Below are 70,996 nucleotides of genomic sequence, written 5' to 3'. Positions count from 1 at the left end.
ACATTTATATTATTATTACACCTTTTACTTAATAAGAAAATGTGCTGCAATGTGACGAGAATCCATCAAAAGACATAAAAATGTCTCTTCAATAATAAATTATTAAAAGGAAGAGTTCATTGTGTATAAAATTGTGAGCGGAAATATCACACATCATGATATTGGATTATTATTGTTCATGTTCTAATTGGTGAGAAGCATTTTGTTGTAATTATTAATTAAATTGATATGCTGTCTATGACATTGAATAATATTTTGCAGCTCACGTTTTTATGTAAAATCTAAATCTGTAAAATAACTTTAAAGAATTCAAATAATTGTATTAAAATAAAAACATACAATTTGCACTTAAGTTAAACCCATTAAACTGGTGGACGGATCATGAAAAGATAATATAATAAAAACCAATGCAAAATATGAAATGATATAAAGTGCATCTTCATAGGAAAAGTTATAAATGTTGTGCTATAAATACTGTATTAATAAACACTTAGAAATGTCCTTCTATCTGCTCATATACTGCTAAACAAGTCACATTGAGGAGGTATGACATCATAGGTCAACACAACTTAACGAGGTCAGTCGAACATTTTTTCTTTAATGCCAAAAACTACATTTTCGCTTACACACGTGTGTGTGTGTGTGTGTGTGTGTGTGTGTGTGGCATGAGCGCGGGCGTGTGCGCGTGCACGCTCGATGGCTTCCACCTCACGCTTTCCTGCTTTAAAAGTCCATTTGGACCCCTGCCTACAATCACCTTCCCGCCGTCGCTGTGGTAACGGAGCCAGGCCTAATTAGTATGCATTATCAATTAACAAACTTAATAGCCGGCAGATTGATTAGATCCTCAGTTATAGGGGCAGAACTCAGGCGAAACCTGGGATGAAAAATAATCATACGCACAGGCTCGCATGCCCACTCCACACACACACACACACACACACACACACACACACACACACACACACACGCACACACACACACACACACTCGTGCAGCAGCAGCAGCTCACCAGCCCTCTCCTCCTCCTCACTCGTGTAATTACTGTATGCATATGGCGGTGAGTGGATTGGGAACGAGGCAGTGTGAGGTTTTAAATAAACCTTCAGCTTATAATGAGTCAGGCCGCCATGGCTAGTTTAGCTCCGATTGTGCTCCACTCCTAATGAATGACAAACCTTCTCCACTGCACATGCATGCACACACACACACACACACACACACACACACACACACACACACACACACACACACACACAGACACAGAGACACACAACTGTGTATCGATACAATAAAGACGCTCACTGTGTGTGGAGAAATGTATAGGGTGCATCTTTCATTCCCATGCACACAGTGTGTACACGCACAGACATGGACATGGACACACACACACACACACACACACACACACACACACACACACACACACACACACACACACACTGAGGATGTAATCAGGCGTTAGGTTTACCCTCCTATCAGTCTAATGGAGGTTAATGAATGATTAGGTCTGATAATTTCAGAGTGGAGCTCCAGCTTAGCTGCTCGATGCATCAGACGCTCAACGGAGTGAGAACAGAGCGACGAGAGACAAACTCACCGGCAGAGTTGTGATGGTGAAGGGAGAGCAAAAGAGGAAAGAAATGCCAGTGAAATATTACCATTACACTTAGATTATCACAACATAACGTTGTCTTCAGCGTCTCCAGCTGTGCTGTCCGTGGTGCTGAAATGCTTCAGCTCAAAAGCTGCAAGTTACAGAAACAATATTCAATAAATTAGATATTTATTTATTTTCTGTCTCTTTCTCTTCTTTGCTTTAATAAAATAGATGTGTATATTCATCAATATGAGGCACCAGGCACAAACAATGAATAAAGAGAATCCAGGGAAACCTCAAAGCTTATCGGTACAATTTCACATTTTGAGCTTGCATTTCTTTTCCTGGGTAAAATCCAATGAAATCATTCAGACTCAATGACACTACAGGGTGTTTTATTGATCATTGTATAGTTCAAAGTAAGTACAATCCATAGAAATCAATGGGATCTGACAAAACTATACCACACAAGATAAACACAATGGATTAAGCTTAAATTAAAACCTCAAATCCTCCTAAATGACCCAGATTGTATCCGGTCAACCTAACAGCCGGCTTCACATTGTCATTGTGAATATAAATAACTTCAGACAGGTCAATAAAAACCCATAAATCTGACATCAAACAATACTGAAACAACAAGGGTGGTGTTTTTTTTTCCTTTCATTTTTTCTTTAAATGACCAATAACTCAATTTGTTGTGGCATATTGATGTTTGGCTGACGTGCGTGTACTCTCGGCATGAAGAGGAATGAAGACAGCGAGGCGACGGTCAATCAATCAGCACCCGGATGTGGTTTCCTTCCTCGGCCCTGACTCCTAAATGCAGCGCCGCCGTAGCCCATAAGGCCCCCTCGTATAGAAGCAGTGACCTACCACATCAGTGAAAGGCCAATTCATGGGCATTAAAATGCAAACGCGCGCATATTTCATAGTGTTAAATTTTATGAAGCATTCAAAGCACCAACCCTCCAGTAGTAAATCCAACCCGGTCTTATTTCCTATTCATAATATTCATACTCGCCACCTCGGAGCAGTGACATTAAACATGTTTGCTTCTCCACCAACTTAGAGGTTGAAATTAAACAGAGTTTTGGCAGTGAAGTCGCAGACATATTTACACATAATCACACACACACACAGAGACAGACACACACTCGCACACTGGGACTTTGAGTGCAGATGTGTGCCAGGTCTCCTCTGCTGCATTGTGGCCCAGTTTGCCGCCATCTCCCTCTGATGTATAACTCGTTGTCCGGGCCTTAATGTTGATTTATTATCCGTCCATAAATTAGAAAAATATGTTTGAGAATTCCGCGGCGCAGCCAGGCTCCGCGGCGCGCCTTGGGGATTGGCTGACGTGTCAGAGGCGCATATTGGCTCGCGCCGGGCAGCCTTTTGTTTCCCTGCACCAGCAGGCATTTAATGAGCGCTGATGGCTTAAGGTAAATGTGTTAGGACAGACAGCAACAACAGCCACGGGGAAAAAAACAGCCTGCTACACGGAGACCCAAAGTGAACGACGGCGTCACGGGCGCGTTTAAACAACGCGACTTTCATTCCTGAAGCATTTGGCTCCTTTTCGCACGTGAAGAGTCGAATAAAGTTTCTCAGCCGGGCGATGACCGTAAACTTCACGAGCTGCGTCTTTACGCAACCAGCAAGACCAGCTTTGCTAATTCTTTCTCTTTTTTCATTCTTCACAAACCTTCGGCCTTCCATTCGGCAGTTCAATAAAATGCCTCTCCAGAGCCAGCTCATCATATTAGCTCTAGTTTTCAGCAGCATGCAAGCCTATTTTTCTCTTATCCCGCTATTATCGAATAAGGTTGATTATTACTGGGGATGATTCTCCAGCCGGTCCTGGCTGACTCGCGCACCGACATACATACTAATTTCCAAATGAAAGCCTCAGACATCTCTGGGGCCAACATGTTGCAAGCACAAACTAGACTGTGCCACGGTTCCATCAGAAAAGTGTTTTGATTTGTGTGTGTGTGTGTGTGTGGTTTGCATTAATCACAGAGGTAATCACAGGTCAAGGTTTAATCCAGGGACATAAAAAGCTGCCCGTGATGTCCGCCTATATAAAGCGTGGTTCCCCTCATGCAGCCTCCTGCAGCAGCACCGAGGGACTCACTGTACGGGGCATAATCAACCACGCCGAGACAGAAACATCATTGTCATCTTGTCTTGAGGCTGACACTGTCACTTCATTGTCATGGCTGTTAGCTCGGCCCCGCGTGCTGATGTCCTGCTCTACTGTTTGTGTTACAGATGTTGCGGTAATCAGAGCAGCGGCGTGTGAAGGACTCCGCCTGCAAACCCCCATTGCCCCCCCCCCCCATTCTCCTGGCAAAGGTCATCGTGGAAATGCTGGGTGACGTTTGACGGCTGGGAAAAGCATGAGACACGGTTCCTCTGAGATAACCCATCTCTCATAACTCCTTGGGTGCTCAAATATCTTGGTTTGCATGCAAAATAATAATAAAACCCACCTAAAAGCTTGACAATAACTTAATGAAATGACTTTTAGAGCTGCCTCCATGTTAAGTATCTCGTCTTGGTGGCTCAGTGCAATATCGGCAATTAAGCTAATTCAGTTGAACAATAATAAGGAGAGTAAGGCTCCATGTTTGCTCATGAGCCATCACCATATTTGAATCATCTTGTTAGATTTTTTTTGGACCAATTACAGCGCTTGTCACAACATTAGCTGGGCAGTTTACTTTCAAAATGGCTTTATCCATTAGCTGGGATTTTTTTTTGAGTGCCTTTTCTCATCTGGAAAACAATGAATCGCTCTCGTAGAAATCCATATCAGTCAAGACACAATTGCTGTTTTGATGCCAGCCTGGTTGAGGGAACAACTGATGTAGGTTTGGTGGTGTGTGTGTGTGTGTGTGTGTGTGTGTGTATGGGGGGGGGGGGGGGAGAGAAATGATGCCTGTGAGGCACACTGTGAGCATTTATCCTGGGCCATAATGGGGTGCTGAGTTGCTAGTGGCGGCCATTGTTTAATGATCTCCTTGGGCGCTGGGAGTAAACTACTGCGGTAATCAGAAGGGTAAACTCAGCTATATTTCAATTTGGAGAGCCGCTCTTCCGTTCAGAGAGGCCGCTCTGAGACGATAAATAATAGGACTATTTAGCCTATCCCACAGGCTGCCTCGCTGACACCTACCCAAACACACACACACACACACACACACACACACACACACACACACACACAAGTCAGCCTATAACAATTCATGTCCCTTCCATAAATCAGCCCCACTAAAAGCCGGTGATTAGCGACATCATTTAGCCCCTAAAACCCAAACAGCGACAATTGTTTCCTTCCCCGGTTTTAGGGAGAAGATGGAGAGATGCACAGATGGTAAATTGGTTGGAGGGGAATGAACTGTAGCTGGATGACTGGACTTGGGGATGTAGAGTAAATACAATGCAGGGTTTTCAGTGCGGGGGTCGAGATTATTTGGGGTGATTTATTGTGGCCGGTGACTGGTTTGACCTTGTAGATGATGGGGAGGCGATGTGTCCTTTCTGAAGCACTTTGACGTAGATACGGACTGAAAAATATCAGTTGAATCCAACATTTTCTCATCTTGTGTTTGTAATTTATTTCCTCTAAACGATGGATTAGAATCAGAAAGCAGAGACAAAGTCTCTTTCTTACTGCTACAAACCTACAGACAGACAACCAAACCCAATACTTCAGAATTATGCAAATCAGTGGCTAATTTTGGTTCTTTAAACTTTTCCACATCATTTCAGGGCCGCTTGACTTTGGAACAACCTACCGGAGTAAATAACGCTTTCAGAATCAATAACTTCTTTTAAATCACTTCTTAAAACCCATTTTTATAGATTTGCTTTCAAGTGACGTCGTCCTTTTATGTTTTTATTTTTATGATCCATTATGCAGTTATTTTGTTCTCATGGTTTTGTTTGTATATTTGTATCTATTTGTTTGTTTTGTACTGTTCTTTTTGTTTCTTTTGGTTGTGTTCAATGCTTTTATGGTATGGTCGAGCTTATGCTTTTCATATCTGTGAAAGCACTTTGTAAACCCTGTTTTTAAAAGTGCTATATGAATAAAGTTACTATCATTATTATTTCATTATTCCAGTCGTCGGTTCACTGAGGCACAAATTGACAACATTCAATTGCAAAAGTTTGCTCACAGTTTACAACATCTAACACACCCACGAACAATCAATTGACATCATATCATATTTATAATATTTACAAATACATCACTCTTGTCTTCCGTCCCGGTGGCAGTAATTCCTGGTGCCTGTTGTGTGTTTATCATGACACTGTATTGCACTGTAATATCCCTCCACTTATTCTCCTATCGAGTGTTTAGTCGGCCCATATGATGATTGTTTTTTATCATCTTGTGCATCAGCAGCGGAAGCAATTTTCAAATTAAAGTCGACCGCCGTCTGAAATACTGTTTGTTTGTGAACGTCACGTTGACAAGCGGAAGACTAAAAGCTCACGCTGGAAACAAAATAAAACACAGCTCACGGCGCCACGCTGTGCTTTACGAACGCGAGTGATATTATTTATTATAATTTGGAGTAAAGGCTGTGAAACAAGAGATAGTTCTGTTTTATGGAGACCGGGGCCTGCTATGCAGAATAAATGAGTATTTATATATTGATGTATATTGTGTAACATATACTGGAGGCACACATGACCCTGCAACAAGACTTTTTGCATCTTCTTTTTTTAAAGAAAAAGATAAATGATAAAAGCACAAAAGACAAATGTAAACTATAGTGTAACATTCCTATAAATTCTCCTTATATCATTCCATATGAATCATTTCCGTCTAGCATCTTTTTCTGTTTAATTCAACCACTCAAAAGCTAATTGGACTAAAGAGAAATAAAAAAATTTTTTCAAGCCAATAATTTCCTCATCCTTTTGTTTTTTCCTTTTTTCCCCCCAGAAACCAGCGATTTACAAGCAGCAATAAAAAATCAATCTGATTAGCAACCCAACCCCACAATTTTCCCATCGACCATCCTGCAAACTGCTCTCCTGGTCCCAGTGGAGGAGGATCAGACGTGTGTCTGATGATGGCTTCCTAAAGAGCTTCAATTAATGGCCTGTCACTTATCATTAGAGGCGCTGAAAGGCGGGACACCGGGGGAGCGCGATGCAAACAAAGGCCCGTTTTAAAACGTCAATTCGAAAAGCACCCGGCGCCTCTGAGGCCCCTCTGCGTCCCCCCCGCCGGGCCCCCGAGCCCCGCCGACCCTCCTGAGGGGATTAGCAGGGATCTGGAGAAATTAGCCGTTTGGATGACAAGCAGAGGCCAAAGGACGAGCGGGTGTTAATGTCGCCCCCCTTTACGGGAACAAAAGCAGTGGAGTGTGTGTGTGTGTGTGTGTGTGTGTGTGTGTGGGGGGGGGGGGGTTTAAATAACACGTCTCCGCGGCCGCCTGCGTCCACTCCGGTCACAGTGTGAGTGCGGTGGGGTTGCTCAGCGGCGTTTAATTGATTGAAGTCGTGCGCCGCCAGAAGGAATCGGTGCGTCTGATTGACCTGCGTCGTCGTGCATCTGTGGCTCCGAGGGGGAAAAAAAAAAGAATAAAAAATCCGGCTCATTTTCACCATTTTTAATTTGGAATGACGGGCGGCTAAAATTTAAGAGCAACGCATCGCAAAATATTGTGACAACGCGTGATAATCTTCCTCAAAGCATTCCTCAAACAACCGCGATTTAGGGGTTTTAAAAATGAAGTATCTTTTTTTTCCATTAAGGAGGCCAAAGGTTGCAAGATGTCGTGCGCGTACGATTTCTAATGCAGCTCCAAACTATCTTTTTGGGTCCGGCACGAGCGAGCGAGGATGTTTACTCTTCATTACAGTTTCAGACAGAGGCAGGGAGATCCTCAAAGAGAACATCCGCAACAACATCCTCTTGACTGGGGGCTCTGCAGTGCTGCTTTTGTCCATTACGCTTGGCCTCCTCATTGACAGCCAATAAATCATTCATTTAGAGGCAAAGCAGGGAGAGAATCAAACAGCCATTTCGGAGCCTGAGGCCTTTCACTGTAGTGGCTTTGCCGCGGGCCACAGATCTAATGTAGAGTGGCTCGGGGGCTGCAGGCGGGTGGAAGGGCTCTTAAGAGACAGCGGCGCATTGTTTGGAGGGAAGGGAAACGCTGCTCTCATTAGACCTGGAGCTGAAAACCAACCTGAAAGGCCTGCTTCAATTTACCTGCCCTGTGCTTGGAATAAATCAGTGTGTGTGTTTGCGTTGTGTGTGTGTGTGTGGCCTGCACACATGCAAGCACGTGTACAACCGCTAACACATACACACACACACACTCATAAGCAGACACTTGCAAAGAGCTTTATACAAGCCTTTCAGAGCGCACCTCTTCAGGTTCAGAGTTGTTTCAGCGCAGCGCTTGTTAAAGGTAAAACCTTTTTTCCTTTTCTCTGCCTCGGGATGGCCCCCTTTTGTTATTAAGGTGCTTTCTCATTCAAATCAGACTCACAATTAAGCCGGTGTTGAATTGTGTGTGTGTGTGTTTTCTCGTCTTCTCTCGTTGCATGAGCAAGACGACACTGTTATGGGCGTTCGGCTGCTGCAACAAGAGTTGCCCCCCCCACCCTCCGCCCACCGGGTGGATGAGTATAAGCTTACAAAAAAAGATGTAGCGGTTATCATTTCCATGGAATATCACCCGAGCGATTCTTGGTAATTTTGACCGACGCCTTTGGCCCGGTGCCAACGGGGGGGGAATTTCACTATAAAGAGCCAAAGAAACTCAGTCGGCGCAGCCAAAGTAAAGAGAATCTAATACTTTACACCGGATAGTCACGGCACAGCAGGTACAACACGGTGTGACCAATCCTGACACCCACAGAGGCAAAAACAAACCAACGGGGAGGACATTTCACAGTCACTGGTGTTAAAAAGAGACCAGGAAAGAAAAGGAACAAGAGAGGCCTGGTGGAAGAAGAAGAAGAAGATGAAGATGAAGAAGAAGAAGAAGAAGAAGAAGAAGAAGAAGAAGAAGAAGAAGAAGAAGAAGAAGAAGGAGGAGGACGGCAGGGAGTTCCTGCAGAAATGTGGTGGCGGCGATGTCAGACTATTTAAATTCTGATGAGGCCCTCTGTCTCTCCTCTGCTAATGACATGCTCGTCAAAGCCAGACAAAAGAACCTGCAGCCTGTCACAACACACACAGTCAACACACCGGGGTACATCTGCGCGTGTGTGTGTGTGTGTGTGTGTGTGTGTGTGTCAGGGGGATTCTCACATTGCCGTTCTGCCAGAGTGTAAGGTACCACTGAGAGGTGATAAATCTCCTCTTCCTTGTCAGAGAGTGCTGGCATCGCATCCTTAGACGTGCACACACACACACACACACACACATACACACACACCAAAATACTTGGGTCATTCCAGCTTCTTTCTTTCTTTACTCTCCCCTCATTTCTCCTTTTCCTTGTTCCCTCACTACCCTCATCCCATTTGTTCTCGTGGCCTGCTGCGTCTCCACCAGCAGTCAAAATGAAGGTGTCACACTACAGCAGATGGATTACACATGGTGAGCTGCACACACACACACACACACACACACACACAGGACTCATAAATGAGGTGAACTGGAATCAGACTCGTATTGAATGCCCGGCTGGAAAAACAGTGTTTTGTCCATAAGCACTGCGCTGGCGCTCCAGCAGTATATCGATCCCTGTTGGTTATTTGCTCTGAAGTGAACGGCACGTAGACGCGTTTGGACCTAACGACAAAGTCTTTGTCTCTCCGAGTGCTGACAGGAAACAGCAGGTGATGGAGCAACATCGTGAAGGGAACTGCCTGCTATAAAAAAAATAAAAAAAACAGGCAATGAACGCCATGAAAATGCACGTGCCTCACAAAACACGTCAGACAATAAAGCGTCCGTGCAACAGACACTCAGACGGACAGAAGGAGGAGGGGGAAATATATTTGTTTGGGCTCCACTGTGTGTGACTACAATTCTGATTGTTATTGCAGCCGGAAACTAAACTTTTGCGCTAAATTGGCTTTAAAAAGACACCATAAAAATGTCCGTCCATCTTTCACGGCCTCTCCTCGTCGTCTCCTCTTTGTGACTTTAGCTCTAAAGCAGAGGAGAGTGTCAGCGAGCGTCGGGTTTGATTCAGTGCTATCTAACCTTGCTTTATGAAAGCATTAAATTGATGGTTCCAGACCAGCCCAGAGAAAATGCACATAAAAGTGAGACTAACTGAGAGATAATAGTCCTCGTAAACTGGTCTAAGAGCTCTATAACTCACAACGTCCTCAACTTGTTCCGTCTTACACGGCACAAGCTGTCGCATCCAAAATACTGATGCGGCCCCCGAAGGCACGAACTGCAACGCAATGCAAAGAATAACAAAAAAGCACGAAAATGAGAAGAATTGCAGGACTGGAATCTGCTCCCGGGGTCCATTGATTATTATTTTACCCTCTTGAGGGTGAACAACGACGCTTCACTACGTTCAACAGCAGACAACATGATCTTTATTCAACTTGAAACGTGATGCTTTTTTACTGAAAGTGAGCTAAATATTACAGAAAGATTGTCTTATGGTCACTTTTGACCCAGCAATGAAATCATTAACGCACCAAAAGAGACTCTCTCTCACACACACACACACACACACACACACACACACACACACACACACACACACTCACTCTTTGCAGAAGCCACCTGATTTGTTCACATGTGGGAAACACGTCTGTATCGCTCACACAGAGTACGATCCTGTCCTCCTTGTGCCCATTAGAGTTGACTGATTTATGGGTATCTCTTTTTATAACATGCATTATAAGCATATGTGTGTTATAATCTGTTTTAAGCAATGTACAACCACAGTTATAGGCTCATAAATAGTCATAATGCTTATTTAACAATTATCATAACCTCTTATAATCTTTTAAAAAAGGTCGCACAACAGAACTGCTAAAGCTGTCGCCCGAAAAGTTCAAGATTGTTATAGTTTCTCTTCACACAGAAACCAACACGAGACACAACAACATGGACGACTTCCACTCTTGTGATGCTGCTAATGGTTTGTAACATCGGAAAACATGAGCGGAAACATCATCATCACCAAAAACTTCAAGGTGATGGTTTGACATTATGAATATTATCATCTGGTTGGGATTTAAGATGCAGCCAGCGGCCGGTTAGCTTAGCACAAAGACTTCAAAACAGACGGCTTTGTCCAAAAAGGAAACGCCTCTAAAGCTCACTAATTAACACATTATTGTTGTTTAATCTTTAGGGGTGAAAATGATAATTTGCCATAGTGTGAGAGTTTAAATGCCAGACTATATATAATCGTGCCTATGAACGGGCAATGAATCACTTCTTTGAGGCCTTTTTTTGTTAGTTTGGACAAAGGTCAGGCTAACTTTCTAACACTGCTTTCAGTATTTGTGCTAAGCTAACGGCTGCTGACGTGAGTCCAGTGTCCATTTTATCATGACGCGCTGCAAGAAGATGAATAAACGTATCGTCTTTAAATTCTGTCCCAAAAGCTACAGATTGGGTATTTCATACGGCGGCTCTGTATCACGTTGTCTCACTCAATAATACATCATTAATTTATCAACATGACAACTATATGTGTGTGTGTGTGTGTGTGTGAGTGTGTGTGAAGTAGTAGCAGCAGCTGCTGTCGGCTAGATGAGTGATGCCAGGGTGTGTGTGTGTGAGTGTGTGTGAAGTAAGAGAGAGAAGATGAAGATGTTTTCCCTCCAGCGTTCAAACACTGTCAAGGTCTGCTCAGCTCCCATAAACCAACTCTGCTTCTCGGGTCCTGGGCCTCCGGTGTCCTCCCATCTTCTGCTTCAGGACAACACAAAACCCCACACACAGTGCCAGAAGAAGCAGGATTTTATAGGTCAACGCATCGTTTTTTTTTTAATAAGTCCTCCAAAACAAATGGGCAGAGCAATGAGTGCGGCTGCGTATGCAGCGCAGTGAGATGTGTGGTCTCTCTGCAGGTTTGCACCGCGCGGTAATGGATGGCCGGCGCGTGGCCGCTGACGTGTTATTCTTTTATAAAACATTGCCTCTGCGTACCGGAGCGCGGGGAAGAGCGTGTCACGCTTGTGATGAATGACCAGAGGGTAACATCTTCACTCCTGACCCCTAGCGCGAGCGTGCATGCTCTCACACACACACACACACACACGCACACACAGAGACACACATACAAATCAAGCATGCACTCATGCACATTCAAGTTGGCAAACAGATTTTTTTTTCCTCCTCTCTCTCTCGCTACTGCGAAAGCACACGTAAACATCCGATGCAGTGAATCCACTGAGCAGAGGAGTGACCCTCATGTGCAGGCCGGTGACCTCTCCGTGTGTGTGTGTGTGTGTGTGTGTGTGTGTGTGTGTGTGTGTGTGTGTGTGTGTGTGTGTGTGGTGAATACAGAGAAAGACGCTTGATCTATGCATTTCTTTTTTTCGAATTGGTTTCATCGCTTCATTATTATTATTATTTTTTTCTTCTCATTTGATCACAGATCCGTCATTAAAAAGGAGACTTTTTATTTTTTCCTTTTTCCGCTCATTCATCACACAGCCTGACTAACAGGCCTGCGGGCATCATCAAAGGTATCCTCAGCTATGTCCGTCGAACAAAAGCATGAAAGACCGACATCAAAAAGCGGGGCGAGCGGAGCCAAAGGTGGGGGTGTGTGGAGGGTGGGGGGCGGGTGCTGGACAATGCCGAGGAGCTGGAGAGGTGAGTAACAAGCAAGCAGACCTTACGCTTTTCTTTTTTTTCCCACGTGCACGCGACACTCGAACGCCGCACACGGACAACCTAACAAGCCGGCAGAAGAATGCTTATGCATCGTGGCGACTGGACCCCGATGCACCTGAAGGTAGGGCGGGCGAAAGGAAAGGAAAGGGAAGAGAGAGAGAAGAGTAAAAAAAAAAAAAAAAAAAGAAAAGAGGAGAGACAGAGAAAGAGATGGGAAGAGAAGGAGACATGATGGGGAGGAAAGCGAGACGGAGAGGGGTGAGGAGGGAGACAATGAGACAAGGAGACAGAGACAGAGTGGGTGGAGGTTTGGCGGAGCGGGTGGGGAAAAGGGGGGGGGGACAGGCAGCCAGTCTATTATCAGGGGGGTCTATAGAGAAGCATTTAGGGACAAATAGGACACCACCCCCTTGTCACCCAGAAGCATTCAGCCGCTGTCAGCCCCGGCCATTCAGACAAAACCCCAGGGGGGGAAGTGGCCGAGAGGGGGACGGAGGGGAGGAAGCAGGACCAGGGTGGTGGAGGTGGAGGTGGTGGAGCTGGAGGTGGTGGGAGGGGCGTGGGCTGAAGATGGAGTACCCCAGTACCACCCCTCCAAGATGCTTCAGGAGCTGTATCCAAGCAACCGCACTCTGGGTGTGACCTGTAGTCATATGGCTCCATTCAGTTTCACACCTCTTGAACACGCACACACACACACACACACACACACACACACACACACAGACGCACACACAGTGCTCATGCTGTGTGTGTGTGTGTGGGCCAAAACATGCTCTCATGTACAACAATTAGCACAGATCATGCCCCCACCTCCACCCACACACACACACACACACACACACACACACACACACGCCTCAAACACACACACCCCCATCAAAGCCTGGCCATACCAGCAACCCCACAGGGAGCAAATGTAATTACCATCAACAGACAGAGGGGAGTTCATCTTTACACACTTAAGATGATCCACTCTGCACACACACACACACACACACACACACACACACACACACACACACACACACACACACACACACACACACACACACACACACACACGCACACACACACACACGCACACACAGGCCGAGTCATCCTCCTGTACGAAAACCCCTCCGTTTCAGCGCGCTGTCAATCACGCGCTAATTAAAGCAGCGTATTGATGGCGTTCTCCTCTCCCGGATTTTCATATGGAATTAGCGTTTAATGAATTGTGTGCAGATTAATTACAAACGTAATGATATTTAATTGATACCGTCTAATTGCCGTGGCGCTCGTCGTTTTGCGGTAGCGGGGGAACTTTGTTTGGTTCTAGTTCGGAGAGAGGAACAGTTGGCTGGAGAACACTTGGCTGAGCGCCGCTTGAGCTCGAAAAGAGAAATAAAAGAAGGAAAAAAAGAAGAGGAGAGCCTTTTAATCACAATTGCTGAAAAATGTGTGTGTAATGTTGCATGCGAGACAAGTGATATTACAGATGGAAGGTTAGCAGCCATGTTTTAGGAGACGTAAATACGTTATTAAAAATGGATTCATAGTGTCTGTGCTTTATCTCTGCTGTCAACGTTATAGTGACACACACACACACACACACACACACACACACACACACACACACACACACACACACACACGTATGGGTCTTAGTGTGGTAATCCCCCCTCTCAAAGGGATAAATGTCTTTATCAGGCTTGTTTGGACTAATAGATTTATATACTCCATCTATTATTTATCCAGGGGATTATCACTGTTGCCTGAAGGTATGATGTAGTATGTTTACCATGACCTTGGGCCACACACACACACACACTTACACACACACACTGATAATAAACAGGCGTGCAATAATTGGCCCAAAGTCACTTTGTTCCTTTTCTAGCCATGAGGACCCTCGTAGGCCAATTCTGAGTCCTATTGAATGAGATTGTCTACCGAGTCTTTATGACTACTCATTAAAACACATTTTTATCATTTGTTATAATATAGCACACTCCTCTCCAAATGACATCATTAAACATAATTCAATCTTTACCTCTTCTTCATGTGTGCTGGTTTTCCTGATTTATCCCCACTTTTATTTCATTTTCTCTCCCACCCTTTGGTCCACAACAGCGGCTGCAAACTGCTGCACTGCCCCTCTGTGGACGCTCACGGAGCTGCACGGATGCCAAACTACATAACTGCAAAAAAAATAAAATAATAATAGAGAGAAAAAAAAGTGTAAAGACCACTGGAAACCAAACTGTCCACTCAAACCAAATTGATCGACAAAATATTACAGAAACACAAACAGACGGCATCAAGTTTGCACAAATGTTGCCGAGCACAAACATTAGGCACACACACACACACACTCACACTCACAAACACATTGCTCTCTGTGTGTATACACGCATAGGGCAATTTAGTAAATGTCATCAGGTCTGCAGAAAGAGAGGGAAATAGGCCTGCCTCCCATCTTTGTATTGGGAACACAGGTGAGATTGATGAGTAGCGTCTGTTTATGATATCGGTTATTCAAGATGAAAGATGAGGGTTTGTAGAGGGGTTCCTCCCATTCACTGTCATTGATTTACACACACTATCACACACACACACAGCAGAACATACCCACAGTGAGTGTCCTTGCTTTGTCAATAGTCAAGGTTATTTCATATGCAGTACAAGATTTGACTAATATGGTGATATCAAACAAAGCAAATAAAAAAAACATAACACTTTCGGTCGTGATGACGGAGCAAGACCGACTTCTTAAGGGACATGTTCTCACCAGACACGCGAGTAAAGTACTCAGCGAACATCCATCAGTGAAGAAAGAACATAAAACTGTGGTTAAAAAAAAGCAATAAAAAAAAAAAAAACGAAAAAAGGAAAGCAGTCAGGGTAGAAAACGAAGCACTCGAGCCCGAGCCAATTCTGTTCTGGTGAATTAAAACCTCAACCTCTTTGGCATTAACATCCACGGAGAGACAAGTGCTGCGGTAAGTGAATGTGTTGTGTGTTTGTGTCAAAAGCCTGTTTTTCTCCCTCGGCCAATTAGGGCGACTATGGCACAAAGGCAGCTCATTTTGTCAAGCTCCTGTAAATGGGAATGATGGACGCTGACTTTGGAGGAGGAGGGTGGTTAGTGGTGGGGTGAATGCGCGCCTCGTGGTTACCCCGGCAAGGCCTCCTTCATTAAAGCTTCTTCTTCGAGAAAACACACACATACACACGGGCGGGCGGGTCGCGTTGAGAGAAGGATGCACAAACATTCCCCATTCAGGATGAATTAAAAAGCCACAATACTTCTCGAAAGAGAGCATTCATTATGTCGCCCTAATGCAGCGGCATAAAGCACGCGAGCACACAGCCTATCAAGTGCAGCAATTTGGCTTTTTTTTCTTCTTCTTCTTCTTCTTCTTCTTCACTTGTGCTGTTCCGTTGCTATAGGGTAATTTGTAGCACTCAGCGGGGCAGGGTAAAGTGAATCAAGATTAATTTACATGCAGGCGAACACTTAGTGCAGAGGCAGAGCGGTAAGCAAACGCGTCGTCGTCTCTGCGGCTGAGCGGAAAAAGAAGGCAGAAGGTGGCGGTGGAGGGAGTAAAGGAGGGCGGGAGGGGGGTGTTGGATAATTAAGGAGCATCAAATGTGATTGCTGAAGGTAGTTAAAGAAAAAGGCCACAACATGCCGACTGCGGTCGCTCCCAGAATGCAGCCGGAGGAGGACGCGTTGACGGACGCATGGACCCTAAATGGGGAACCGCGGGCCGGAGACTCGGCCCGGCCACTCCGGGTTCAGTCTTCATTAACTGCGCTGTAGCGTCTCTCCTCCTCCTGCTCCTGGAAGCGCATTACTCCGATACGTTAGTTTGTTTCCATTTAGGGAAACGAGTGCCAGCGCTCAGTCGCTTTGCGCCTCACGAGCGTCACAGTGGACTCTCGCAAAAAGGAGCTCGGTACGAAACGGCAGAGGGCCTTCGATTCAAAGGACGCTCGATTTGAATAACACGCCGTGGTCGCGCATCACGGGGCGACGCGGAGACAAAGAGTCTCCCCGAAGACACGCCGCCGAAGTGACAAGGCTAACTTGGACAAACTGCGGCGAACATTCGCGACACGAGCGCGGCTACAAGTGCGCCGAGCAGAGAGGCGGCGGCGAGGGAGGCTGGGGGGGGGGGATGAAAATGCTAAATGAGCTGTTTGAGGTGGACACGCGTCTCGGCGTCCGCCGATGGAAGCCGAGTCCTTGCCCCGCTGAACAGACTTAACATCTCAGAGAAAGAGATCACTGGGATGGGATGAAAAAAAGAAAGAAAGAGGAGAAGCCGGCGGAGCTTCTCGCCTCTGTCGCTCAGTGGTAATGGACCCTGGACCGAGGCTGTGGCAGGGGAATCTGATCAAGCGCGCTATCCTGGAGAGACACACACAAAGTCATTCTGTCGAATCTGAATAAACACAAACACACATGGGTTGGACTGTGGGGTGCAGCTTGGGGATTCGGGGGCCGAGCGTCTGGCATATTTGGCCATCTCAGATCTCCTGTCAGGGCCCGAATGCGGGATGACAGCGAGAGAGAGCCCGCAGCGTCTGGAGACCTGTCTCCATCTATGCATCTCTCACATAAACAAATTCTCCCATCGCCGTATTCAGACTAGCCTCTCTGCTCTATTACACACAACACACAGCTGCCACAAGCACTCAGACACCCAATCAACAACCACAGAGAGAGAGAGAGAGAGAGAGGAAAGGGGAAAAGGAAAGGAGAAGGGGATGAAAGCGAAAAGCACGGGGGGGAGAAAGAGAGAAGGGGCAGTCGAGGGAGATGGAGGAGAGGTGGAAGCGAGACGGGAGCGGCGTCGGGGGAGATGCTGAGATGAGAATGTTGAAGGTGGCGTGGGGGGGGAAGGAGGGGAAGGCCGAGCGCTCCGAAACTGTGCTCAGCGTTCTGTCTGGCCGAGCAGGAACCTCCTAAAAAAGCGGGACGACGCCGAAGACCGGCGTGGATGAAAGAGAAAATGGGCTCTGGGGATGAAGAGATGGACAAGGGGGCAGGAGCGGCCGGGGGCTAAGGGTTGCAAACACACTGAGCGCATGAAATATTAGGACCACCTGCTCGGGAAAGTAGGCCGAGCGTGGGAGGGGAAACGCAGCGGCTGAGGCCGAAATGCCCGAAGAGGGATCCGAGGTGTTTCATGTAATCGGAGGACTCGGCCACAGCGGCGTCAGCGCTTAGTGAAGGAGTCGAGGTTTGCTTTGGTTTCTTTGAGATGTTCAGTTACGATCCACATCAGCTGGACTGAACAGCTCCAGGTTACAATAGGATTCACTTTTTTAGCCATTTCTACAATACTACATCGAGCTCATGCTTAAAATTGGGAATTCTTTACGCAGCTGTAATGTCACCTCGAGACAAATCCTGGACCTGCTCCATTTTTGTCGAATATTGACATAAGATTGTGACTTTTATCTTATTTGATTCATTATTAATGTACACTTTTTCTGGAAAATGGCCTCAGTCATGTGACCTTCTTCAAATAGCGTGTTTTATTCAAGCAAAGGCTCAAAATCCAAAATATATTTAAACAATTAATTCAATTTAAAAGGAAGAAAGTCACTTTAGAAATAGATCCTGGCTTTATGGGCGTGGCTAAAAGCTTGTTACTTCCTACTTCCTCATCACGTTACGACCACTTCCTGCACACTCGCTCGCTTTGTTGTGCAGGACTACAGGTTACCGCAGGAGGCCGGCGATGTTTCCAGCTTTTACGCCGACAAGCCGCTGACTATTCTTAATTTACTGTTCCACCTTTGCGGTGCAAATAGTGTTACAATCTGAGATAAATAGGCTAATGGCTGTAATCAAAAGGTCATTAGAGGCCCTCGTGGAATGGTTAATGGACTGGTCAGCACTACGCGCACATACAAAATAATTCAGGTGAATGTACGTCCTATGGAGAGGCTGAAGAGTGGAGTTACTCCAAAGAGAGTTTTACTTTAAACCCATCATCAGGAGCGGGAACAGGTGACCAGTCAGTAATAAATATCAGGTGCGCCTGTGGTTTCCTGTCACCTTTACTCGCTCTCCATACATTTTAAATAAAGAGATCTCTCGGTTTCTAGATATCGACTCAACTGTCCAGAAGTCAGCTCGAGGACGGGTTTCCCTTTTTTTTTTTCCTGGCCAAAGCCAGAAAAGTTTGTGTCGATTGGCTTTGTGCTCAACCTTTGTTTGATCGGTAACTCGGTGGAAGCGTCGCGGTGCACAGGCGTTTGCTTCTTGCGAGACTGGAAAAAGGACGAGAAGCAGTGCGGGAGAATTAGTAACGACTGTAAAAGCCCCCGGTTCTGAATCCCGAGACGCAGACGGCGGGCAAAGCCGCTCGGTGGCAAGGTCACAACGGGCGGCGCGGTGAACGTGCCAGGTGGACTAGAACGCACCCAGAAACTGTGCCGTTCGGCCAGATTGATCTGCCTGCCACATCACAAAACACCTCCCTCCTCCGACTTTCTGCCCCCCCACCCTTCTTCTGATCAGAGCATCGATCCACCCGGACCAGTCGATCGGTTGCTACTCTGTGATCTGGGCCGGGCCAATTACTTCAGTGAGTAATAGTGATTAGTTTGTGTCTAGATCAATCCAGGCGGATACAGGCGGAGAGGCTGAGGACGAGGGCCAAGAGAGGTAAGGAGGAGGGAGGGGGGCGGGGGGGGGGACCACTGACTATTCACATCAGCAGCACATTTGTGAAACAACAACAGTGTCCGACGAGCGGGATCCTCGCGCTTAGCATCTCCGATGGAATTGTTTCGTCGTGCCAAAACCGCCAGAGAGTGCACATCTGCGCACCAGATGAGAGTTTCTAGGTTTGCAAAAAGTTAAAATGTTGAGACTTTTCTACACAATGGGACACCGCATCCATTGTGTAGGCCACACCAAACACACACACACACACACAGTGCTTAAATCTCAGCCAGTGGCATTGGTTTGACATTGTACAGGTCATTAAAAGGAAAACTAGTACTAATGTCGAAGGCGAATCTATTTATGTTGATAGTATTCATGGGCAATCCTTCCATTACATTGATCAACACAGTTTGTCTAATAGGAAAATAATAAACAATTACTCCTGCAGACGAGAAGGGTAATTGATTTTCTTCTGTAAATTACTACCGCCATCAGCCCCGCGTACACAGAAAGGTGATCATCTGCATAAAATCAATGGGATATGATCCTCTCTGTATGATAATCATGGACTGTAACCACGGGGCCTTCATTAGGTTTTTCGGGTAAGGGAGGGAAGGGAACGCCGGAGGGTTCACGACGGAGACGAGGTGGTGAGACCTCCAACAGACGCGAAGACAGATGTCCTCTTAATGAACCTGCTCGATGAGAGATCTTCAGCATATATTCGCATTTCAGAAGTTGGAGCGTGACCCGAGCGGTGGGACGCTTTGGACCGGATCACCATGATGAGTCTCATGGGTTGAGTTTCTCCTGAAAGCTGCAGCCAAACAACGAATATGAACCCTGTGAAGTAGTAGATACAAGAGGGCCGCGCCGAATCTCCCCTGATTAATTCCTGATGGGTGCTCACACCACCCCTGGTGTTCCCAGCCAGACACTGACTTATGGGCATGGGCGAGCCCACCACCCGACAGCTGTATGTATGACTGTGTGCAGGCCCCCCGGATCAATATGGCCACCTATATTAATATCACCACATCCGTCATCGGCCTGCCGCAGGAACAAAAGAGAAGGAATGCAATGGATATGACTTACTAACACGACCGGTTTACTTAACGCACAACAGCACTGTCGTATCGCTCTCTCTCTACAGCGGCTCACCTGTTAAACAGTTAAAATAACCGTTGTCTGTTTTCCTGATGAGCAACTTGTTTGTGAGAACACTGTCACGGGTTCAACATAATTTGGTGGGTTGAGCAACATGGAGTGAACACATGCCATCTGTATTTTATAAAGCTGATTCTCTTCCATTTGTTTATATTTGTTTCTGTCCAATAAAATGAATAATTCATCATGGCTTCAGCATTTCCACCTCAAAATGTAATTCCTGGCAGTGGAGAGTGCTTTAAAAGAGCATTTTCACGAAAAATTATTAAACTTTTAACATTTCCAATTAACAAAAAGCTCTATATTACCAAAAAAAGTCAATATTATTTTCTTTTAACCATCTTAATAAAGTCATTTTAGCTGCCTAAAGCTGATAATATATTGATCATAGTGATGGCATAGTGTAAAAACAGTCGCGAGAGAATAGTCAAAGAAGAACGAGAGTCACAGAAGTTACTTCACATGGCGTTCTCCAAAAAAAGAGAAATGTTTAACAAAGAAGGAACAAGCTCGTGTTGGCTCATTTTTTTACGACTGCCAGGTCAAAACCAGCGGAAACTGTGGCCGATTCTAAAAAAAAGCGGCATTGTGAAGCGCACAAATGTTTTAAGCACGCTAACCCATTCACATCCAAAGTGAAGGAGCAGAAACTGAACACTCACAAGAGCCCAAACACATTCATTCACCGGCCAACAACGTTAACACAGGAGAGAAGAGAGCTGAAAAGTGTCTTCCACCACCACAGATATCGCCCCTGCACACAGTTTGCTCTATTTTTAGAAGATGAGGAGAATATGGATATGGATTTTTTTTTTTTTTGTGGTCGACATCCCTTCACAGCTGAATGAACTGAATTTAAAGCTGCAGGGCAACGAGGCGACTTTGATATTTATGGCACTAAATCATAGCGCAAGTTAGACGTTATTGTGTTGTTCCGGACCTTCGCACGCGTTAACACCCGTTAAGTGCAATGACTAAACACAACATTATATTTCACTAGAGACCCAGTAAACCATCTGTGCTACCTGCCTTTACGTCCATTACATTTTGCTAATATTGTAAAAAGATTTTAAAAAACGACTCAAAAGCAAGACTTTTAGCGTTTTAGTTGCACACACACTTTACTAAACCAGCGGTTCTCAAACTGTGGGGCGCGACCCTCTAGTGGGGCGCGGAGGTATTACAGGCGAATCCTTTATTAATCCCACAGTGGGGGAATTATTCTCTGCATTTTACCATCTTTAGTAATTAAAGAGCTTTGTGCTGCTTGTGAAGCTCTGGGGCTTCAGTGTCTTGCTCAAGGGCACTTCAACATGAAACTATGGGGAGAAAACAGGGATCCAACCGGCTTCTTTGGTCATCTTTTTTGCCAAATATGAGGTTTTTTTTGCACATATATAACTTTATTTGCATTGTTCTAACAAAGTGATTGCACATGTTATTACTGTTTATCTGATGGAGCAATCTGGTTTACTTGAAAGGGATTAAAATGTTCTTAAGTCTCAAAAAGTTGGACCATTTTCTTCCCATGCTGTTGGGGCGGTGGGGCCCGAACACTTTGCTTCCTCCAAAGTGTGGCGCGACAGAAAAAGTTTGAGACCCACTGCACTAAAGCAAAAGGCGAACCGGGGTGTATGCTGGTTGGTAAACCCGGCCTTGAGCTACTGAAACAGTCATTAAAGGTCTGCACCCACATGGTATGGAGCGATGGGTTCGACGCTGATGCCCAGCCTGCGGCGAGAGCTTTTAGTGCGATTACTCCACTGCAGCTCCAAATCTCTACAAATCACCGGCTGCCTCTTCCTGTCTGTTTAGAAGCCAAACACACAGGCGCTGTATAATGAATCTATTTTAGGCACCGACGGCACTCAGAAGCCTTTTCATTCTCTCTTCACTGCGGAATATGTGGTATCCAATATTGTCAGACCCTAAAAACCCCAAATAGAGGCCTTTTCAATAATAAAGGCTTTAGGTGCTTTTAAAGCCGAGAGAATGAATAGCTGGACACAAAACCGCAAGAGGAGGCTTTCAGTATATTAGCTTCTCAAATCAAATTACCGTGAAGGGAAGACAGAACCAGCATTTAACATAGTAAGGAGGCCAGGACACAGAAGAATAAAGTGAATGCTCTGTTTGAATCTGTCCTCCCTTCATAGATTTTAATGGCGGTGGTAAAGTGAAGTGCGTTAACACTTGATAACTACATTAGCGCGGGACTATTTTTTAAAGCACGGAGCGGCTCAGCCCATTTACCATTTCCATTACGGCGGTAAATTGCACGGAATGAAATCAAAACCTCTGGCACACTCAGTCCATAGCCTGTTATCAAATTATATAGATTTATTATTAAGAGAAGTTAATTTGACACGGTAAGGGCAATTAAAAGAAGGCACAGACTGATGTGAACTGACCACTATATATATATTTATAAATATATATGCACAGCCAACACATCCCCTCACACTAAAGCCAAGCTCGCAGGTTTGAATCCACTGAATATACAGAATTATAGTTGGTGAAGAAGCGGCGTCGTCCGGATTGATGTCCTGCTTCCGTCATGAGCGGCTGAAGCGCCGGGATCACTCAATACTAATCAACAGGCTGGACACGAGCTGGTCTTTATCACTTTGTCCCCTTTATATGACTCACAACCTTGGCCAGCGCCGACCAGTTGCCTGATTTCTCATTTTGTTGCACTGCGACTGACAGTGAGCGGCTCTGATTGAGGGGATCCATTAGGGATCAGCCCGAGGAAAGCCGGTTTGATGGATGAGACCAGCAGTCACCTTCAGAGCTTGCTAACAACACCTGTATCCTCTCTGTCACACACACACACACACACACACACACACACACACACTTTTGCTGACATATAACAATTCACGCAGTGTGCTGTTTAGAGAGTTAGAGACAGATTTAAAAAGGATGAAAATCTATATTGTCCTATCAGCAGCGACGGCTCGATTCAACCTGTGGCCAAAACTATCAAAGTGTAATGTGAAGGAGCTTCAGAAATAAAAACTCTTCAGTCAAAAGGCCTGAATTCCTTTTCGAAGACACATCTGACAGATTAAATAAGTTTGGCAACCCGAGCCAAGCAACAGAAGTATTTAGTGCGATGGAAGATAAAACGGTTTTCATATTTCATCATCAATAAACATCAAGAGCATCTGTTTAGAGATTTGAACAACAAGGTGTGCAGAAAGTATATTGTTCCTGATGTGCAGCCTTGAAGCGTGGCACACAAAACATGTCAGAGACACTGTGAAGACCAGAGTCAGCTGTGAAAGACTTTTTGACAAGGTCAGAGTTAACTAAAACCCAGTGGCAGGCGGGGAAGTGGTCACTACGCCAGCTGTTTAGTTTAACAGCTGATTGTGCGTGCTAGTTAGCCCGCGAGCTAACAGCTAACAGCAGACCTGCTTTCCATTTTCCATTGTGCGTGTCTCACAAGCTAGGTGAGATGCGCCGCCAGTAGGTGTTACACAGATTACACAGGGAATAGTCTCCAGCTTCTTCTTCTTCTTCTTCTTCTTCTGCTTCTTCTTCTTCTTCTTCTTCTTCTTCTTCTTCTTCTTCTTCTTCTTCAAGTTAAAGTAGCACAACTAACTTGACTCTGTGCATACAATTTGTAATCTCACATTTAAAAAAAAAAATACAAACATGGTCACACAATCCCTCTTATGTACACTGTGTATTTATGATTAATAAGAAACCAGAAGAAGAGGTTTGGTATGGTTTCTGTGGAGGAACAAACCTCCACAGCAGCAGATAAGCCTAAATAATGATGCGTCATGTTTTGAGTTGTCAGCTGTGTGCAGGACTAAACGAACCCCACCACAACACACTGTAGCGGGTTGTCCTCGTTGAAACAGCCGATGAATAAATCATCGCATTATGTATTAAAAGCATTGTTTACTTCCCCCCTTTATGTGTCGGTTGTTTCCCCCGCTCAGCAAAACACAGTACGTACACGAGGGTGTGTAGAAACTGCTGCACGAGTCTCGTCTTCTCCGCGTCTGGCAGGCTAATTGCTCTCAGCACTATTATCTCATTATGGCCCATCAGCATCTGACATTTAAATACAGAGCTGCTAAAAGCCTCTCTGCTTATTTAATATTAGCATTATCATCCATCACATCCTCCAGAGAGGCAGGGGCCTCGGTCCTGTTAGCTCCTTCCCTCCTGAATCCCTGCTTTTGAAGCATTGGGGCTTTCTTCTATTCTTTTTAAAATCACCACTTGATGCATTTAATAACAATAATGTTGTTATTAATGGCTCCGAGCGTTGGCAAATGGCAAAAGGGGGAGCGCAAAAAAAAGAAAAAAATCGTACCGCGCACGCCCCGCCAATGGACGTAGCGTGGAAACGAGGAGGGGATGCGGGAGATGAGTGAAGGTAAGCAGGGAGGTGAAACAAGAGGATGAGAGACGGAACGGTGAGGAGGACCGGGAGAGGGTGAAAGAGAGGGAGGGAGAGAGGGAGAGAGGGAGGTCAGCAGAGCGGTGTTAAGAGAGGGAAGGTAGAGCCTGATGGGCACCAAATGAACAAATTATGACGGGCTCCATTTTGCAGGATGGGGGTCACACTAACCCCCCTCCACCATCACCACCGCCGCCACCTCATCCCACCCTTCTCTCTCTCCTCCACTCCTCCTCTCCTCTCTTCTCTTCTCTGACAGTTCAATTTCCCCCTCTCGCCTCCCTGCTCCTGCCGCGCTAATTGTGAGTGAAGCCTTATCATTGGGCCCCCCATCCACCCCGGGTCCGAGGCATCGCGGCGTCTGAGAGAGGAGACTGGAATGTCAAAATGTTATCCGAGACAGCGAACAGCCAGAGAGACGGAGGTCACACACAATGAGGCCGGACGTTCATCTGGATGCAAGGAGGCGCATTGGCTCGCCGGCCCTCACAGGAAGCGGAGAGAGGAGAGGAAATGCTGCAATAATGCACCGGTGTAGAAAATAAAAAAAACATTTATTTTTCTACATGTGTCTTCTGTTAAGGCGCAAAACAAATGATCGACCTTCAAATTTCTCGTCGGAGGTCTGAAAGAGGGGGAGAAGGAAAGGTTTGTTCAAAGAAAATCAAACTTACGCATTCACTGCAGGGACAAGTGCTTTATAAAAATAAAAAAAGGCCTCAAACAATCACACACTGACACACACACACACACACACACACACACGCACACCTTTCTACCCAAATCTTAGCTGAGAGCACTTGACCCTCGTGTGCAAAGATGAGCCGAGGCGTGATATTTACAGACTGAGGGGGAGGGGGGGGGGGCTTTAAATGACACCTGAGGATGAAGCTCATCTCACACCAGCGCTCAGCCTTCTGCTTCTACTTTGTCATTTCAAATTGAAGCGTTGCCGAAGTGCATTTGCTCTCGGTTTCCTTTTTCTTTTCTGTTTTTTTTAACGTCGCACCGTCCCCTCCATCCCCTCCGTCCACCGCGACCGAAAGGCAAACAAGCCGGGAGACGCGAGGCAATCTGTGGGGGGAGCAGCTGGCTGTCGGATAGGTGTGGGTGAGGAAGAGGAGGAGGGGCGTGGGGGGGTTTAAAGTGCTTTAGTGGTCAGCTGATAGGGCCGATCTAAAAGGTCAGAATAATCTGAATGCAGCAGGAACTACGAGGGGAGCGACACAGGACAGAATCGCTGACCCCAGACGTCCCCCATCACAGAGAGCTAGATGGAGGGTAAGAACGAGGTAAGAAGGGTGGAGAGAATCAGAGCGAGAGAGAGAGAGAGAGAAAAAAAGCACTCATCTATATTCCAACACTGGTAATGAGGGTTAATTCATTGGTTAAGGATTAACAAGGTGCAAGAGTATGATAGGCAAGCAGTTGCCTTCTCGAATATAGGTTTAAATCAACCCCATTATGGGTGATGTAATTTCAGCTCCAGAGCCCCGCCTAGTGGGAAAGTAATTACGCCACGACTTCAGAGACTCTTCTCAAAGTAAAACTACAAACCTGCGGTGCGCTGGCACAAGCGGGAGGCGCTCCATTCATTCAGTGTCCGTCAGTCAGCACAACATCTCACACTGTGCAGGTAAGTAACTCCACCTATGAAGTTAGACGCACGCTCCTTTACATATTAAATACTTCATTATAAGGCGGCGTTATGAAAGACGTCGCTTCAGCTGGATCCGCCACACATCAGGGTGCAGATAGACGATCCAGGACGGCCTTCAGGTTAAATACACGCCGGTTTAGTATTGAATACCATTTATAATCAGTGAGTTTGAATGTCAAAGATAGGTTGTTGATTAATGTAATCATTAGTATTGATCTCAGTGTGTTTGACTATGCTATACCGGCGATCTTAATGATTGTATGACGCGTTTACAGTAAGAATAGTATTTAAAACGGGTCCAAAAACGTGCACATCAAAGCTAAACTAGGGTGATTTCCTCGAATGCAAATTAAAGAGATTTACAGTTTGATTGGTTTCAATGTCAGAAGTGTCATTTTGTTCTATCAAATCCTGTTTTCTGGAAATGAAAGCTGCGGTCGATAACATTGGAGAAACCAAACAAGTTTGGGGAAAGAAAAAAAATAATTGCTCAACTGTTTCCCAATGAAAGAAGCTAGCAGCACGAGCTCCACTTTCAGCTAAATCAGGTAGGGAGGCCGTCCAATAATTTCATTTGGGCTGAACAAAAATGTATTTCACTGAACTATACGACAGCCAGAGATACTGCCTTTCCTCTTTTTGTCAGTCAGATCATTTGCTTTTATTGATTGCTGCAGAGATATTAAGAATACATCACCAAATATAACAGAAGAAATACTTCCAATCCTAGCCTTTTTTAAAAAAAAGTGGGATTTAGTATGGTTATATGATGCAGGCATGTTAAAATGTCTACGTTTGTGTGCCTGAAAAACTACCCAGGGTAAACACACTAGTATAGCTACATGAAAGTAAGAAGTATAAACTCACATCAGAAAGGTTAAGCCGCGTACATATATAACTATTTAACCTCGCTCTAACCATTTTTATATCACCACACTGTCAACTGTCAAATAAAGGCACAAAAGTACATTAAGGCTATCTAAGCAGCATTTTATCAAAAGAAAAGAAAACCACCTCTTTCGGAGGGTTAAATCAAAGCTCTGATATTGAAACTAGCTGATTTTAGCTGCAGTACAAAAAAGCCCGCTAAGCTAGCAAACTGAGAAAATAAGAAATTAATCGGCACATTCCATTATTAAGTGGGTTTGATCTCTGTGTGTGAGAAATAAGATGGACCTGACCTCCAAGGCGAGCCCAGACTAACTAATGACGGCCTGAGCTAAGCTAATATTTCATCATCAGCTAGCCGGCGTTGGAATGATCCTGATGCTATTAGCGGACTAATGGCTAAATACTTCGGCTCTGCTAAAGAGGAGCCAGCCACTGACACACACTGAGCATCCGCTGGCGCGTTTAGCAATGGAAACATGAGAGGGATGGGCACACCGGTGACCCCTACGTATATACATGCACATGTATAGTGACACATACACACACACACACACTCACACACACACAGACGTGGTGACCCCTACACGGTTGATGAGACGGGAGCTGATATGCGAGTCAGACGGAGCCACATTTGTAAAAAGCGATAGCCAATTACGGCAGCCCGGGCTGGGGGATAATAGCCTGCCTGTCAGGCTCTGTGTGCACGATGTGCCTGTGTGTGTGTGTGTGTGTGTGTGTGTGTGTGTGTGTGCCTCAGCACGTGGTACCCAAGAGTGAATATCAGGTTCCTATTCTCATCTATTTGCCCTATATCTCTATTCCTTAGATATTAATTTCAGAGCAGTGCTGCAGCGCGGGGCCCAGGTCGTTAGTGTGATTCATCTGGGGCGTCGTCCAAAATGGGCGCGCAAAAAGACGGAAAAGTATAAGCCGTGTCTACCAAAATGGGAGGCGTATTTCTGTAAGATTTCAACACCGCGGAATATCGGGGAGGGTTTTTTTTTCTTTTACCCGTAATATTCGCAGATACAAATCTCCGTCATGGAGACATCGAATGAAACGCGGGTCGAGGCGAGAGCGGAAGCGCCGACACTGCTTTGAAAGCTCAGACATCAGTGTTTGTCCTGTATTTCCACAGACACATGATCTCCTCAAGGACTCGGCCCCGTCAGCCACAGTGGCCAACCACCTGAAACAGAGGAATGATAGACTATCAGAGGAAGGGAAACTGTTCGAGGGAATTGTGTGGATTTAGTGGTCTAGTGCTGACACATGGCTTTGAGCATGGTAGAAAAGCACTTTAACTCTTCAGTGCTTTTATCGCACGTACACACTCCATAAAACAAGCGGGGGGGGGGGGGAGCAGGGGCCTCGCACGGTACAGTAACACACACACGCACACACAGACACACACATCACGCATGCATAACGTTCGCTCACAAGCGGCAAGGTTGTCGGAAAAGAAACCAACATCGCGCCTGATGGCAATCGATGAGAATAAGTTGGCGGGCTGGGCACGATTGTCAAAATAAAAAAAGCTTTTTGAAACAGTTTGAAGTTCACATTACGGGCGACGTCGAACTTGTTTTTACGCTTTCCACGATAGCTGAAAGTTTCAAGCTGTCATTTATTACTGGTGTGATGAGACGGTGGATTGAAGCTAAAGGATTCCTCTTGACCTATTCTTTAAGTGTTCGGGTGGGGAGGGGTCTCCACTGTGAGCGGCAGCCCCAGATATGTTTGCTTTGCTGTCTTTATTAGAAGTATTTCAGCCATGAACTAATGTTCAAGTACACATGTGCACAACCAGACTCGTGTATTTCTACGTGCATGTTGTCCCCTGCAGCTGCCATCTTATCATTTCTATCAACCGCGGAGAAAACCCGACCGAATAGAAACACACCACAGCAAAAAAATGTTATGGATCTGCTTTTTGAAAGCATTATTTGACTGAATTTAAAGTAGTCATCTGAACGAGAAAAAAAAAAGAAATTGATTAACTGAAAATGAATTATTCTTTCCAAGGGCTGGCAGGATACAAGTGCATGAATTTCAAATCCATTCAGAGGCTGTAAATGCTCCGCTCTTGTTGTTCATATCTATTTGTATTGTGACACGGGAGAAAAATGGCGACGCCGCGGCGGATTATAAAAAGTTTTTGACGGTATTATTTTTCATCAGCAAGCCTCTCCTTGTATATTTCATATATACATAATTCATATGTGCTTAAAGAAATCCCAGATTGTGGGCTTTAATGCTGAAAAACAAACAATGAAGTTAGAGCGTATCCTATGCAATATTCCCCCCTCTCCCCCCACTATTCATCTCCGTAATAGAGATGCAAGCTCCGTAATGCTCGCTGGGAGCCAAGCATGAGATTGAGGATTTCTCACACACCATGCATTATTCATAGTCCAGAGCAACAGAGTGTGTAAGATGAGAATTACACAGCATGAAGAGAACAGGGGAGAGGGGACCGAGGGGAGGAGAAGAGGGGATGACGGGAGGAAGGAGAAAGGGGAGCAAAGGTGAGGGGCCGAGTGGAAAGAGATAAAAAAGGAGACGAGGAGAAGGCGAGGTAGTGGACACTGCCAGACCTCCATTTCCCATCCCTCCTCGGGTTAACCCCGGGATTGTTTTTTCGGAGGGAGTTTTGCGCGAAACAGTGGGGTGGAGGAAATGAATATGGAACCGGCAGCCCCAGATAGCGCCACCAAGATTGGCACACAATTTGCATTTGTTAAATGTGCGTCTCGCGAGTTGGTTTGTATTCCGAGCACAAACCGAGTAGTGAGCAGGAAATTTCAGGGTTCTGTTATGATTCGTGTCCAGCCTTCGTTCCTCATAATGAAAAACAATGGGAAGTGAGTCAGGGTTGGAATTGATTTGTTTAACAATGGAAATGAACAAAGTAGGAGGCACGGACCAAAATTGGGAGGCATGCTTTCTTAAATGAAAGCTCGCGACCAAGAAATTGCAAGATTGTGGCTGATACAATTTGACAAATGACTTCTACAGAATGATATAGAGCATTTTTCATCAGAATAATTGGGAGATTGGCTAAAAATATATATATATATATTTCATGTCCATTACGGTGCAAAAATATGCAAGGATGGCCACTAAACTCTCAGTGCACAGCGAAAAAGTTCTAGAAGCAGATACAATTTTACAATGAAAAGAAAGTAATCTATCATCGGCCATATTCCCAATATAATTACGAAATAAAAGCACAATATGAAATAGTAGCAATATATCTTATATTCATCTGATGACTCCATTTCCTCGGTCTGAAAGCTTTTCCTAGAAGACTATAATGTTATTACTTTGCATAGTTAATGGTGAAATTACATTATATATATATATATATATATATATATATATATATATATATATATATATATATATATATATATGTATATGTATATGTATATGTATTCTTTCCCTTTTGACTTGAATAACACACGTGAGCGTGCGTGCGCATGCCAGCTGTGTGCGTCTCCATGCACTCCTCTCCTCAGACGCAGCCTTAATGACAAGAATGTGACGGTTACTGGCTTTTTAACTTCCCAGTGATGAAAAGCCAGTATTAATTTAGGCTACAGATTTCATTTGTTCCGAACAGGAAAAACAATATAAATCACTTTTAGAGTGATTAGAGAGAGGGTTGGATTAATCCAGGCCTGATTAGGGCATTATGCTGGCTTGTTATGGACACACAGGGTGACTGACGGTAATTACTGTCTGTAATAGGAGAGCGCACACTCAGTCAAGGCATGAGCCACGGCGAGGTGTGTGCGAATTCACGCGTGTGTGTGTGTGTGTGGTTATGTACTGCATGTGTAAGCGTAGTTTGACTGAAACCGAGGGCTGATAATGTTTGCTTTTTCACCAATTACACCCTTGAAATATGACGCGGCCTGCACGAGCGGAGAGGCAGACGGGGAGATATTCAAGAGGGAGAGGTGAGAGAGTCATGGCTTTGTTTATGATTATTGATATCCTTAGACAAACATATTCACCCGGATAATAAAAACAGATGGCGGAGTAGGTAAGGCAAATATTAGCCTGCGGGAAAAATTAGAGAGGTGCTAAATCAGCAAATCGAAAAAAACCTCAGCGTGCGCGACGGACGTGCACACTTGAAGCTAATCCATACGCATAATATAGACAACATCCGAGGAGTGGAATTTCTCCCTCTCCAAAAAAACACAAACTGTAGCACTTTAAATTAAAGGATATCCTGCTGTTTTTCTCACCTCGATGCAAAAATAATAGTCAAATATATTCAAATCTAGAATAATCAGTTTTATTCTTTCCAAGCTGCATTAATACCAAAAGTGTCTTAGCAGCACGAGGAAGCATATAGAGCAGATTCAGCAAAGCCCCCATATGCCAATATTGTCTTTATTACGGGGAATTTCCTGCAGGTGTAAAGCTAAATATCTTTTATGGTTTGGAAGCAGACATAAGGCGCCCAATGAGATGTGTCCCGTTAAAAGGCATGGAAAATAAGTATGCATATTTAGCAGAAGGCTGCACATCTCTCCTCTCAGAGCACTCCCGTCTCTCTCTCCCTTTCCTCTCCTTTCTTTCTTTATGGCGGCAATTGTTCCTTTTCATCACATCATTGGTTGGAGGAGAACTTAAACATGCCGTTGGCTCAGCGAGAGCTCCGACATGATTTGATAGGCTGAGAGCCCCCACCCCCTCTCTCCTCCACCCACCATGGGTCTCTTTGGGCTGTAAAACAACAGTCTAGAAGCTTATTTTATGAGTGCACGCCTCTGCTCTTTGCATGTTTATGTCAAACATTTGGAACAAATGGCGTCCATTGGCTGGAACAACACAGATAAATCTCGTCAATTCACACGCGAGGAGAGCAGCGCCACCACCGAGGAAGTGGCCCACTTGATGGCTGACGAAGAGGAGTGCTTGCATTATTCAATTAATACCTGAAAGGGGGTATATTTTATGCAGCATTTACGAAGGCATCCACTAGTTCCCTGTGCGCACCCCCCCCCCCCCCCCCCTCACCCCACCCTCTCCTCGCACAAACCCAGGCAGCTCGTGTTTGCATCCTGGGAAAAAAAAGAGTGGACTCCCCCTCCATTTTGCCAAATCAAATATACAGTGAGAGCAAGCTAAAAGGCACTTTCAATCAGCCGCGCCGGGTCTGTCTGTCAATCTGGAAACAACAACAATCTAGCCTGCTTGGAGTGGTCTAGTCAACATCCATTCCCCAATAAATTCAATCAGTGACGCTTTGTGTGCGCGCGCATGTGCGTGTGCGAGTCGCACGTTGTGTGCGTGTCTATGTGCAGGTGTTCATGAGAGAAGCAGAGCCAAAGACGAGGACAGAAACGGTCTTGGAACAACAAAAGGATCATGTTTTAAAAAGACACCTGAATGTATAGAGTGTGTTAAATAAGGGAAAGTAGCTGTGGGCACGCACAGGTTGGGAAATGCAGAATTTAATACACTTTTTTCCTTTGAGCGTAGTCCCGCATCTCATTCAAAGCGACAAAGGGAATCTCTAGTTCACCAAATAATCTTAGAAAGCCAAGTAGCGGAGTTAACAGGCCCGAGCTAATGACATTGACGTGGAGGGCTGCACGCTGGAGTGATTGTCTGACTGTTTGAGAACCCGAAAGCAGCACTAGCGAGCTCATCATGGACCCGCACTCTCATTATTTGGCCACAAATGGAAATGCAAATCGCTCGCTTTGCCGCGGACGCCTCAAATTTATTAAACTAAAAGGTTTAATTTCCATTTTTCTCTGCATCAGCTTTATTTATAAATGTCGTGCCCTATGAAGACCCTGTTATTGTCTCCCTCTCCTGCAGGCTCTTAACAAATCTGCTCATTAATATGGAAATGGAGAATCAATCGCTTTTTTTCCGGCGACAGAGCGCCGTTTCCCTCCGCGGTGTGTAATGTGCTCTGACTGGTCAACAGCGCAAACAAATTCACATGCATACACAAACACTATATATACATATATATATACATATATATATATACATATATGTTTATTTACATATATGTATATTTATGTATATATATATATATATATATATATATATATATATATATATGTTTATTTACATATATGTATATACTATATATCACATCTAGATACAGGATCTGTATCTCCATCCATGATGGAGGTCTATGAGAAAAAGTATTTCTAGTCGTACTGAATTTCCCAGCCCATTCACACTAAGTCAAACTATATTGCCAGGATGGCACCAGATGTTGCAGCAATAATAACCCATAATATCAAGTCCTGCTTATCCAACCTTTTCAGGGCCCTAAAATAACAGTCATAGACCTTAATGAGATCATTATGCACCAGGTTCTTATTCAGGGCAATGGAACGATAATTGCATCTGCGGCTTTTAACACTTGCTCGTCATGTTGGCCAGTAAATTGCTCCTCTCTCCGTCTCTCCGTGTGTCCGTCTGCCCCTCTCCTTTTTCTGTCTCTCTACAGTCAACAGTGGGGAGTGAACTATTGCACCTATCCACTCTGGTCTGCGACCTAATGAACATTTCTAAATGGCCATGACCAGCTGGTTAAGAGACTAATGTAGCAGCTATTAGCCAAAGCGGTTGTTTCCTCACAGAGTCATCTGTGGAAAACAGCAAGAGAGAAAAGGTAGGAGAGAGTGGGCAAGGACAGACAGGTCCCTGCTTCCACACTCTCCTTCTCCCTCCATACATAAGCACACACACATGTACATAAGTGTATACACACACACACACACAGCATGTTTATCTTTCACATTCTGCAGCAAACAAACCATGTGACGTATTCTCAACCCACAGTGCATTAGTGCTTATTAGGGCCTCAAGGTGTGTATGTGCGCGTGTGTGTGTGTCTTATTAGGAAAATTCAGTTTCACTCAAGGTCTCAGCACTGCGGTTGCAGACCACTGGCCATTGATTATTCATAGAGTCTGTGATTGGGTCCATTAATACAAGATTAGGGAAGGAACCGATGCTCATTTTGTGTGTGTGTGTGTGTGTGTGTGTGTGTGTGTGTGTGTGTGTGTGTGTGTGTGTGTGTGTGTTTGCGGACAGGGGTTGAATTGTAATGAATCCACAGTTTATGTTTATCTAGAGTCTATGAAGGCAAAACACTATATAGGTACGTACAGTAGTGCATATGCCACACATTAGCAGGGTATGAAGGTGTTTAGTTACTTATTAACAAATATACATTAGCATAAGTTAAAAAGGTTTTAAGTTAGCTTACTGTAAGACCAAAGTAACAATGCGCCTTTGTTTAAAACTGAGCAATAGGATTCAAACAGGAAAGAGGAATATTTTCACCTCCATCATTTACCACATACTGTTAGATTTCCACCTAATAGCATTTGTTCTTCAATTGAAACTTAATCTGAGTAAATGGTGCTTAAATGTTTAAATCACATTTACAGGCTGTCAACTGATGTGATGTTCTTCACATGGTCACCCTTTGTTTGAATGAAAATAAATTGACGGCAAATGAGGAAGGATTCTGCAGAGAGGGTTGAGGGGACATATTGGATTGTAGCTCCCCCAAGTGGCCATTTCGGGCAACTCACGAGACCTCAAAACCAATGTGGAAATGCACAGGCGCACGCGCGCGCGCGCACACACACACACACACACACACACACACACACACACACACACACACACACACACACACACACACACACACACACACACACACACACGCACACACACACACAGACTCTCTCTACAGGAGCTCTCAGGGGGTCTGATACTTCTTATAGGGACGATTGAAATGAAATGATTTCAAATTGTCTGGGATTGCTGAGAAAGAGGTCAGTGTTACGAATCATGAAATAAGCAGCACGCGTCTCTCCAGCTCGTTCTCACGGGCTAGAAACCAAATGAACAGCTGACACTTCCACACGCCATCATTATCATTATCATAATCATCAAGTGGGGAAGATTACTGTGGTTTTTGACCTCCAGCAGCTCAAATACTGTCCAGCGTGCACACAACATATACAGCATATATATGGCCGAAGATTAAAACATTTTTTTAATTAAAATAAAACTTTCTATTATTATTATTTTAGTCAACCTCACAGACTATGTGGATGACGTTTGACATTTAGTACCAATTGTGTTTTGGGAGGTGGTAACATTTTAATTTGTAGAATATTGTAGAAATGTTCCTTTTAGTTCACAGTGAAAAAAAAAATTCAGATCCTTGGGGTTTGAAGGGGGAAAAGATGATAATGGTCAAATAAAGCAGCTATATATATATATATATATATATATATATATATATATATATATATATATATATATATATATATATAGCTACATGGTGCATGGTTTCAGTAGTGCCGAGAGCTTAATTGTAATTACTCAATGTTCAAATACTCCATAAAGAAAAAATTAAATTCAGCTACTTTAAATGCCGTCGATAATAGTGTATTTTGATTATTATTAGTGTTGGACATTGTTATTTAAAGAAATGCATTATAATGTGTAAGATTTGTAAGTATTTCTTTACATCTGAACCCTCAATCTTCAAAGAAATTGAAGCTGTCAAATAAATCGAATGAGTAAAAAAAAAAAACCTAAATAAAGTAGAAACACGCGCCACTAAAGTACCAGATGAGTACAATTAGTAAAATGGATCCTGTGTTATTAAACAATTACATAGCCCAGTGTTGCAAGTATATCCATTTTATCATGTTACTATAAAAAGTGACAGTTAAAACCTGGTGTCAGGCTGTATCATCGCTTTGCAGCACAGGTAAAGTACTATTGAACTGTTTTGTTGATGTATCTGGGTAAAGAAAGGTACTGCCATGTAGTGCTTTGTGAAGCCATTCATAGAAGGTGGGAGATGGAGGGCAGAGGTCAATAAGAGACCGACATCTTTTTTGTCACACGTTAACCTGGCCATATCTGAAATGAAAATGATGAGCCAATGAAGAAGAGCCTGTTTCATTTGAATGTAGAGGAAAAAAAATACAAAATTAGGTATTTCCATACATATGTAAAATGTAAAAATGGGTATTTAAAAAATAAAAATAATCTATTATTAGTCCCGCAGTGGGATAATTGCAGGATTACAGCAGCAGACACAAGTGCACATCAGACACATTTTAAAATAAAGTTAAAAAAATATGTATATACATATATAAATGTAAAGAAACAGCAGAGACGACACCGGGCAGATGTTCCTCATCCCAGTGTGCAGGTGTACTGACTGGGTTTCAGCTACCTGTACCTGACCGCATGCTGTCCGCGGTGCTGAAGCTGTGACGTAGCACGCCGCCGCTCATCACGCATCCTCGTCTCCTGCCATCTTTTTTGTGTGTGCTACTGGCTAGCTTGCTAAAGCAGGGAAGGGGGGTCTCCATCAGCAGGAGGCGGAGAAGACTGCGGGCAAAGCGCAAGAGAGGCAGTGGGATCCGGAGACTGAACCTTCCTGGGGTAATCGGGGAGCTCTTTCCACGCAGGAACAACGGTATCAGAAAGGCTGGACCATGTCTGACTTTGACAGCAACCCGTTTGCAGACCCGGACTTCAGCAACCCCTTCCAGGTAGCTCACCCAGCTAACGGATGCTTCCAGAGCCCGACGAGGCCGGTCTTACTTTAGCATCTCTGCTAACAGTCTTAGCTAGTAGCTTAACTTGACAGCTAGCTAGCGTCAGCCAACTGAAGCTTTGTAGCCGGGCGAGCTAACAGTCGTTCACACCACTTAACCGCATCAGAGAGACAGTATATGGTTGTTCACAAGACATGGTTAATGAGCAAACACGTTGTTACGTTGAGGTTTTGTTTTTGTAACGTTTGCGCCAACTAAGAACAAAGACACATGTTAGCTAGCTAGCCGTCAGTCAACACCTGCTAGCTTGGAGAGTAAGTTAGCTAAACAGCTGCTGCGCGCGCCAGCCGGGTCCGTGGTGTGCTTTTAGTCATCTCCACACCTCGATGGGACCAGTTCAGAGGATTTAAACGCGCCGCTGGAGTCGCACGTTGTTCCAGCATTGGTCCAACACGAAGTTGACTTCACGTTAGGTCGATATACGGTAGACTTGTTTTGAAGAAACAATGGACGTCTCCCAGAAAACGTTTTTTTAAATGCTCACGGTGAAGAGACTGCTTGTTTGTTCATTGTTGGCTGGACGCAGGGAGCACGTTGTTGTTTATATGCTCCGCAGCAGCTTTGTTCACAATAATGCAATCCTCCTTGTACACCATCTTACCTTCCACCAGGATACCTGAGCAGTGATTTCAAAGTTAAGTCCCGCCCCCTCTTGCGACAGGTGTGTTAATCAGTGGGCGGAGTCTTGGATGAAACGGAAAGCTGCAAACCTGCTGGCTGCTTTTTGGCACTTTGTGGGCCACCATACACTAACACAGACTGTCCTGTAAGCGTGTATTTATCAGCACTTCCATTTCCTGTTCATTGTGTTTCAAATGGCCACAAAAAAACAATACAAGCTATGCCACATGTAGTAATATTAGCGTTTCTATTATGTTGCATGTACACCCCGCCCTCTGTTTCCACCTTGACCATAATAAATGGTCAGAAAATAGGAATAAATAGACACAGCCAATGTCTGCTGTGGTTTGTAATACAAGCGGTAGGTCAGCTAACAACAAACTAATGTGTTTTTGTCATTGTCGCTTTCACCCTCTTAAAGCGCTTTATGGTCGATCTCTGTCCTGTAGGATCCCTCGGTGACGCAGGTGACGCGGTCTGCCCCTCCTGGTGGTCTGGAGGAGTATAACCCCTTCACAGACGCCAGAACGGTCAGCTTAACGAAGGCATCGCCATTGATGTGTGTGTGTGTGTGCACATGCATGTGTTTGTGTGCCTCTGAGTCACTGACCTACTTTTATCCACCAACCATTTTTCTCTCTTCCTCCACCTCTCAGCCACAAAGGATTTCACTGACAAAATTTGACCGTGACCTAATTTACAGTTTTTGATTCAGGGTCCTTGTTTTTAATACAGTGGGTCTCTCTCTCTCTCTCTCTCTCCTCTGCTGGTTGTCAGGCGGCACCTGGGGATGAACCCAAAGCCGCTCCTTCCCCGTCGCAGCAGAACACACAACCCGCCATCATGAAGCCCACAGAAGAGCCGCCGGCTTACTCGCAGCAACAGACTCAGGTACCACACACTGAACACGCTTATTTAAATATATATCGAATCGTTTGTATTTTATTGCACACGCACATATACTCTCTGTCTTTGTTTCTGGTTCACGTTTCCTCTTGTCCTTCATATACTTGCATCTGTTTTCTGACGGCCCAACAGCGGCGTAATGAGGTACAGTTTTCCATCTGGTGGTTTCTGTACCCCGTTGGTGTCCTCGTCTTGAATAGTGTTAATACCTTCACTTTCCCCACTTGTAGCTTCCCTCTTGCGGTGCAATATTAGAGCTAGCTTAGTGCTAAGCGACAAAGACAAGTGTGTTAACAACAGTAGCTGATTGCTTTCCCAGTCGTAACCCTTTTCTTTTCCCTTCTCAAACTAGTTAAAACATTTTTTTTTTTTTTTTTTAAACCTTCAACACTCCCCTGATTGGAGATCATAACTTGCTGTCAGGGCGGCTGGATAGTGAATTTTCAGAGCATTTCTGTGTCTGTGTTAGGACCAAGCGCGTGTTCAGGCTGAGTTGTTGAGAAGGCAGGAGGAGCTGGAGAAGAAAGCGGCAGAGCTCGATCGTCGGGAGAGAGAGTTACAGTCCCACGGGGCGGGAGGTCAGTCCGTCTACCACTTCCTTCACTCTCTCACCTTGATCACCTCATTCACCTCGGGGTCTTGAGTGGTCGTTCCTCGTCAAAGCTAGATTCACGGCACTGTTCATGCTCAGAGAGTTTGTGTGTGACCTTGGCGACAACAACTTGGTTCTCTGAGTCACAAACAGTACAGTAAACATCTGCCCAATTATATTCTGTATCATAACTTGCAAGGATTTAACACATTGTTGGGGCTTCTTCTTCTCCGCTGCGAGTTGGAACGATTCCATTTAAAACAACAGATTTTTCTTGTGGCTCGTGTCATAACCGTTACCAACCATAACCATCGTAAATCTGGGACGGCACGCAACGGTTTGAAAACAAATGTAGGGCAGGTTTTCGCGCTAAAGGTTTTTTATGAGTCATAAAAATGAGCCTAAAAGACCAATAAAGCGGAACACAATTGTGTTGATATGTTTCTTCATCGACGGTGTTCTGTAAATCCGTCCTTTCTTCTGATTCAAGCACACACTTTGATATGAGTCTGCTTGTAAAGTAGACACTTGTACATCATCTGATCGCCGTTGCCTTTGTCCACGCAGGGCGCAAGAACAACTGGCCTCCCCTGCCAGAGAAGTTCCCCGTTGGCCAGTGCTTCTACCATGACATCGCCGTAGATATTCCCGTAGAGTTCCAAAAGACCGTCAAGATCATGTACAACCTGTGGATGTGTAAGCGGATCGCCCCACACTCCTCCTGTACCCGTGCATGTTATGCAATTCGCTTTGATTCTCACACATTCCCGTCACGCAGTCGTCGGTTCGTCATCAGACACACTGAAACAACACCTAAACCTTATTTCGTGTTTTTTTTTTTTTCTTCTTCTCCCAGTTCACGCAGGCACGCTCTTTGTGAACATGTTCGGCTGCCTGGCCTGGTTCTGCGTGGACGCGTCCCGCGGTGTCGATTTCGGCCTGGCGCTGCTGTGGTTCCTGCTGTTCACGCCCTGCTCGTTCGTCTGCTGGTACAGACCGCTTTACGGGGCCTTCAGGTAAGCCGGCGCGCGAAAAAAAAAGACCGTCCCACCGCGTTTCTGCTCAAAAAAAAAAAAAAAAAAGAAAATATGAAAAGAGAGTTAGTTGCCAGGTAAAGACATGCGTGAACAGACTTTCACTGGGGAATTGACCTCCTGCTGCCCTCACGTTGCCCTCTCACGACCTCGTTCTCTGTCTCCACAACAGGAGTGACAGTTCATTCCGCTTCTTTGTCTTCTTCTTCGTCTATATCTGTCAGTTCGGGGTTCACGTTCTACAAACTATCGGCATCACCGGCTGGGGAACGTGGTGAGTATCCTCTTTTGAGCCGTTTACGCCGCTCCCCCTCCCCCCTCCCCTCTTGCCTCGATCCACTTGACGCTCACCTCTCGCCGCCCCCTTTTTTGCTTTGTTTCGCCAGCGGTTGGATCGCAGCGTTGACCGGTCTGAACACCAGCATCCCCGTGGGCATCATCATGCTACTGATTTCGGCGCTGTTCACCGCGCTGTCCGTGGGCTCGCTCATTATGTTTAAAAAGGTGAGGCGGGACGGCGGTACCTGAAGCTCTTGCGGTCGATTAAAAAAAAAAAAACACTCGACTTTAACTGGCTTCGCTCGTTGTTTTTTTGTGTTCCTCTCCAGGTGCACGCGCTGTATCGCACCACCGGTGCCAGCTTCGAGAAGGCGCAGCAGGAGTTCGCGACGGGGGTCATGTCCAACAAGACCGTTCAGACCGCGGCGGCCAACGCGGCGGCTAACGCCGCGACCAACGCGGCCCGCGGGGCCTTCAAACCTCAGCCATGAACTGACGCGACCGCAACACATGCTCACACACACACATACACACACACACACACACGAAACACTGAAAAAGTTGGGGATGCACAACTCTGGCAAATTGATTCTATTTCTGAACGCTGTCCCGTTGCTCAGGATGCGCAAAGAGGAGGAAACAACAGAGACGCGAGTCAGATAAAGTAACCAGAGTTGTCCACCTTCACTTGCAATCAAGTGTCACCGCCCGCATCCTCCCCGTCTGCTCACATCCCATGAAGCATCCAACCGAGTGACTCGAGGCGAGCCCCTGTAGCGCGTACTCGTCCCCCTCGCCTCCAGGGTGATCCTAGGTTCAGGCGGAGGTACCTTTGTTTTTGTCCAAGCCGCTTCCTGTCTGGTTCGTACAGTGCAGAATTATGAAAAGTGATAATCCAATCATGGTGTTTTTGCACATGTTTCTGTTTTCTTTTAGGGAGAGGGGGGGGGGGGGGTCCCACGCCAAAAGCGCAGCGCTAGTTTTGCCCTCCGTGTGAACGTGGACTGGTTTTTAGGGGATTTTTTTCAAAATCCGGAGTTTGGTCATTTCAATCTGAAAACTTGTTCCTTTGTCCTACATCGGTGCTTCTATTCTGAGGCAAGACACCATCCCGGTAGAAAATATGTCGGTATGTTCTTATTTTTAGGGTAGCCTCCTGCTGCTCCCCAGCAGCAGTGCTGCAGTGGCAACTGTCGCGGTTGAGCAACTGTTGCCACTTGTGTGCGCTCCTCGGATTGACAGCGTGGGCCGAGCATCTCTGTGCTTTAAGTACGGTTCGGCAGCATGACGACGACGACGACAACGTGCATGTTTAGCGCACTCGAGGTAGCCTCTTCTCCGGGCTACGGGTGGACGCCGGGTCGCTTTCCTTTGGTTTGCTTCTGTGAGAAGTGAGCTGTGAATGATGATTTCACGGCTCTGGTGCGCTTTCTAGAGGTGGACACACACAAAATCGGAAACTTTGCATTTTCCTTTACGTATATATGTGTGACATTAACTGCTATGTGGCTCCGTCCCAGACGTGTTTTGTCGCCCGTCACTCTTAAACTTAACGCTGGCTGTGAATCTGGGTCGCTGTCCTGCTTCCTGTCGAGAAAAGAGAGGGACGAGACGTGGGCCGGCCATTTTCTGGCAGAAGATGACCTGGACAGTGTGAAGTAGGGGTGGGAGGAAAAAAAAACGATACAGCACAGTATCGCGATATTTTGCGTGGCGATAATGTGTCGATACTTTATCGCCACGCAAAATATCGCGATTTTCAAATTTTCTTTCATCAATTCTAAACTTTTTTTGGTCCTGGAATAATGAAATCAGTTTATTTTTTGTCGACAAAGTTTTCCTTTGGGGACAATTTGCAGTTGAAAAAAAGGTAATATTGTGATAATATCGTATCGGGACTTAAGTATCGTGACAATATCGTATCGTGGGGCCTCTGGTGATTCCCACCCCTAGTGTAAAGCTTCTATTAGAGATTAACCTGCAGAAAAGAAAACACATTGACCCTGTGCAAATGACAGACTAACCCGTCCCTTTTTACAGTCAGCCCGTTGTGTTTTTTTTTCCTCTTTGTCAGTGTTGGATTACTGGCACCAGACGTTGCATCGCCGAAATGAGCATCGAGGTAACAGAGAATCAAACGTAATGCACATTAATTAATTTCTATACATTAATAACCAAGTTGTTCAGACTACTGTATGTGGACTGTGGGTCTGAAGACGTGATGATTAGCTCTGCCGTTATTACAAATGTATGAACTGGAACGTGACGGTCAGTAATTGGTCCATGAAGTAAGCCTCCATGTTTGGCAGTATTGCTTTTTTGTCTGGAAATATTGTTTTTTTTAATATCCAGCTGCACATTTCTTGTTTTGTGTCGACCTTTCATCTCAAAAGACAAAACGTGTTTGTTTGTTTTTTTAATTTATGGTTGTAATTTAAAAAGTCGTTTGCGTTTCTTATTAGTTTGGCTTGATTTGACATGTATGTGTTATGTTCTGTGCGGTTTTATAATGACATGATCGTAGCTTCAGCTAGATTGTAAAGTGACTTTGCAACTTGACCTGCAAGAGGTGCGATTGTATGGATGCGTGTCAGTCGGGTGGGTATGAAAAGTTAAAAAACAAAAGAAAACTGGAACATAAATCGCCCTTAAGTGTTATTCTATATCCTGAAAAGCTGTGAGAAATCTACCAAATGTCCATTTAGCTTTGTTTTTGTTTAGTTAAATCATGGTTCGTGATGTGCTCCCTTGCCACATTTACCTTTAAGTTTTCTTTACGACAAACACCGTCATGATTCCCGTGTATGTGTAGTTGAATGAAGCCATGCCACCGCGGGTAAATACTTGATGTATTTGGCGAGCCGGTCCGCAGTACGGAGCGATGGATCGGAAAGTCGGCCGACACAAAACTGTGTTTTTGACCTGCGACCGCGGGATTTCACTGGAAACAGTCAACTCTCAACGAAAAAGGGACACTTGTATATTTTGTAAAAAATGAAAATTTGATCCCCATTATCAATTACATGTAAAAAGAAATGTAACGCACTCTTGTCTGGCCTTCGTTGCATGTGAAATAGTTTGAGTTTTGTATATTTATGGTATTAACATGAAATAAAATTTGAAGGAAATTCAGAAAGTTACGCAACTTTTATTGGTGTAAATTGTACGGTCAAAAAAAAAGAAAAAAATACTTAAACTTAAGTTTTTACAGAGAAATTGTTCAGCGGTTCCCAGCCTTGAAAATCTTAAAGATGAAGCCATGTTTACTCGTGACCTCGTCACAGTTTGAGTTAAAGTTGACGTTCACCTGTCAAACTCTTCCATTTTAACAGGTTTAAGAGAATTAAATAAGTTAATTAAAAGCCTTTAAATGTATCTTGCAACCCTGGATGAAGTGTAAAGTACTTGTGTGGTACCTTCTTTCCATCACTAGGTGTCACTGTTTCCTCGGGAAGTTTGTTTTTTAACAGAAAAGACTCATGAAAGAAGGATGAGTCAAGAGGGAAAGAAAGGTTTTACATACATGACACAGACAAGACAGAATTACTAAAGAAGGCCTGGTTTATTGGAGTACAAAGTACAGACTGTCTTTCCTCACACACATCATTCACTGTGCCGCGGGGGGCCGCTAACTCTTTTTGTTAATGTAACAAAAACAGCGGACAGTCAACGTATTAATTCGGGCACAGACGGACCGGGGAGGTCTCGTCCTCTGGGTCCGCTCGCTCAAACACACCATATGTTGAATTATTGCACATCTCATCTGCAACGAGTAAAGCGGTCATGTGATACTACAACAGGCTTCAGGAAGCACGGTTGGGAAAAGAGGAAGCAGAGTGGAACAAATCGGGGGTGATCTCCAAAAGTAGCACTAAAGCTCAACGGAGGCTTCTTGGATTTTTCTTTTTCTTTGCGTCTTCAACGTCTTTGCAAAGCCGGAGCTCGTCTGTATCAGGATCCAGTGCGGCCTGCTTTCATCTCCCCGTAAGCACCGTGAAAGTTGAGCCTCTGTTCCTGTTTTTATTCGCTCCGTTTCACACACCCGGCCAAGTTAAGAAGCTGCAAAGGACCCGCAAACAATCCATTTGACAAGGGGGGCGCAATCCGTTAAGCAGCGCGTGTTTAGTTAGCTCGTCTTACCGTCCCAGCTGTGCCGTACATGTGAACACTTAAAAAGTTCATATCTGTCACACACACGCGAGCTGTTGCCGGGGGTTTTAGTGCCGGCATCTGGTAGCGTTCAGTGGTTTGCAGGTGAGCCGTGGGAATGAACATATAATGACGTGACACACCTACACACACTGTTAGCCTGGCAGTGTTTAACCTGTCCACGGGAACGCTAACGACGCAACCGCTACCAACTCCTTTGAACTAATCTGCCGTTACGGCACAGTGGTTTGTTTAGAGGATTAGTACAAATATTTTAAAAAACAGCATCACGGTCCAAAAAAAAACAAAAAACATTGGTCAGGAAAAGTCCATCGGCTTGCTGCTGAACCGGAGCCCTTGAGCCCGTTTGACCTCTCGACCTGAAGCTGTGGCGGGTCAGAGTTTAACGATTTCTGTCGCAAAAGTCTTCCATCTTTTCAACACGTCGCAGATTTCATCCAGGCTGTCGTGGAGACAATCACTCGGAGAAATGTCCCATCGACACAAGAAGAAGTGACGCCGCTCACAGCAGGCAGATCAGACTCTTCCCCTCTTCGATCTCCTCCTGAACCTTATCGCTGGAGGTGGCGATCTCCGCCTGTGCGGACAGAACGGCGCACAGGAAGGACCCCAGCGTCCCCCCGAGCGCCGCGTAGAAGGCCCAGCCGAGGGAGCACAGGGCCGGCCTGAAGGGCGAGGCCTCGGGCCCGCAGTAGAGCTTCACCTTGTCTGAACCCCAACCGGCGGGGTACAGCATGAGGCCCACCATCAGCAACAGGCCTGGGAGGCAGGGAGGGAGGGAAGGAAGGGGAAAGAGAGAAGAGAGAGAGAGAGGATGAGACGACGGGTTGAGTCACGTAAACATCGGGGCAGAGAAAGCACAAACAGATCACCGAGCAGCTGGGAGCGCGGTGACTCAACTATATAATATGTGTGTGTGTGTTTTGCTCCTTCAGCTGACAAGCGTTTGATTTGTGACGCGAGCGTCCATTTGACCGCTTCTGCAGTGATGTCAGGTGACGATAGATCACCCGCTCGACAGACCCGTCCGGCCAAAAACGCACCCGCAGGAGACGCGGCGAGCTTTCTGGTCGAAAAGTATCCGACCTCCAGCGGTTTAAGGAGAGCGATGGCACGCCACTTCAACGTTGCCAACTCGTAAAAAAAAAAACCTGAACGTTTCGACTTGTAAACTCCACGGCAGCGGCGGAGGCATTCCCCCGAGGCTGTGGCGCGATTATAAAAACACGCAGTAATGGGCTTGCAGGGGCGTGTAACCGCCGTGAACTCTGACTGTCAGCATTAGTGAAAAGGAGTCGTCCCGAGACTCCTCCCCGGTTCCCCGAGGGTGCTAATTTTTGTGGGAACTTCCAATTTCCTTCCTTTTTTTTGTTTTTAACTGGCAATAAAGGAGAATGAGCGTAAACGTTCGGGGGTTTATAGGGTGAAATCATTAGCATTTTAGCGGCAACGCTGTAAAAGTACAATATATCAGTTAGACAGGGGAGAACAATAAAGTCATGGGCTTGTGTTTTCGGAGAAAGGCTTTAAAAAGGGGGCATATCAAGGTCTTTTTTCAGGTTCATACGAATATTTGGTGTTTCTACTAAAACTCTACATGCTTTAACGCTGATAAAACACTTTATTTTTCTCATACTGTCTGCCTGAATCTACCTGTATTCACCCTCCGTCTGAAACAAGCTGCTTTAAGCGCCTGTCTCTTTAAACCCTCGTCCCGAAAAATCCCAGTGATCCGATTGGCCGCATTCTCATGTGACACAGGAAGGGGAGACAAGTCTCAATGACTTGTTGAATCCCATGTTTTCTGATCCAGGCAGCCCACAAAATCCAGATGGTAAGCACCGAAAAAGTCTTTTTTTCATGATATTTTCTAACGAAATATTAGAAAATAAACTATCATATTAAATAATGGGAATTTTGAGTTTGGATTTTGATGTTTGTGTACAGTATTTACAATTATTATATATATACTACAATGCTTTTGGAGTGTCCTGTTGGTTTGATTCAAGCTAGGGGTCTTTGTTATGCATCTTCTCACTCTCTTCTGGTTTTTCCTATCTTTAACTTTATCTATCTCTAAAGAACACTATAGAAAATATAAATAAAACATTTAGAAATTGATTCCCGAGTGTGTGTCGGACATGCGCCAGTTAAAAAAAACAAATGGGTGACTCACCCGCGATGGCCTGGAGCAGTCCACAGATGTTGAAGATGCTCTTCTTCATGACGCTCTGGAAGCACATGCTGAACACGGAGACGCAGGCCACGCCCCCCAGCACCAGCATCCCGGCGGCCAGAAACAACATGGCGGCCTGCCAGAAGCCGCTGGCCACATCGCCGAAGGTGGCGGCGTAGGGCCCGCAGCTCACCATCCCCGCCCGCGACCCGACGCGGAGGCAGCGGCCGTAGAGGCCGAGCGACGGCCGGTACTCGCCGTTGCCCGCCGCTTGGTCAGAGCGCGGGAACCCCAGCAGCCAATCGGGGCTCATGAAGGCGATGAGCTCGGCGAAGGCCACCATGATGCTGAGCAGCGTCCACAGCATGGAGCGGCACGTGACAATGACATGGCACATGGCGTCGACCGCGTTTCACAGACGGCAACAGATGGTTTAAAGGAAAAGAAAGTATCTCGAAGCTCTCTGGAAGAGCGATAGTTTAAATTCCTTTCCCCGACAAAGCAGAACGGTCCAGCAGATTCTTTGTTTCGCCGGCTGTCCTTATCGGAGCGGATGTTTTCTCTCCTCTTTCCCGAAGCGGTCACGGCGAACAGCTACAGCGCACCGAAGCAGCTTCCCTCGGCCATGACACCGTCTGTAAAAACACACCCACGGACACAGAGACACACACCAGAGGGTCAGAGACACACACGGAGTCTGTACTCATGTGAAGGGGGAGTAACTGACGAGTACAAGGGGGGGAAAGAGGCAACTGGTTTCCCATCCGCTATGAATCACCGACTCCCTTGTGTTCGCCCCCGCGGGGTGTTTCATTTGTACCATTGTCCCTAAACACCACATCTTCCGCGCAGAGCGCTACTTCACATTCACTACTGTCGGCCGGCAGCGAGAGAAACAGTGAGCAACACTTCCAGATGTCTTTTGCAATAGTCGAGATGACTCACAGACACACACACGACTGAGTTCATACTGTCGCCACTCACACGCCCACCGGGCCTTCGTGCGATTGATATCTGCCCGACGACAGGAGCCGTGTGAGTTTAGCGACTGTGCAGCTGTCAATAAAAGTCTTTTTTCGACTGCAATCCAAACTGGATTACGAATAACCTCTAACAGATGACATTTTCAGAGCGCTCAGTCTCAGTGTGTGTGTGTCTGAGTCAGTATGTGTGTGTGTGAGCATGTATAGGTCGCTATACTCAAAGCGATCGCCCGTCTCTCTGTTATGTTCTCGTTGCCGTGGTCTCGTGGAAACACGCAGGGTTTCTCAGAAGCCCTGTGATGTCATGAGTGTCGTGATCCAGCGTTACGATGACACACGCAGGAAAATATGCCGGGAGAGAGCCGGGGCTTCAAAAAAAAACTCAGCCGCGCTGACGGATCTTTCTCTGGTGGAGTCGGTGATATCGCAGGTGAGGAGATATCCGGCATATTTGGGCCAAATTTGGGGAGGTGAATCACAATTAATAGTCGGTGATCTCAGCATTAAAACATTAGGAGCTCGATAACCAAATCAGCTTGACGTCGTGGGTGGAGGGAGGGTGTAATTTGGTCTTTTCCTTCACACAAACACACACACACACACACACAGGAGCGGCAGAGGTCGAGCAGTTCTTCTGCAAGTCCATTTCAAAACGATCGGCTCAGATGTATGGATTCATGGATTCATACTGCTCTTGTCGCCATATTGTCTGTCCATTTCTGTCGTCAATGAGCGCGACACCAGAACAAACCAGAGACGTGGGCATCGATTTAAGGTTTCATTCAAAAAGATAAATCCACTCCAGCATTTCCTGTAGAAGTGCTTTCTACTGAAGAAATAGTCCAACTACAAGCTGCTGACGGCAAGCTTCGCCAAAGACAAGTCGCTGTTGAATTCTCTCAAAGTTATTCTTTACCTCTGTGAGCATCAACAAAGTCTCGATCATTCATTGTACGAGAGGCAGGTTTTACTTTTTGTGATTTTGTGTCTCTAAAAGTGTATCGGCCCAATAGGTTTATGACCTACATCCATAGAGAAGGCCGGCTCCACTGATAAGACTGTCTATTCATTTCGTTGGCGATGAAAAGTACACCACAAAAACATTCATTAGGAGAAAACATTCAGAGGAATCACTGTGGCATGAGGTTGCACACAACCTCCCCGCCGGCCTCAGGACGTTAAATCACTCCGCCACATCTGTGAGGAATGAACACTGATGCCGTATTCTGTCTGATACAATCTGAGTCGGTTCAAAGGGAGGGGAAAAAAAACACTTCAGACGTTCCTCTCTCCTGGCCACAAAACACAAAGTATTATCTCATGCGGCTAAAAACGGCTGACTGATTCATCCGAGGTCAAGCCGAAACCGGCAGAACCGGGTCACCGATAACAGAGTCAGAGGCGTGACGGCGTGCGATGGAGCCGAGGTACGGGATGCGAAACGCTCAGGATGCGGGCGTCGCTCAGACGCGTCTGCAGTTCTTTAGGGGGGTGTTTTTCAAGCCGTTTCAATGCTAGTCTTCAAAAAAAAGTTTTCTCATTCTAATTAGAGATTTCATGAACCTTTAACACAAATAAACGGGTCTGTAATCAGCCGGCCGGAAGATAAACTGAAGGAAAATGCTGCAAAAAAAAAAGAAAATGGCCGAAATTAACAGACAGAATCAGTGTCCGACTAGCTTTCTTTAAATCTAAACCCGCCAACAAAGAGACATTTGCGATTCTACTTCCACGGGACTCGCATGACAAAAAGAAACACGCGTTTTGCGAGCACGTTTGTGTGTTTTTTGAGGGTTTTGGGGTGTGCCCGGTTTCATTACAGTCCCTGCGTTTATTCCAGGCCTTTTCACAAAACCATTGCCGTCCTTGTTGCTGTCACAGTTTACATCCTGCAGTCGTCACATTGGGTCTCAGCCACCCCGGGCTGCAGTTTGGTGGTTTTTTCCCTCTGTGGCGTTTGGCGTCCTCTGTTTACAGCTGATTGTACGCTGCATCCAGGCCGGCCACGGCGCTGTCTGTTGAGACTGCCATGTCCCTCAAATTAGCCGCTCTGCCTCTTTAAAAAAAACTACAGGCACGGCGCGTACACCCCGCTTCACTCATACCACCACCTTTTATTACATGCGGCCACCCTCATAAGATCTTTATTTCATACTCCAAACAATTATCTTTACCATCTTTAACACCAGCTCATACACGTTTCAATCGTCCTAATCTCGCACAGCGTGTGAGAGGTCACTGCATCCTGACACCGAGCGACACTTTCCCGCCGGCTGCTTGTTGAACAGACGTCTGGGAAAGCGCTTGTGCGGCATTTCCTCTGCAAGGTCGGGAGGAAGAGGAGGAGGAGGAGGGAAAAGGAGGGTGAGGAGAGCTTGGACACTTCGCGGCACATCAGACGCTGAGACTTATGTCTTCTTCGAGGCCGCGGCGCCGCGGGCGAGAGGTCTCGGCCGCCCCCCGGTTGCTTTTAATCGGCATGCATCTTCAAGCCCGACCGACCGACAGACAGAAAGTCGCAGATATGCATCAACACCGGCACCGAGAGATCTATCTGGGGGGGGGGGGCGTCCCGGCGCTTCCGCCGAATCCTCCCACGATGCCGGGTTCGACCGGTTCCTCAGCGGGAACGCCGCGAGATAAAAGCGTGACGCAGTGAAGGCCCGAGGACGACTCGCACACAGTCCTTGCTTCAATCCTTCATTCAGCGAGGCAGACTTTCTCTCACGGCATCGCGGGCCAACAGCTCGGCTGTGAACAACCGGTCGGCCAGGCTCAATAAAACGTCCGCTAATGAAGCGTCGGTTTGAGCAGAGCCCCGCCAAAGCCCTCCGGACGAAGCAGTGGATACGAGGCGTATGTGGGTCAGTCAGTTGGCCGTGAGTTGAAGGAGCCCGCCGCCGAGTAGTAAATCTGGAGTAATTGGTCCGAGATATCAGCAAAGGCTCTGGTGGCATGCCAAGGTGCTGAGGTAATGAGTGCTTGGCCACTGTGGTCTGCTCCTGAGAGGGAAAGTGAACAAGGAAACCTGAAAGGTGGATGAGTGAGGGAGCTAAAGCACAGCTGACCCAGATTGTTCTACGGACACAACGTTAGTTGATAAAAGAAAAAGTATAGGAGATAATGAAACATGCTTTTCTCCATAACGGCATGAGCTTATCAGTGTTTAGAGATATGAAGGCTGAGCGAGATATCAATATTCTATCAATATTGTGATTGTGAGACCAGATAGACATAGATTTTAAAGGCTACGTTCCAGTATGGCGTCGTGATCTAATTTGTCATTATAGTCACACTACTGATGATTGTTCATCTATAAAACATAGTGTGTATATATTTGTGTGAAGGCACCAATAGTAAACCCTACAATATTGTTGCAATATCACATCTTTTGATGAAAAACTCTATATAAATATTGGGAAATTATATTTTTTCCATATCACGCGGCCATGAAACCAGAGTACCGAGCTGTGAGGACGTGGCCGGGCCACATCATCGTCAACAAGTCCATATAAATGCAGTGAATTTCATAAAATAGTGGTACCCGATCCCAGCTTGACCCACTAGAACTCAATACGGCTATTTGAGTCAGTACGAGCATGGTATCTGACACCGGTGTGGGTTTTGGTGCATCTCCGGTTTAGGAAAAGCATGTCTGAGCTGTTAGATCACCCACCGAGGAGCGCCCACCGCCAAGTCCATCTGGGCTGGGAGGACTCCACAGATCCTGAACCAGCAACCTCAAACCAAGGCAATCTCGTCCCCTAAGCTGCAGAGCCCGGCCCGGTTTGGTCTGGTCTGGTCATGCATCTGGACCAGCCAGGAGGAAGGCCCGGAAAAACCCACATAAGAGGCTGCTTCGTCATCACGCAGCAACTCAAACGAGACGTGGACGCAGTGAGGAAATCCCTCAAGAGGGTCGGGAGGAAGGAAAAGAAAGGAGCGATATGAAACTAGTGCGATACCAGTCGGAGTTGGGCAGGACCGAACGTATCCCTCTTTTATCAAAGAATGCAGTCGAGCTCCAGGCGAAGCGAGGAGGAATGAAGCAACGGCCGTGGCTTTGAATGCTGAACCGACACTGGGAAAACATCACACCCTCCAACGCTCAATGCCTCAAATCAATCGCCTATTCATTTTCAAAAAAGGACAGACGTCACTCCCTCGTCTTCATCAAGTCTCTATTCGGTCGGGGATGATGCAGAGAGCGCCGGGCAAGCCAGAACACCTGCCGCTGTACAGAGACAACCGAAGCCCTCCAGCCAACGCCTCGTGAACTTTCATTTACATCCACGGAAGTGCAAAAGATCAACAGTGAGCTCCTGTTTGACCTCCCCTCCCCCTCCACACCTCCTCCACACCTCCTCCAGGGGTCTGAAATGGCAGATTTGTGAACTTGACACCCGAACCACCACGACGAGGGAACAAAAGCCTTTTCGAAACAAAACTAAAGAACGAGAGAACATGCACGCAAAACTAATTGTCTCTTCGATTGTCACGCCTTAACCAGTAGCCTCAAGGGATGGAGGGCGGAAGGGTGGAGGGGGGGGGGCATCCACCTGCTTTCCCAGCATGCTCCCAACAGGAGAGGTGGCCAGAAAAAGAGACACCAAGTTGAGTTTGGCTTCTTTGGTTTCCTGGAGTCTCTCTCGTGAACCAATCCGGACCGACCAAAGACCCTTCAAGAGCCCTTGTTTCCTCGCTAACAACAGGGCACGAAAGAGCTGCGGGTGGAGACGATGTTTCCCACGTTGGATAGGCATTCGCCACAACAACTCGTGTCCCACGACTCCAACCACTGAGCGATGGCGGCCGTCAAACGCAAGTTTGGCGCTGCGGGGTTAGTTTAGCTTTGTTGAACAGAGCCAGATTAAACACCTCTTAAGAAATCCAAGTAAATGTTATGTCCTTAAAATGACATGCCAGCATAAAACATGACAATGAAAGGCCCCAGAAATGTAAACAGTTCCCAACAGCGTTCAGGAAAACAATACAGTCACTGAGGCACAAACACCAAAAACAAATACACACCCATATAAACTGTGAGGAGGATTTAGCCTGCGCTCGCTCGCCCGCTCGCTCGTCCGGGGTGTAATTGCATCAAAGCGCATGACTTACCCGGAGGAGAGAGACAGGCGAGGCCCGCTTGTGCATGAGTGAGACACAGAGAGAGAGAGAGAGAGAGAGAGAGAGAGAGAGAGAGAGAGAGAGAGAGGAAGGCCCACTTCATCTGGTGCCACTCGGCTCAAACAAAAGGCAGCACAAAGACGTGCCGCCCCGCCCGCTCGCCCACCGTCGGCCCAGAATGCACCTCCCCGGGTTCTCAAAGAGCGGCCGCCGTGGCCCCCTAACCTATTCAATCTGTGCAACGCCCCCGGCCCCCCTCGCACGCCGCTCCAGCTCCAGCTCCATCTCCATAGGGGGCCCCCCTCAACGTTCGTGACGCACAAAAAGCCCCTCGCTGACCCTCACATTTCACTCGCACAAAGACAGGAATGACACGGCTTTCGCTCGGCTCCCTCCTCACCTCGTCTGCAGGGATGATGGATGCACGCACAAACTTTCTGCTTTATTTTCTCTCTCTCAACAGCTCCAGATCGGCCCTTTTACAGTGATGCGCGAGCGTGCGCATGAGGGGGGGGGGGGGGGGTTTAAATGTTATTTATGGTTCATATTGAATAACAGTTCTTGACACTCTACCAATACGTCAACTTGCGTGTGAGGAAGGTAACTACGTCGTCACACAATGGCGGCGTCGAGCACTGCATTAACAATCAAACTTGGCACATAGGAGAAGAAAAGGCATGAAAGACGGGAACTTCACTGCATTAAATTGGGGCCACTGCAGTGACTTTACATCACAAAGTCAGTGGACTTGACATGGAAAGTTACTACGTGAGCTGTGAAAACAATATATACAACTTACCATAAGATAGTCGCACTCTGGGGGAAGTGAATGGAGAACATTGGCTCTCCAAGAAAGTAGATAATCCATCAAATAATCAACAAAATAAAAGAATATGATGAGCAACAATGCAACGACCTGGAAGTGGTTAGTCTTCTCTACTCGGTCTACTCTTACTTTCTGTATGTTCACAGGTTGAAAATAAATCACAGAAGACTCTCCCTTCTGGTATAAACCAGACCCAAATAGATATATTTAACATACAGCCACCAGACTTTGAAGTTTTTGTGTGTGTTTACTAGGAAACAACTGGAGAAAACAAAAGCAATCGCCATCAAATTGCTTCATCCAGCTCCAGTGACACCAAACAAGTTTGCACTTGTCGCCCAGGCGGTTGTCAAACAATCTAGGAAAGAGCAGCAGATCATGGAAATCCCACCAAAAAAAAAAGTCCAATACAACGCAATAGCCGGCACACAATAACTCCTGGAAAAAGAAAAATTGAATTTGCGAAAAAAAGTGTAAACGTTTTTTGTTATTTTTCTTGCTGGCGACTCCCTCCTCCACTCATCATGTCACTAGAGTTTGTCCTTGAACTCTGAATAGAATAAACACACAACGGTTGTTCCTGGTTTTGTTTAGTTTGTGATGTGGAGCCACTTCCCCTCTCCCGGTGTGAGAGCTCCATGGGTGGCTCCCACATGGGGTGGACCAAAAGGACACGTGTGGAAGACAAGGTCAGGACATGAAAAGAGAGGTTTTGATCTACATATACATATAGAAATATGCAATTTCTCTCACAAGTCACTGTGCTGGGATTTCCAGCTGCTGCCAGATGTCGTCATTTTTTTAGATGCCTCACTTTCTCCCTGTCCACATCCCTCCAAAGAAATGCTTTTTTTTTAAAAAACAAACGGAATTAATGCAGCATGCAAACATTCTTTCAAAACACACACACACACACACACACACAGTCGGATACTGAGAAAAGGAGAGTGGTTTCCTGACAGCCAGAGACTCTGACCTACACGCGAGACTCTCTGGCGACAACCTCCGTTTCATTCACGACACTTTCTTTTCCCGGCGACATGAAGTCGGGCAACCGAAGAGGAGACTTTGAAACCAGCGTTTTACGCTTTTACGTTTCCCCTGTCGCGTTGCCTTGTACTTACGGGAAGTCAGCGTGGAGGAGGTCCTGCAGGAGAAGAAGAAGAAGAAGAAGCAGCAGCAGAAGAAGAAGAAGAAGAAGAAGAAGAAGAAGAAGAAGAAGAAGAAGAAGAAGAAGAAGAAGAAGAAGAAGTGGCTCTCCTTTGTTTTGAAACGCTGGGTTTGTCTTCCTCGCGCGGTCGCAGCTCTCCACGCGCTCATTAACTCCAGTCGCCTTTCTTCAGGACGTTATTATTCCTCTTTCTCTCCCCCCACCACCACCACCAACACCACCACCACCCCACCCCGACGTAAAGCCGCCCCACGCCGTCTGACGTCGGCTTTCCTCCTCTCCTTTCCTCTCTCCTCTCCTCTCCTCCCTCCCTCTTCTCCCTTCCCCCTCTGCGCTTCTCAGAGAGAAGAGGAAGAAGAAAAGTGGGAGAGATGATGAAGAGTTCCTGGACTCCGCTTCCCACAAACTCGCAACAATAAACTGATTTATTACAACTTCTCCCTCTTTTCTTTCCGTTACACTTAAAGTTGTTTTTCTTGTTTCTGTTTTTCTTGTTTCTCTCACAGGAGAACTCAAATGGATGATAATATGATACTGAGCATATTAGTACGTTTAATACATAATTATTTCGATTATCTGGAATTATAACAATGTGATTGGGCGATGACACATTGATAAATCAAACTGTAAACAATTTAATTACATATATTGTTTAATGTCTGTCGTATTGTACGATGCCGCTCCAAATTCAATCAATATTTTCCTGAATTGGTTTGATCACTGACAGGGACTTTACACTATTTCCATTTGGGGGGCAAACTGGGGCCAAATGGGATTTTAGGGGTTTCAACTATTTAAATAAGGAGCCAGGAAGGTCATCCACTTGTCCATGTCTCTGTCTACTTGTCAACGCGCCCTCAGTCATGGTACTGAATCCTCAATTTTGCTGTGATTTAGAAGGTTTATCGCTCACGTGATGGAGCCGATGTGTATGGAAGTCCATTTCCACCACACACCCAAAAAATTTAGGCCAAAAAACAAATAAAAATATTAGAACCAAAAAAATAAATAAATAAAATAAGGACCCAAAAAAAAATTAGGACCCAAAAAAAAATAATTTAGGACCAGAAAAAGCGCGATATAAATGCAGTCCATCTATCATTCATCCCCATAGGTTTGCGTCTCAATACGCATATGACAATAAACACAATGAATCGATCTGCTTTCATGTGAAGTCACTGAACCAAAACATGAAGCTTTTGATTTTGTTGGTTTATCTACACATTAAACACACAATAACATGTTGGTTATCTTTGGAGGGGCTTGTAGGTGGATTATGTTACCTTAAGGCAGAACCAGGCTAGCTGTTTCACTCTGTTTCCAGTCTTTACGCTAAGCTAAGCTAAGCTAAGCTAAGCTATGCAGCTGCTGGTTGTCTCTTCAAATTTACACACGAGAGTGGAGGCCCATTGATTGCCTTTTCCCCCCGAAGACTATATTAACCACGACGCAGAACTTTACATAACAAAGTAATAGAGGCTCGACTTTGACTTGATGGTAGTTTTTTGGATGTGGCATCGTATAATCACAGCGGTGTCTTCGCCTCTGTGTTGTTGTTTTTTCACCAGACGGCACGAAGTAATAGGAGCACATCTGTCACGAGGTTGCAGGAAAGACTTGAGCTCAGATTCTCTTCTGCACGCTGCGTCTCCTCCCGTAGAGAAGAAACTGAGCTCTTTCCTCTCGGCTCACTCAGGGAGCTGAGCCGGAGACACAAATTACATTGTGGTCTGTGGAACGGTGACAACTCAGGGACTGACTGTCACACTGGGACCATATGAAGGTTTTAGGTGGGCGGGGGCGGGGGGAGAACAGTAAGCGACGCCGAGGGCCTCGACTGCATGTTTGGAAGGATTTTTGTGGCTTGTCAAAGTCATGTGAAATGGTGCTGGAGGAAGTGCTTGTAGGTTGATGAAGGCCTCGCGCAGTTCTGTCAAGAGTCACTTGAGTAACTGAGGTATCGTTTACAGACAGGTTTGGAAAAACATACTTGTTCTGGTGCTTTGGGAGGCCTCTTTGGTCCAAATCGAGCCTTATGAACACGTGTTGAAGCTTCATGCCTTCAATCTCTGTGTTTAGATCAGAGAATACGCATCAGAATCTAATTAACATCCTCAACTGTCTAAATGTTGAACGTCTCCTTGAAGCAGTTTTATCATCAATATAATATAATCAAGATAATGAGCCCAGTCAGCTTGTTATGTGATTACTCCATCTTCTTATTTATTTAAACACACGCATGCTGGGTATGAAGCTCTTCTTGTTTGGACTATCATAAATAACGTTAAGCAAAGATCCAATCCAAGTGTCAACATTGATGAGGGTCTACTTTTGATATGCATCATCATGACTCTTGTAGAGCCTCCCCTGCATATTTTGCAGTGTTTGTGACTGTGCAACTCAAAAGTTATGAGTTTCACCATATTGGTATTTACTGGATACTTTCTGCATGCTGTTTTTGCATGTGTGTATATTGTGTACAAGCCTACAGAGCCCTTAAAAACAGACCAAAAAAAGCCCAGAAACTCCTCTTCCCAGCTTGTTAACGCCGGCTCTGTTTCCTCTGTGGGATGCTGCAGTGGGAGTTTCTTGAGTGCAGCTCTTCACGCCGCCTTCCTGACATTCTTCACGGCCTCAGGCTTCGTGCCCAGCCATTTTGTCTCCTTCGCTCACACGGGGGGCTCCGCCGCGGTGGAGGATCAAGGCACCTTTGGTCATTTGGTCGGCCCTGCCTTCTGGACTTCCTCTTTCCGCACCATGATCTGTCTCTCTCTCTGTGTGTGCGTCGTCCCGGTGGGAACACTGTGGGAGGCAGGGAAATAGTCTGTAAATAGCATGAAGTGTGGTCACCACAGCGCTCCGGCCTGCAGAGCGAGGGCCACCCCATGGGAAAATGTGTGCGAGGAAGACTTAAGAGACACTGAGAGATAATTGGGTTTGATGGTTAGTGGCTGTGGGGTGGAAGTAACGCTCACTTCGCGGAAAGAATGCCATTCCTGATGCACGTCGAATGATGTGTGTGAAAACAAAGGCTGGTATTATGTTTCTAACTGCACAGTGGCTTTAAATATATAGCTGTACTGATTCTAAAACTACCAATAGATATACATCCCAGTGCCTCACATTTTCTATATACATGGTGTAGTAATTATGTGTGTGCACTGACATTTCACCTTGATGACATCATCACAAAGCGACACTTCCTTTCCCTTGAACAGGAAGTCAAGATACTACATATAGTATATCATTTTTTAATGGAAGCTATCAGGTAATTTCATGTTAAACATATATAGAAACTTACGAGTCAAAAACATTTTGTTCTGTGTCCGACAAACAAACTTTAGCGAATGCCTAACGTGGTCGACACAATCAAACGTTAAGCATTGTATAAAGCAGTAGTCTTCTTCCCAACCCGGGGTGAGTGACCCTCTCCAGTGGATCACAAGATAAATATGAGCGGTCAGACAGGCGCTCTGGAGAGGACAGCTGTCTGGCTAGTTAGCAAGCTAGCTTGTCTGCGAGGTTGGTCACGTTAGGAGTGAGGAGTAAGGAGTGAGGAAAGAGGAAAGAGGAGTGAGGCAGAGGGGCAGTAGACCCGTCTCTGCTGTTGGTGCTCGTCTTCTGTCTGCCGGTGTAACGAGAGCATGAAAGCATGGCGGAGATTAAAAGTTAGCTTGCTAACTAGCCAGTCGCTAAATGAGTAAAACAGTGGAGTTCAAGGCCTTTACACTCTGTGAGACCTCGCCTTGGTAGCATAAATGAGACCTAGAATATTAATAAAGTAACACCAGATAACCATAATGCAAAAAAAGAGATTGTTTTTCAATTTAAATAGAATTTTTTTTTATTTTTCAAATACTTTGAGCTCATGTTGTTGTCACACCCGTGTAGTGCCAGCGGCTGAAGAAAGAATCCGCTTAATTGTGGGTTAAAACGTCTCCGTCCAGTGAGGTAAACATAAACATACAGTAGGCAGCAGTGCGGTCAGAGATCTGGCATTTAGAAGAAGAAGAAAAAATAAGAGAATCCATCATTTCCATTTTTGTTTTTGTTTTTAGTAAACAGTTTGATGTTGGTAATGAGGTCGATGGGACGCAAATAAAGTGTGACACAAAGGTGACACAAGACTTTGCGCCGCAAAACACAGAGTCAAACAGCAAACAGACCAGCCGAGAGCATGACGTGAGTCTTTGAAATAAACAATTTAAAAGACATAAAATGCCCCGACGTCGCTGCCGTGACGCATTTTCTCCATGACGGACAACTGAGTTTGTGTTTAACTTCATCCGATAAACAAAAACAGCCATTCAATCTGTGTCTGAGTCACATAAATACCTAAACTAGAGATCATCTTATACGGTGATTTTGAAGAGTACGTTTGTGTACTTTGGCTTGTCAGGTGTTGTCCAAACATTTTTGACTCTTTGCTTATCCAAATTGTATTTATCTGACAAACCCTCAAGCTGCATACACAGGTGTGTGTGTGTGTGTGTGTGTGTGTGTGTGTGTGTGTCATACGTGGCGGCATCTCCCGGCTCGTTCCCGTAAAATCCCACCGCGCGCTCAAACCCAACTAGCATCAGCGGCGCTACGCTTGGTTTATTTCGCCAAAATAAACACAACCCGTTGGATTCAGGTGACTTCATGAATTGTGTTTGGACAACACATCTGTGGTTGCTAACAAACAAAAGAGCAACAGCGCACATCAGCTGCGAACTCAGTCCGAAACTTGAAGAAGCTCATTCCTCAAGAATGCTTCTCATAACCCCGAGGCCGCGATGCAAAAGAAAACAGAACAAATCAATGATCTGCATGCATGCAAGCCCTGGATTTTATTCCCACTTATGTGACTGATTTTTGATGAATTCTTCTTCTTTTTGTGTATATTCAAGGAGCAGCTGTTGAGTTTCCTGCACAGCCAGGAGATCAGAAGAGGCAGTTGAAGGAGAAGTCACTGTGAACCTTCTATAGGCGTCTTCTCACCGAGAGGCAAAGAAAGGAAGAAGGTTATGAAAAGCTGCGTGGTCGCTTTATTACAGTGAGCTGCAGGTTGGTTGGATCAAACCATCCCTCTCTTCACTTTACGTGTGTCACAAAACACATGAGAAGCAACTTGTGGCTGTGAAAGTCTGCAATGGTGCCATTAAGAGCATTGTTACTATCATATAAAATACAAAATGTGCAGGTGTGACTAATCAAAGTACATGTAGAGTAAAAAAATGAACACCTCAGTGCCAAATAGCAACTTTTTCAAGTGTGCATAAAAAAGCCACAGCTGTAACTGGAGGGAGCGCACTAGTGGGCCCTCTTGTGTCCCAATGTAGTACGACACTGTGTCATTTGTAATGGCTTTTTGTTTTGTTTTGTACTTTCTAAAACATTTTAAAACCTAACAAGACAGACCTGTCCATCATCTACCTGCATGTCTTTTATTTTTCAATTTTTTTTTGCAGTGTTTGACTGTTAAAAGCGTCAACATTTTGAGTAACATTTTGAGAAATTTAATCTTATTTCTGTTTTTAGGTTTGTTTTCATTTTTTCCATCTGGACTACAGAGGAAAAATAGCGTCTTGTGCAGTCTCCCTTTATGAAATAAACCATTTGAAAAAAAAGTAGTCATGATTAGTGGAGTGCTTCTGTTTGAAACAAGAAGACAAAGACTGCAGCCACAGAGCTCTCTCTCTCTCTCTCTCTCTCTCTCTCTCTCTCTCTCTCTCTCTCTCTCTCTCTCTCTCTCTCTCTCTCTCTCTCTCTCTCTCTCTGTGGCCCACAAACCTGCAAAGAATGGACGGTTTCAGCAGAACGTCTTCCTCAGCTTGAGCCGTGATTGGCCCAGAGCGAGGGGGTGGAGGTGAACCGGGGGCTGAAGTGGCCCGGGGAGTCCCTCTATAACGAGGGGGGAGATAATGAAGCAACGTGGACAACAGACCGTGTGTGTGTGGGGGGTTACGGAGGGAGAGAAGAGGTGGGTCGCCGCTGGCTCTGCGTGATGCGATGCACATGAAGGCCACTGCATTCACTGGCCGAACTCCCACAAAATGCTGCATCTTTAGTTTGCGAGTAGCTTCATGTCTAAAAAACCTGAACCCACCGACTTATCTCCGTTTCTATACTTGTGCTGCCACCTGACCAGAAGACCCGACACTTTGTCGGTTCATTAGGGAGTTAATAGTTAACCCGAACTCTGTCAGTGTCAGCCGAGGTCATTCGCAGAACAGATGCCGCTCGTGCGCTCTGGCATAGTTTGCAGGTCACATTATCTCATGCCTTCAAATGTGCCCTGTTCCCCCGGGCCGCCTCACTCCCGAACCCTCACCCCTTTCAACCATTTCAGCTCCACCCCAACAGTGAAGAGCCCCCTCACCCTCTTCCCCCTTCGTCCCAGCGGGTTGTCGACCCCTTCCCCCTTTCACCCTCCGCTTCAGCCTTTGGTCCCATTGCGACCGCTCGGACGACCTCAGGTCCGGCCGCAGCCTGCGAGAACTAGTTGTGGCCGCAAAGAGATAAAAGTCACTCAGTATACAGCTGCTGGTCCACGCCTGATGCTCTTCACTTGAATAGTTGGAAGAACTCCGAAGAAACGGGATATGGTGTATATATATTTCACAGAACTGGATTTATGGTGCAACCACACACAAGGTCTAAATCTCAATATAATCCATGTAATCATTTCACGCTTCTTTGGTCCCTTCATTGTGTGTTTTGCATGACATCAGGTCAGCCTGTGGGCTAATGAGCAGCGTTCACTTTGGTGGAAGCTCTCTTCCTAACGGGCTTGTTGAGGTTCGGGGGTCTCCTCCGCCGTGGAGATCTGCTGCCTCACTCAGCACTTCAGTGACACTTGAGCTTTTTCTGCTCTTACACACAAACACACACTTGCAGACATGTGGACAAACGCTCCAAAAAACCCCCCACTTAAAAAAAGAACATTTTGTACATGGACTCCTAAACACCTTCCCTTCTGTCCTGCTGCGCTGCCTCTGCGAGTGAAACCTTTGCACCGTATAATCTGAAGACCACTCCTCTCTCAATACAGCCAGTTAACTGTGAGGAGGAACTCTATTTTATTTGATGAATGACTGCGTAAACAGAGAACCATCGCCATCGCACCAGTCTGAGGTGCCCTGTGATGCAACAGTCGAAAGGTCACAGAGTCCCAGTCCTTCTTATCCTCACATTTCTCTTGTTTGTGTAAGAGCCTTTCACATGGAACACAACTATAAGCATTTGGACTTGATTTAGTTTTGCAGATTCTTGCAGACTATAGCACTCATTTTTAGGATGTAAGACTTGTATGAACCACTGGATTAACTCCAATGCATGCTGATGAAACCTTAATGTGAACGATAGATTAGGGGCGTTTTCCTGAACTTTGACTCTGTTGATAAACACCTTCGGGAGGCCTATCTCCAAAACTCCCCCTGAAACTGGCTAGACCCAGAGCTGACAGAGCTGCAAAATAAATAAGCCCAGACGGTATAGGGGGCGGACTAGGCGGGGTGTTATTGGTTAACCTGGAGGGAAAAAAAACTCTACATGCAACATGTGTTGTTTGATAAAAGTTATGGTTCAGGAAAGGCTACGCTGAATTATTTATAACATATCTGTTAAGAGCAGCAACCGGCTGAATGATTTCCATTGTTACTGGTTAACAAAATCATTCAGCAACCAGCTGAGTGATTCTTAAAGAGAGGATTTAAAACATGCATGAAAAAGTCCATCGCCATGTCCTTTGCCCAAAAGTGACGTGCACAAAAGTCTTGTTTTTCAACCAAAAGGTACAAAGTCCAAGGACATTAAATTTACTGTCGTGCTGGATGAGTAAAAAACAAAGATTCTCACCACATTTTTGCCATTTTTGCTAGACAATGACTTTTGTTATAATTATGCGAAAGCTTCTTTGCACAAGATTAAGACGCACAAACCACCTGTTTTGTTGTGAGAGCTTCCTTTAAATGTACAACATATATAAAAGCGGCAGTCAGGCACCTCATATGGAGGTGAATGGATCATTGCCAGCCTTATCAGGCCGCTGTCTCGGGCCTCGCAGGCATTGGACGGAGATGTACGATGCAAGCTTATCTCTTCAGGCCTTTGCGGACGGTTTCAACTGTGAGGACACCATGAGTCAGATTGCGTCAGATGTTTTCAGGGTCACGCGAAGGAGACGAACACCTGGAGGATTCAGACCGATGAGACCAGGCTGCTTGTAAATTACTTAGAGTACATAGCGTTACATTGCACATGTGCCAAGAAAAAGGCAATTATGTGTTTGTGTTTCTTCAATAAAGTCTGACCTCCATTCCCCTGAACACCAAAGATGCACATCCAGGCGTTGGGTAAAATATTTAGATTAAGGGACTCTCATAGGACTTTGAATATTGTGTCTCAGTAATTTAAACCAGAACATGTGAGCAAGATGTGCTGTTGAGTTGTGACATCTATTGCAGCTATTCTTTACATTCAGACCAGGCTGCTTAACGGATAACAACGTATGCAAGTTTTTCTCCAAATGCTCATTTGGAGAAAAAATATTTGCATCCCTCACATTTTAAAATAACCCCTTTGATCGCTTTATGTGCAGAATTACGCTCCACAACTTAACCGAACTGTACAGCACAGCATGAATAGTTAATGTTCAACTGGAGATATGAATATAATCCATAAATAGGCACATAACTCTTTCTGTAACAGAAGCATGTCCCTGCTTTACCTGAACCGACTGCTGCCCGTACCGTCTGTATTGATCTGTGTTGCCCAATATCCAAACAGAGGTTTGTCAATTTTACATGAGTTTGGCACCAAAATGACATCCTCCCATATTCACCCAGCAGTATAAAGCTGGTGAGGGCCAGTCCCTCTGCACTCTTTGGGTAAAGGGGTTCGCTGTTACCAAGTGCTCAGTGCTTCAACTGAAACCGGGAAGAAGAGATGGCACCCGTCAAGAAGGTATATCAACCTTTACGCAGATGATACTGCATTTATATCACACTCTTCCTATTCTAGATTTGATTGATGCAAAGCTGTGCCAGGTATTTACTGTGGGGATTAAGGTGTTCATACGCTGTGCTGTCTTGATGACAATGTTGTCAGTGCAGGTTTTATGTGCAAGCGTGCATGTGGTTTGTGAAATAATCAGACGAAAGCGTCTGACTTTATCGTTCTCAGGACGATAACCGCTTTTATCTTTGCACCTTTGTACACGAATTAGAACATTTTCATCGCACACATTTGTCTATTTATCAGCTGCAAATTGCAACACATCTCTCGTTGTCAAACGCTCGTGCATTTTCTTTAAATCACACGCATGTTGTCTGTCTGTTGTTGGTCCCTATTTCCTGTTGTATTTGTACATATATTCAAGGGACAGTTCATGCCAAAGTAAAACATACACATTTTCACTTTATCTAGATAGTTTAAGTGTGAGTGTGCTAGTTTTGGATATCGCCTTTAGTGATGTCTAACTTCTCCACAATATATGGTACTTGGCTTGTGGTTCCCAAAAGCGCCAAATATATACATTTGAAAAACTCAGCAGAAATTTCTCTCCAGAAATCATGCTGAAATTACTCCATAGAGTTTGTAAGAACTATTTTATTTTAATTGTTGTTCCTTCGTGAAGCTAATCCCAACTGTGGGTCTGTGGATTACCTTGAGTAACCAGGTTTTTTTAATGGTCCCTTTAAGTACAAAAATGAGACACTGATAAACTACAAAATAAGTGAAGTTTTCGCTTCAATCTGCTGCCACAGAATATTCTTGATCGCCTGAATGCTGGCGAGGTGGTGATCGGAGATGGAGGCTTCGTGTTCGCGCTGGAGAAGAGAGGCTACGTGAAGGCCGGGCCCTGGACCCCCGAGGCCGCCGTCACACACCCTGAAGCAGGTAAGACTCAAACTCACGCTCACATGCGGTGTCTAAAACCACACGGAGGGAAGGTACACAAACCTGAAAGCTTCAAACGTGTGCGTTTCCATTAGTGCGGCAGCTGCACAGGGAGTTCCTCAGGGCCGGATCTAATGTCATGCAGACCTTCACCTTCTACGCCAGCGACGACAAACTGGAGAACAGGGGTCAGAACTTGAGACTCACTGTGAGTGGCCAACGATATCAGCCGGCATTTACAGAAAATACCGCTTTACCCCCGTACTGATTGTGGCCTTTTTCTCTCAGGGGGCAAAAATCAACGAGGCAGCCTGTGACCTGGCAAGGGAAGTCGCCAATGAGGGAGACGCAATGGTGGCCGGTGGCGTGTGTCAGACTCCGTCCTACCTGAGCTGCAAGAGCGAGGCCGAAGTGAAGGCCATCTTCAAGAAACAGCTGGACGTGTTCATGAAGAAGAACGTGGACTTCTTGATTGCCGAGGTGGATCCACTTACTCGTTTCCAAAGTCTTGTCGCTGTCAGAGCGGCTTCTTTCTGCAATAGAGCGGGTGAGCAGCGGTGACTGTTGTTGTTTCTCTCACTGCAGTACTTCGAGCACGTCGAGGAGGCCGTGTGGGCCGTGGAGGTGCTGAAGACCAGCGGGAAGCCCGTGGCGGCCTCCATGTGCATCGGACCGGAGGGAGACATGCATGGCGTCTCGCCCGGAGACTGCGCCGTCAGGCTGGTGAAAGCCGGTACGATGCTACCCCGTGTGTTTCTTTACTTGAGAGTCAGCTGCGCCGTCAGGTGTCGACGATAACCTTCTGTTCTCCAGGTGCGGAAATTGTGGGAGTCAACTGCCACTTTGACCCCATGACCTGCGTGAAAGCTGTGAAGATGATGAAGGAGGGAGTGGAGAAGGCCCGGCTGAAGGCTCACTACATGGTGCAGCCTCTGGCTTTCCACACCCCCGACTGCAACTGTCAGGGATTCATCGATCTGCCAGAATTCCCCTTCGGTATGCAAATACCGCGCTGCATTTTTCTTTTAAAAACATATAACATGACACCTTTGCATCCTCAAACATCCTCTGGCGGTTGTGCTGCATGCCACCGGTCACTAAAAACCACCACGGTTGTGGGATCTAATGTGTATAAATGTCTTATCAGGTCTGGAGCCCAGGATCCTGACCCGCTGGGACATGCACAAGTACGCCAGAGAGGCCTACAAGGTTGGCATCCGCTTCATCGGCGGCTGCTGTGGCTATGAGGCGTACCACATCAGAGCCATAGCAGAGGAGCTGGCCCCCGAGAGAGGGATCGTGGCCCCCGGCTCAGAGAAACATGGATTGTGGGGTGCTGGTCTGGAGATGCACACCAAGCCCTGGGTCAGAGCCAGGTAAACCAGACAAAAATATATAAAAGACTGAAATGCACAGGCGTTAATGAATAGTATGCATCTTTTCCTCTGTGTTTAACCCGTGTCTCTGCCCCCTTCAGGGCCCGTCGGGACTACTGGGAGAATTTGGCTCCTGCATCCGGTCGTCCCAAGTGCCCGTCCTTGTCCACGCCGGAGGGCTGGGGCGTGACCAAAGGCCACGCTGACCTGCTGCAGCACAAAGAGGCCACCAGCAGCCAGGAAATGAAGCACGTGCTGGAGATGCAGAAGAAGGCCAAGACCTCCGCATGAGGACGGAGGGAAGAAGTCTTTCCCGAGTTCAGTCTGGAGATGAAGAAACACTTGTAACAGCGATGCTCCACTCGTGGAGTATTACTCTGTAAACCCCAAACAATAAACCCGAGTGTGTCACCTAATCTGTCGTGTTGTCAGTGTGAAATGAGTGAAGAGATCTATGGATATGTCACACATTTTACTTGTGCATGATTTAGAAGGCACTCAGTCCTTGTTGGTGTGCTAAACGTGGCTTCTTCCCACTAGCGAGTAGGACTCGTCTAATCAGGGTCCAAAAAAAACTACCAGGAGGACAGACAAACACACCAACAGCCACAATTAACCGGGGCACTCACAATACTCTCATTCAGTAAAAGAGGGGAGGGGAACGAGTAAACATCGCAGTTGTGTAATTTTGCCCGCTGCCAATCAGAGAAGCTCCTACTTGGACCCCTCCCCTGCTTCAGATATACTTATAGTGATGTCCAGCTCCTCTCTAATGTTGCTTCAGCCTCTCAAAGTCTGATCAGTCGGGGGTCCACACAGCTGCAGGATTATGGCACCAACAAAGAAGGTATGTGTCAACTTTAGTCTCAAGGTGGTGAATGCATTCAGGATGTGGATGTATACAAGAAGTTATAGAAAGTGACTTGGAGACACATCCTGATTAAAACTCTTCTGGATGCCTCATTTTTCACCTTTCAGCTCATGACATAGATAATAATCTCTCATTACGAGTGACTCTGAAGTATTTATTCTTGAAATTAGTGGAGTTTTAGAGATTAGTTTCTCTTAATTGTTTGTTTTATTATTGCAGAAATTCCACAGCTTCTCATGTTTTTTGATAGGTGTGATTTGAGCAGAGGGTTCATGGCACTAGGTGGGGCTTTTCTTACGTTCAAATAAGTTAATCAATAAATATTTATAAAAATAAAAACATCTATAAATGAAAGCCAAGGGCCATGAATTTAGATTCAAATTTAAACTCATCACCTCAAGATTGAGTGTGGATGCAAATACATTTTGCAGACACATTCTCAAGTGTGATAAAAAACAAAGAAAGTCAAAGGATTCAGATTGAGATGACACTTTCACTACGAGAGACAAGCGCGTTGGAGTCAAAAGTTTCAGGTCGACCAGCGAATGGGAGCCGTGCAGCTGCTGTCGGGCGTGACATGCTGCTTCCTCGATGCCTCAGGGTCACTGAGAGAAAGTGTGTGTGTGTGTGTGTGTGTGAGTGGGGGGGGGGGGGGGTGGGGGTGACTGGACTTTGGAATCCACTATGCATGAGGCATGCTGCGTAGCTCTCTCACAGAGCCAGGTTAGACAGAGGTAGGGCCTGCAGGATGCTGCACGGGGGCCCGTACTCGAGCTGGCGGCGTCGGCTGCCGACGGACTTTTCCTCGGCCTCGGTGGCTCTTCTCCGAGCCTCGCTCACGCCGATCTGTTACCACAGGGAATCTTGGAGCGCCTCAACGCCGGGGAGGTGGTGATCGGAGACGGAGGCTTCGTGTTCGCCCTGGAGAAGAGGGGCTACGTGAAGGCCGGGCCCTGGACCCCAGAAGCCGCCGCGGAGCACCCCGAAGCAGGTGAGGACGAGCCGTCGCGCCGACTTCAACACTCGGTTTCCTCCCACGCGTCACAGTTTAGGTGGATCGGCTTGAGTGTTTCTGCCTCATCGTTTTTTTGGTTTGTTTGAATTCAGTGCGACAGCTGCACAGGGAGTTCCTGAGGGCCGGAGCCAATGTCATGCAGACCTTCACCTTCTACGCCAGCGACGACAAACTGGAGAACAGGGGCAACAAGCAATCCTTCACCGTGAGTCCCGTAGCACTAAGCACCACTTTCACAGGGATGAGCAGAACACAATGCAGGTCGCACTGAAAACTGAGTTCAAACGATTCTGGGCTTCTTTTTGCTCATCATTTTTATTTTCCTTTTCGTCCCGCAGGGAGCTCAGATCAACGAGGCCGCCTGCGATTTGGCCCGTGAGGTCGCCAACGAGGGCGACGCCCTGGTGGCCGGAGGCGTGTGCCAGACTCCGTCCTACCTGAGCTGCAAGAGCGAGACGGAGGTGAAGGGCATCTTAAAGAAACAGCTGGACGTGTTCATAAAGAAGAACGTGGACTTCCTGATTGCTGAGGTAAAAAAAAAATTCAAAAATCACTGAACCATAACGAAATTGATCCCTCATTTTTTTTGGCTTTTTTTTCGTGGTTGTCCATAAGTCTGAGATGTCTCTCTGTCCCGCAGTACTTTGAGCATGTCGAGGAGGCCGTGTGGGCCGTGGAGGTGCTGAAGGAGACGGGGAAGCCCGTGGCGGCTTCTATGTGCATCGGACCGCAGGGAGACATGCACGGCGTCTCCGCTGCAGAGTGCGCCGTCAGGCTGGTGAAAGCCGGTGGGTACAGTGTTTGTTTATTCCCCCGTGAGCACAACTCCTTGTTGTTGGATTCGAAGAGAAAAATGTAACTTTTAAAATGGTTCACATGAACTCATCTTATCCTCAAGGGCAAGAGTTTTGACCGGCAGACAGAGATAAGACATCTTTTTCGTGATCTACTGGTTTACAGGCTCACGTGCTGAAGCTGTTAATAATTTGCTGAATCCGGTCGCCGGCGCCAAAATGTTGAGCCTCATTGCTTTAAACCCAAACCACACAACCACAGTTGGCGCTGGCTCTTCCACCTGTTTGGTCTCCTCTGCTCATCAGTCACAGCTCACGCCGATGCATTTTCCCGCTGTAGGTGCGGAGATTGTGGGAGTCAACTGCCACTTTGACCCCCTGACCTGTGTGGAAGCTGTCAAGATGATGAAGGAGGGAGTGGAGAAGGCCGGGCTCAAGGCTCACTACATGGTGCAGCCTCTGGCATACCACACGCCCGACTGCAACTGTCAGGGATTCATCGATCTGCCAGAATTCCCCTTCGGTATGCAAATACCGCGCTGCATTTTTCTTTTAAAAACATATAACATGACACCTTTGCATACTCAAACATCCTCTGGCGGTTGTGCTGCATGCCACCGGTCACCAAAAGCCACCACGGTTGTGGGATCTAATGTGTATAAATGTCCTGTCAGGTCTGGAGCCCAGGATCCTGTCGCGCTGGGACATGCACAAGTACGCCAGAGAGGCCTACAATGCCGGCATCCGCTTCATTGGCGGCTGCTGTGGATTTGAGGCGTATCACATCAGGGCTGTCGCAGAGGAGCTGGCCACCGAGAGAGGGATCGTGGCCCCCGGCTCAGAGAAACATGGAATGTGGGGTGCCGGTCTGGAGATGCACACCAAGCCCTGGGTCAGAGCCAGGTCAGAGGAGGCTTTTGTTACTTAAAATACGCACCATAAAAATGTCTTCCAACACCAAGGAGTGCTAACTGGTGGTGACTCTTTGTCTCCTCTAGAGCCCGCCGCGACTACTGGGAGAACCTGAAGCCGGCCTCTGGCCGCCCCCTGTGTGCCTCCATGTCTACCCCCGACAGCTGGGGCGTCACCAAGGGCCACAATGATCTGATGCAGCAGAAAGAGGCCACCTCTCAGGACCAACTCAAGCAGCTGTTCGACAGGTCAAAGACCAACTGAGTCAACTGATCAGTTTGTTTAATAAAAGAACTAATAAAATATGAACTGGTCACTGGACTGAGAATATGTAGTTTTTTTGTTGCTGTGAATGGGAATATGTTTATCATCTGTAAATATGTGATGATCGTGACACCATGCAAACAAACATTTTATAACTCCTGTGCACGGACAACTAGACTCAACCGTGTCAAAAATGAGCAAAGCTTCAATGCATTGCTAAGTGATAATAATGTAATAATCAGGCCACATTGCGTCATATAATGAAAATAGCATTGAGGTTTGTAAAGCCGCTAATCTCACTTAAGCGTTGGAGATGAGCTTGTTTATGAAGGTAGAATTTCACTAAACATTTAAAGGCTTTTGAGAATGCTGCAATGAGTATTGTAATCCAGTAGATGGCGGTGGTGGGATATCATGACCGCACTGCAGTCAGGACCTCACATGGACTGGAATGGATCATTGCCAGTCTTATCTTATATGGTTTGTTGTTGTTTTTTTTGTGAAAGGAAACGATTGGAGAAAAGACTCAAGTTTTTTCTTCTTCTTCACATGGCTCTGCTCGTTGCCAGAGTATATACTTAAAATAAATAACACAAAGATAAACAATTCAAGCTTACTGTAATATTTTTTTTATTTTTATTATATTAGGTATTTTGGTGTATTTACCATGCTCATGATTCACTGTGTATACGCACATATTTACAACTGAATCCTACGCAGGGGGAGCAGCATGAATACAATACCGTAAATAACAAGAATTAATATATATATATATATATATATATATATATATATATATATATATATATATATATATATATATATATATATTCCTCCATTTGACAACACAGGCCAAAGCTATCCTTTATTATTTAAAAAGATTATGTGAATTTGGGACACACAAGTCCACCTTACAAGACAAAGCTTTATCATTTATATCACATTAGATGAATAAATAAATAAAAAAATGATCGTGAAAATAATCAGAAACAAATGTACGGCTTATGTCATCAGGGTCATTTTATGTTATATTAACCAGACAAAACTGACGTTATTGAAATGTAAGAAGCAGCATTTTCACCCATAACAATGCAGTAACTCCATGAATATTATATAG

The 70,996-nt window shown here is 45.8% G+C and overlaps 4 protein-coding genes across 6 annotated transcripts; 3 read left to right on the top strand and 1 right to left on the bottom strand.

The window, feature by feature from the left end:
- Nucleotides 1-36,545: 36,545 nt before the first annotated feature.
- LOC137805442 (secretory carrier-associated membrane protein 1-like) lies at nucleotides 36,546-43,436 on the top strand. Of its 2 annotated transcripts, XM_068605379.1 has the most exons (9): nucleotides 36,547-36,811; nucleotides 37,948-38,028; nucleotides 38,276-38,389; nucleotides 38,874-38,982; nucleotides 39,564-39,692; nucleotides 39,853-40,012; nucleotides 40,203-40,304; nucleotides 40,417-40,534; nucleotides 40,639-43,436. In XM_068605379.1, the coding sequence occupies exons 1-9, from the start codon at nucleotides 36,755-36,757 to the stop codon at nucleotides 40,798-40,800; spliced, it is 1,032 nt and encodes a 343-aa protein (XP_068461480.1). In that variant the 5' UTR covers nucleotides 36,547-36,754; the 3' UTR covers nucleotides 40,801-43,436. The 2 variants fall into 2 exon arrangements, with proteins under 2 accessions (XP_068461481.1, XP_068461480.1); XM_068605380.1 differs by lacking the exon at nucleotides 37,948-38,028 and having other exon boundaries at nucleotides 36,546-36,811.
- Nucleotides 43,437-43,852: 416 nt separating this feature from the next.
- On the bottom strand, nucleotides 43,853-54,944 carry LOC137778961 (LHFPL tetraspan subfamily member 2a protein-like). 2 transcript variants are annotated; one of them, XM_068566364.1, is made up of 3 exons: nucleotides 54,716-54,944; nucleotides 46,656-47,290; nucleotides 43,853-45,238 (listed from the first exon to the last, which is right to left on the bottom strand). In XM_068566364.1, the coding sequence occupies exons 2-3, from the start codon at nucleotides 47,050-47,052 to the stop codon at nucleotides 44,982-44,984; spliced, it is 654 nt and encodes a 217-aa protein (XP_068422465.1). In that variant the 5' UTR covers nucleotides 47,053-47,290; nucleotides 54,716-54,944; the 3' UTR covers nucleotides 43,853-44,981. The 2 variants fall into 2 exon arrangements, with proteins under 2 accessions (XP_068422465.1, XP_068422466.1); XM_068566365.1 differs by lacking the exon at nucleotides 54,716-54,944 and having other exon boundaries at nucleotides 46,656-47,327.
- An 8,693-nt stretch (nucleotides 54,945-63,637) lies between these two features.
- Nucleotides 63,638-66,439, top strand: LOC137805389 (betaine--homocysteine S-methyltransferase 1-like). The gene is made up of 8 exons (XM_068605286.1): nucleotides 63,638-63,711; nucleotides 64,515-64,647; nucleotides 64,743-64,855; nucleotides 64,936-65,127; nucleotides 65,233-65,380; nucleotides 65,461-65,643; nucleotides 65,795-66,023; nucleotides 66,125-66,439. Exons 1-8 carry the CDS (start codon nucleotides 63,694-63,696, stop codon nucleotides 66,312-66,314), a joined length of 1,206 nt encoding a protein of 401 aa, XP_068461387.1. The 5' UTR covers nucleotides 63,638-63,693; the 3' UTR covers nucleotides 66,315-66,439.
- A 413-nt stretch (nucleotides 66,440-66,852) lies between these two features.
- On the top strand, nucleotides 66,853-69,879 carry LOC137805226 (betaine--homocysteine S-methyltransferase 1-like). Its single transcript, XM_068605033.1, has 8 exons — nucleotides 66,853-66,870; nucleotides 67,753-67,885; nucleotides 68,002-68,114; nucleotides 68,248-68,439; nucleotides 68,550-68,697; nucleotides 69,044-69,226; nucleotides 69,378-69,606; nucleotides 69,702-69,879. The coding sequence occupies exons 1-8, from the start codon at nucleotides 66,853-66,855 to the stop codon at nucleotides 69,877-69,879; spliced, it is 1,194 nt and encodes a 397-aa protein (XP_068461134.1).
- The last annotated feature ends 1,117 nt before the right edge of the window (nucleotides 69,880-70,996 follow it).

Source organism: Clinocottus analis, unplaced genomic scaffold (assembly GCF_023055335.1).
Source record: "Clinocottus analis isolate CAN_PGR_092001 unplaced genomic scaffold, fCliAna1.0.p SCAF_7, whole genome shotgun sequence".
In the NCBI taxonomy this organism is placed as follows: Eukaryota; Metazoa; Chordata; class Actinopteri; order Perciformes; family Cottidae; genus Clinocottus; species Clinocottus analis.
The sequence above is the reverse complement of the archived record's forward strand: the minus strand, read 5'-3'. Positions and strand labels throughout refer to the sequence as shown.

Excerpts from the sequence above, each read along its gene's own strand:
- LOC137805442 (XM_068605379.1), top strand. The coding sequence starts at position 36,755 with ATGTCTGACTTTGACAGCAACCCGTTTGCAGACCCGGACTTCAGCAAC. Across the intron at positions 36,812-37,947 it reads ACTTCAGCAACCCCTTCCAG|GATCCCTCGGTGACGCAGGT; the intron begins GTAGCTCACCCA and ends TCTGTCCTGTAG. Across the intron at positions 40,305-40,416 it reads ATCACCGGCTGGGGAACGTG|CGGTTGGATCGCAGCGTTGA; the intron begins GTGAGTATCCTC and ends TTGTTTCGCCAG.
- LOC137778961 (XM_068566364.1), bottom strand. The coding sequence starts at position 47,052 with ATGTGCCATGTCATTGTCACGTGCCGCTCCATGCTGTGGACGCTGCTC. Across the intron at positions 45,239-46,655 it reads ACTGCTCCAGGCCATCGCGG|GCCTGTTGCTGATGGTGGGC; the intron begins GTGAGTCACCCA and ends CCTGCCTCCCAG.
- LOC137805389 (XM_068605286.1), top strand. Across the intron at positions 65,381-65,460 it reads CGTCAGGCTGGTGAAAGCCG|GTGCGGAAATTGTGGGAGTC; the intron begins GTACGATGCTAC and ends TCTGTTCTCCAG. Across the intron at positions 66,024-66,124 it reads AAGCCCTGGGTCAGAGCCAG|GGCCCGTCGGGACTACTGGG; the intron begins GTAAACCAGACA and ends TGCCCCCTTCAG.
- LOC137805226 (XM_068605033.1), top strand. Across the intron at positions 69,227-69,377 it reads TCTGCCAGAATTCCCCTTCG|GTCTGGAGCCCAGGATCCTG; the intron begins GTATGCAAATAC and ends ATGTCCTGTCAG. Across the intron at positions 69,607-69,701 it reads AAGCCCTGGGTCAGAGCCAG|AGCCCGCCGCGACTACTGGG; the intron begins GTCAGAGGAGGC and ends TGTCTCCTCTAG.